The following is a 71,206-nucleotide window of genomic DNA, read 5'->3' on the forward strand; positions in this document are numbered from 1 at the left end:
GAAAGCTGAAGATTAGTAATCTTTTGACATACATATCTTAATTGTACCATTTAATTTACAAAATTCAATGTAATTTGCATTGGTAAAATGAGTAGCACAAGAAAAGTCATTATGAATCAGAGATAAATCATATCTTTGTTTTGTCTGGAGCTTGACTAATTTATTGCACATTTCTGTACACTATTTTGTCTTTAATCCAGGATTATTCACTGCATTCGGATGCATTTCATGGTGAAAATTCACCAGCTGGATTTAAAAGTGGTGAATATTGCTAGCGATTGTTCTGCAAACCCTGTATGTCACAAGGAGCCAGTGTATTCAAGGACTCATACAGTATTTACAAGTTCTCATTGATATTTCAGATGAAAATGAAGAACTGAAAAAAGATGAAAATCTCAAGTGGAAACCTTTCTGGTCAGCCATCTCATCCAAAACCTCCTGAAATGGAGAGTATTTTGCAGACTCCAAGATTTCCTCTTATTCTGCTGGTATGTTCTATTTAGTTTATCTGGTCTCTTTTTATCAATTGCTTTTATACCATGCCACAATTGGAAATTCCTTATCAAAAGTATGTATAAATTTCATCATTTTTCTGTCTGTTTAATAAGATGTGTTTAAGAGTACTTACTTACTCATGATGCTGTATATATGAGATTAGATGTTTTGCTAAAAAAGAATGCATTTTGTGATATATTGTATCACTGCCTTATATACAGTGGTTATTGCAACCAGTATGCATTTTGTTTACATGCCAAAACATCCAGTCTGATTTCTTTGTTTCTTTTTTACTGCAATTAAGGAGTAGTGATAATCTTTATGCTCTTAGCTGCATCCAGAAGGACAACACCATCACCATCCCCATCCAATCTGGAGTGGAGAATATAAAGATTTCTCTCTGCCAGTTCCTCTGCAAGTAGTAAGTATTGAGGATGGAAAAAAATGTACATTATAGAATAATGAAACAAATACTACAGGTGTTGACTTTTATATAATCTCTTATTTCATTTACAGCTCTCTAAATACGAGTAAGTCAATGATACACTGTATTTATGAATTTAATTCTCATCTAAGGTAGTAGAACTGTTTTATGTTTGACAAAATGTTGGGTAATTTGTGGCCGTACACTAAAAACACATTTTGTAGCATTTAAAAATGCTTATGTTCAATGCACGTAAAACTCATTGGTTTGTTGTCACTTCAGTTGATAATAGTCTTGTCATCTTGTAGACATTTTGAATGTTAGTGTTCAATGCTAAGGTCATAAACATTGATTCAACATCAAAATTTGTTTGCAAAATGGAAGATTATGACATGAAAGCACAAGCTCTTGTAGCTTAGATACTGTTATTTCAGAACATTGTGAGATGTTAATTAATTAAATTATAGGTCATAAAACATACTGTTCAAGACTTATTTGTGCAAATAAACAATGAATTGTTTTTCATTGATGTGTCGACTGTTCATCATTCCATTGGTTTTTTTATTTTTCTTTCTGATGTATACCATTGTCTTGTGTAAGTCAGATGCCTAAACCATCTACATTGAATGCAGACTTTACAGACACCAGCAGTGAAACAACATATCCAGGGAATAAAAAAATAAAGGATTATAGGGAACAGTTTTTATATAAACTGTACAAAAACCATGTATTTCATTCCATAAATATTTTTCATTGTTAAACCCATGTTCACTGTACAGATCTTTATAAGGAGTTTATAATAATGATCTTGATCTTTCAAAACTAATTTCATCACAAATCTGTTACAGATTTCCAGTTCAATGTACTTATGAAACTGGACACAACTATTGAGAATTTGTTGGAGCAGCTGGCCCTCCAAGTTCGTACACAAGGCCCAGACACAGAATATAGAGAAGAAATTCTTGCAGTGCCATGTGATTCAGTGGAGGAACTAGAGGGCCTTTGCCAGAGGTTGGAGGAGAATCCCAAACTCTCCAAGAAGATGGTAAATTGGGGCTTTATTTTCTATTTTAAAAAACTGTTATAACCTTTATTTGCTGTTGTGAACCTCAGTATGCATTATGCAAGTTCTGCAGTGCCTGTATAATTATTTTTGGGGGTGGGGTGAACATGTAGTGGTCAGCTGTTTTGTCTTACGGATGTAGGCCAAAACATGTTTAGAGATGAACATGTAACAGGTATTTTACTACATATACACTATTACATATTATGTGGCTACTTTAATTCAATCCTTGAGTGAATGTCATTTATGAAGTTAATAGATTCACGGTGGTTAATTTGGTTTATAGTTGCTATTAGTACATTGTGTTGCATAGTTAATGTTATCAAATTTTTTTCAAGTTAGAGAAATTAAATTTGCTTGCAAAACCATGACAAAAAATAACTATATACAAGCATATTTTGTCACATCGATCATGAAATACTACTACTAATAATAATATCAAAACCAAAAAATAGTAATATTATTATTATTATTATTATTATTTTCAGATATGCTACTTGAGCTCCCTTGGCAGGTTTACAATTGGGGATAGTGTCTGCAGGATGACGAAAAAGCTTAAAACAAAAAGACTGGCCAGAGTATAGTCCAAAGAGGAAAAAAGCATTTCAAGAGCTTGTGATATGTCAGGTTTTGATAAGTAAGTATGGCTTGATTTAAATTGTGTTTTTCATGTGACTTGCCAGAGATTTTTAAATGAATTGATAAAGTAACTTGAGACCACATTTCAAAGTACATGTTTTAAAAATATTCCATTGATTATTGCTGGCATTTAGAAAAATGCAATGCATACTTTGTTGTGAAACTTATTTTAAAACATTGTATTACTCTTGCAGAAGCCTGCTTGAAAAATAATGGCAAAGCAAAGGCAAATGGAATGGAAGAGACCATATCAGAGACCCTCAAATATGCACCCAACCAACGCAGAATGATAAAAAACAAGGTAATCCAAATGACTCTTATTTCATCAATATTGGATTCAGTTTCGTCTTTTAAAGCATAGTATTTGCAAAGCGGATGCATTTCTAAACTGATAACAAAATCAGCTTATCCTATTGCCCAGGACTATCAGAGCTAGAGTCCAGCTAACTACAATATGCATATATCTTGTCTGATCGGACAAGTGCCTCCATTTGGAATTTTTATTCACATGAAATATTTGGATGAAATAAATTCATCTTTGTGCAAATTGATTGCACCATCCACTTGCCAGAAATGACAAGTAAGTGCAAAGTTATCTTGTATCATGACTTAACGATAGTAAGGGAAGCACAAGTGCAGTGAAGAAAATTTCATACATTTTTATAATGCTGATTAACATGACTTCTGCATATGTAACTAGTGGTGAGATGATATGACTTTATTTAAGCATTACAATTTTGTTTTAATTTGCAGGTGCCTGAGCAGAAGAAGTAATAGATAAACTTTACAGTGGAGTTGGAGACTGATTTTGATTCATAATCTTAATTAAATCTAGAAAATAAACATTAAAGTCATATTAAAATATCTGTTGTATTGTTGCCTTCTTTTATTTTTCTCTTAAAAACAAATGTCTGAACCTTTAGTCTGTAAATTCAGTGGATTCCTTATCAGCCCATCTACTTTTACTTTACACCATGCTACTTTAAAAAAAAAAATGAATTATCCCCATTGGGGTAGGTCCCCCCAACCCCCCACTCTACTTTGTCAACTTACCTGCCACATTTAAATCTAATGGAAGGCCCTGCTGTAAAGCCTGTTAGTAAAACTACCCAACAAGAGGATTTCATACATTTGCAACTCCTAGATGGATGGTAATGTTTTCATTTTTGCAATGTAGATTTGGACATTCTTACCACCAGTATGGAATATGTGTTTCAGAAACACAAGCAGCTTTCATCAGATGTGCATATAGATTTTATATGTTGTGAGTATGTTGTAGGAAGTTTTTTCAAATAACATTATATGAGATGATGCCAGTGGAAATGGCAGAAAAGTGTCTGTATTGTTCACCAACTACACCTTGTTCTTACAAAATGTGGCTGTTACACATTCCCATGATGATGTCACTGACAGCCATCAGTGAGGAATGCCCCAACAAGCATAATACAAATTGCTTCCATTGTAATTGTTACAATTCCATTCTGACCGCTCCGGTGTCCTAGTGGTTAGAGCGTCCGCCTCAGAAGCGGGAGGTCATGGGTTCAAACCCCAGCCAAGTCATATCAAAGACTTACAAAAATGGTATTAACACCTACCTCGCTAGACGCTCAGCATTAATAGGTTAGTATTAGGACTGATCGGCCTGGTGTCAGGATAATGTGACTGGGTGCAACATCATACTACATGTTTGCAGCATGATGCCCCAGTGCTATACATCACTATAAACTGCCACACTGCAGACATCGTAGCAATATGACTGAAAAATTATTCAAGCTATGTTAAAAATCCAATCACACACACACAATTCCATTCTACGATCCAGAACCAACACTAATTCCGTACTACAGTTCTTGCATTTCAATCCAATTTTGCTTTTGAAATGTAGTGCCGCTCGATTCATAATGAACCCATTCATTTCAAACACTCGCAAATACTTATTATTCCTGTATACAACTGAAAAATACCTATATAAAAAAACGTGTAACTGTGTTTTATGCAAGGGCATGGAGATGCACAAAAACTTGCACCTGAAGCTTGAATAAAACCCCGACTGTGGATAAGATTTTACCCATTGATTACCCCATCATGGGGATAAATTCAGACCATGGCGATTTATTATATATCCTATGACTGGTCCAGCTTGAGGGCAAAATCCAAACACATCCCTAAAAAGATAACAAGTATAACGGCTCTTTACCTTCTGTAAATGCCACTTGAGTTTCCTGATGCTGTTGTATCTGCCATTTGACAGAATCACGAACGTGGATATATTTCTTAATTGCCTCTAGTTGTTGAGCTAATTCAGCTGTATGAAATTCCTTTGTGCAGACTCACTCATTATTAATATTGCAACAGTGATTTAATTACACATCACCTGTCAGCACACCGATGATAAGTAAGTTATTTTATAACACACCAACAAGCTTGCCCCTTGTACCCCCCCCCCTTTTTTTATTTGGGCACCTGTGGACATGAATCTGCAAGTCTCAAATTGTCATTTTTAATATAAGATCTCAACATTTTTAAGGCCTTAATTTTAAAGACATCCTTAAAATCCCCAAAAGGTTATCAACTGGATCACCAGCCTTCGTTTAAAGTAACAGCAAGTATATATATATTTAGTTCTAAGGAAACACAATAAAAATGTTTGATTTAACAATGACATATTTGCCTCAGGTCTGTGATCCTGAAGTGAATATTAACTGTCCATTTATTTTCTTGGCTTTTCTTTACTAGGAAATTGATTATAGAGATTTCTGTGATGGTGAAGGCAATGTAAACATTGGTTACTATAACATACTTTTTACGCCATGTTTGAAAAAAAAATCCAATGGAAAGGTTATAGTCTGAAAATCTTCATTAAATTAAGTTAATATAGGGGAAAAAACTTTAAGAGTTCATAAATATTTTTCAGTGCTGAATAAAGATATAACATAACACTTTCTGCTGTGATTTTAATAGTTTCTGAGAGCATGAAAAATTTCTAGAACTATAATGTATAAATGTTCTCAAAAGATTATATTAATATGGGGGAAAAATCTGTTATGAAATAAACCGACAAGATCTTGTATGAATTCATGTTATCTTTAAATATGATATTTGTGTGAAAATATCTGGAAGAAAAAACAAGATTGTGCCACTCACACATACAATTTGGTTGCCACAGTGGCCATATTAAGAAACTTTTTATCGCTACTTCTGAATGGATAATTGTGTCAGCGTGTCAACATGTGTACAAAATACTTATGTTGATGTCTAGCAGGTCCTGAATGAGAATTATGGTGCTGTACAGACATCCTATAAGGCCACCAATGTGGCCATCCTGAAAATCTTGTTATAACTACTTCTCCTGAATGAATCGTCATATCAGTGAAAGACTTCTTATGTCTAGTTGGACGTAAATGAAAATAGTGCCAATCTAACCTCCAATATGGCTGTTTTAATGAGCATCTGGAAAACCCCTTCCTTGCTACTTCTCCTAGATGGCTGGTCATTTTGACATTGTGCTTTCACTAGATGACCTATTTGATGTCTGGTTGGCCGTAAATGGAACTATGCATATGGTTTTGATGTCTAGTTGGTCCTAAATGTGGTTTTTGCTGCTCATAAACTTCTAATGGTATTATAGTTGGTTCCTTAATGAAACTGCTGTACAAAATTAAAAGGCCTTCTCGCTTTCTACCAAGTTTGGATACAATTATCTTTACCAGCTAGGATTTATTGATCCTCTTTTTTATACATCAACCCTTCGCATATGTAGTTAGCTAAAACAGTATTTTGAACAATTAATTGCCCTCTTGCAAATAAAATCCCAATTGCATGCTTTTACCAGTGTGAGAGCTACTTATATAAGTAGCTAAGTATTCAGTAACTGAATTTCCACATCCACATGCATCAACTCAGAATTAAAAGTTGAAAAACATATACAAATTGGAAAATCTTGAGACATGTGTCACTTTGCATGGTTAGTGTTATGGTTTAAATGCAACAAGGAAATTGAATTAGGGTTAATTTCTTTAAGCTGTATTTAATCATGGGGCCCTGGGTTATAGAATGGTCTTGGCATACACATCACTCAAACTAATCAATTCTCTCTAGTCCAACCAATGTGTGTATATGAGAAAGCTTGCCAGTAGCGTTATGTGTGTTGATTTCCTCCAATAAATATGCTGGCTGCCATGTAAAGCCTATGATGTCCTGAAAAATGCTGTTAAGCTCCATACAAGCAAGCTAAACAATCAATGATATAATGGAACAGTAGACAACATTTTAGCTAAATATGCCAAGAATTGATTTAGAGACTTGGTTAGTGATGATGACTTAAAATTGGCAAGGGATTAAAAAGATAAAAGAAGTGACCTTTCATGGCTCTGTAATATAACAAATGAGGAAAAACAAAAGTTTATTGCATTTGAACTTTTTGTTTTTTCACAGTTTCAATTTAATTAAAGTCATAAGGCCCCTTATTTTGCCTTACCAAACATATAGCAAGTTATTACCTCAAGCCCTAGCACTAATAATGCCTCACAAGTAAGCAGTCTTTTATGAAGTCTCAGGTCTGAGTATATGTCTAGCAATACTTATGTCCAGTTTGTTTATAAAATTCTTTCTCACATGGTACAGTTTTCAGAGAGACACGATAAATTCAACAAGTGTGGTAATGAAGGGACAGGCATTCTTTATTTATGCACACATCCCAAAGGGACATTGCTGTGTTTGAATCAACACTGAACCGAAGAATGGAGCATCAGCTGCATCAATTAAAATATTGTGGCTCAGACAAAATACTGCAAGGACTGTGATCAATTTATGAGTGCAATGGGCATGAATTACTGTAGCAGACTGGAGGAAGTAATCCGAATGTATTAATATCTTGAAGCTAAATATAGTAAAGTTTTCATCTGTAATCTGTGGAATCGTTTTTGCACACAGTTTGCAGGATTTGTCTTTGGGTCATCGTTTTCCTTTTTCTTCATCTTTCTAGCTTATGGTATCTTGATAAGTCTTATGGTGCTGTGCAACTGCACTTGATGATTACCACAGCCAGTGACATTGTATCAAATCTTCTGGGATCAGATGATTCAATGCAAATTCCACATAACCTATCACCATCCTCATGTTTGCCATCTGACTTACTAAGTTATTTTGCCTAAATAATAATAAAAACAATCTGGTCTGATGTATTGATAGCGTTCTGATTGACCATACTATATTCTCTGTATCTACCCTGGAAAATCCTGAGTGGATCGCTGTTTGGTTTTAATAAACCAAAGTAATCCAATGAAAGGCACTTTGCAGACACAAGTGTCTGTTTCCTGTATGCAGTGATTAAATGATAGTAGTATGTCTTTATTTTTTAAAACTGATGATACATACGATCACCTTCAATGTGCAATATTAGTTATATTAATTAACTAGTGGGCAATATTTGAATTTCAAAGATAAAGTGTATGCCATGATCACTTTAGTATGATGATTTGTTAAGTGAGGTGATCTTTTCTGTTAGAATAAATATTGTTAACTAAAGTATTTTCGCAAGTTATGACATAAGAATGATTCAAAGAAAGAAAATTCATTAAATTGAACATATAAAATGTAATTCTGCAACAGAGTCTAGATGAACTATTTCTTCAGAGACACAATCCAGACTCTGTGGCAGCAAAATTATCAAATAGGACACAACTAAGAGACAATCACATTTTCAGTCACGATGGTTTGACAATTATCAATGGCTTGAATTCATTGACTATGAAGGCAAAGTGATTTGCAGTTACTGCAAAAAAAGTTCCCAAACTGTCACAGATTTTAAATTCTAGCAGTGGACTTGTAAGTGTAAGTGACAAATTCAGGATTTAATCAAGCAAGTCTCATGATAGTATTATACCTAATAAAGCAAAATGTAGCACAATATAATCATGACACTTAGGCCAGCATGTACAAAATATTCCTCAAGTTACAGTTGCTAGCACTCCACTAAGAAATGTCATTTTATAATAAATAAAAATGTAATGGAAAAAAAAATCGATAAAGTGATTGCACTCTTTAACATAGCCTTCTACCTAACTCAATAATGAAAATGATTTGGTTCATTATATCTTTGTGTTTTATGGAATAAATGCATACATCTGATTGAATTTTAGGCAAGAGACTGAACTTTTGGGTTAAGTTAAAATGTATGTGGAACAAATGCATTTTCTAAAACTACTTGTATCAGTGTGCATTGTGACTTTTCTTTAAGATAACTCTAAATGGTACTGGGTATATATCATTTTCTTCAACTGCACACTGTTGTCTTCCATTTGATTTGATGACTTAACAGCTATACTGTCTACACAGTAGGCCTCAGCATCAGGAAAGATTCTGTATACTTCAGTTACAGCTGAAATAAGTTTTGCATTAGCACCTGAATCAGACAAAAAAGATTGTGTTCTGGTGTGTGAATAGAAATGGCTAAAAGTAATATAGACAAAAGCCATAAGAGTACACAAGTTACATATGAAAACCACCAATTCGCTTGCATGTGTGGCATACAAGTTCAAAGATTTGCTTCATGTTTATTTGTGTACACACATTGTTCAACTCGTAAGATATTTTAAGAGCTATTTCTCTATTGTATACATAATTCATTTACAAATGTGATTAGTGGGCCACACCGAAGGCCGTACTATTAGTTCACTTGGCAATATGGTAACGTCAGCTGAAAAGCATAATCATCCATTAAAAGAGCATTATGATATGAACATTAGGTATTTAGAACATATAGATTTTTCTTTTCCAAATGGAGTCCAAGTAATTATTGCCCAATCCAGGTATAATTTTGTACACAAGTAAAGAACAAAATAAGATAAATCTTCATTTATTTGCAATTGATAATACACTTCTTAATGAATATACACTTTTACATTTATTTTGTATCACTTGAATAAACAATATTTCTTTCACTTCATTTTAAACTTTTATTTTATATCACTTGAGTAAACAATATCTCTTTCGTTTCATTTAACACTTAGAAACAGGTTCATCAAGTTACAATAATCAACTCTGGAAACAATAAACAAACTGGAACTTTTGACCTAATTATATTACATTTACTAAGGTTAAAACAATAAATTCCTTAACATAATAAATTAGCAGTTCCAGTTAATGAAACACAAAATCATCTTTTATACAGGGTGTGAACTGTTAATATTTACAGGATAAAGCTTATAGTTTCCAAATCGATTGAAGATTACGTGTTGCAGTTGCTGGCACATATCTATTTCCAGCATGGTTTGCATACATTCCACCTTTAATAATTTTGTTACTTCCCCACCCCACCCCATTCAGTAACAAGTATCAAAAATCAGGCTCATTCTAAGGCAAAGTCTGTAACTTGTGTACCACAGTCATCAGAGAGACAAAGATGCAAAACTGTATGATGCCTGTCAAAGGAAGAAAACAGTTTGTTGTTTACCCAAGTTTTGAACCAGTTAACTTGAATTCTCAGACCATCAATTGCTACAGCCCCACTAATTACAATTGTTAGGGAATAATGAGAACTCACCTTCAGTTATCTGTGTATATATATAATTTTAATAACCAAGAATACCGCATGTCTGGGAACATTATAGCATTCAATGGTAACGTCAGAACTGAGATGAGAGAATTAAACAAGCATAGTACATGACATAATATATCCATAAACTATTGACTGGGAAAAATACTACAGAATTTCTGCTGGCAGTAAGATGTTGAAGCTATATGTCATAAATATCAGGTTGGACATCTAGGACCAGTAATATTCATAATGGGCAGTACCCCCCCCCCCCAAGTGAGAAGGGCCTGATTTGTAATCTCAGCCACCCAACCTATCACTGCCTTTATAGTACTTGAAACAAATATTGAGTAATAGTAAAACAAACTCTGAAAGTTATTAAAACCAATTTGTTATATTTCCATAACTCTGCATAGTTAACTGTGCAAGCAGACTTAAACATATCAGTGTATGACAGTTAAATTGAGCTATAGCATCGATTAACAGAAGCTACGAATTCATCAACAAGCAGTGAACAATCATCTTCACAATAAATGTCAAACATTAGCATCCATAAGCTGTCAAGACAAGTTGTTACACTGGATATATAATCATCCATTTATTTCAAACAAGCTGTGAAAAACGAACCTCACGTCCGCTATACGTACGCTGGCCATTGCAAAGGATGCTTTAATAGATTAATGTTTATCGTCGTGTCTTGACAACCATTTTGCGCGCGCACACCGGAAAGTCATGCTATAAATTTGTTACTTGTGAACGTATTCGTGGGCAGTACGCTATATATTGTTCCCGTGGCCGTATTCGCGGGCAGAATGCTATATGTTTGTTCTTCGTGAACGTATTTTTGGGCAGTTACTTTGTCATCTTCAACCTAAAGGTCAAAACTGCCCATGAAATTTATATATCTGCCCACGAACCGAAAACATGAATAGGACTATAACATAAGTGTATATACTTATTTTCAACATATACATAATTACTATGTAAGAAATATAACCTATGTATATATATTTTGATTTGAAATGTAAACTATATCATGTCCTTCCGGTAAACCCACTTTCGGGATGACTGCCCACAACGCACCTAAAACGTGTATATATATATATATATATATATATATATATATATATATATATATATATATATATATATATATATATATATATATGTATGCATGTGCGCGCTACCATTAGGTCATATGGATAGTAGTGTAGAAACAAACATGTTCATGTATGCGATAATGTGGTTGTAAACTAGATTGATCTATGACCTTTACAACATGACTTCAACCAAGTAGCAATATATATATATATATATATATATATATATATATATATATATAATTCTGATATGTATGTATATATCTATGTATCTATGTATCTATATAACTATGTATGTATGTATGTATGTATGTATGTATCTATGTATGTATGTATGCATGTATGTATGTATGTATGTATGTATGTATGTATGTATGTATGTATGTATGTATGTATGTATGTATGTATGTATGTGTACATGACGGGGCAACTATAACACGATTGAATACTAACCCAGAACAATAACGTCCACTTTCAAGACATAACCGGCTCCGGTATCGTCTGCAGACAATAAGGTATATCTCCCATCGTTGGAATGATGTACGTTTCGCATCCATATGTTACCAAATTTATCAAGAGATAATATTCTCTCGAATCGCTTATCAATGAAAGGATGTATAACAGAATCATTTATAGACCACTTAGCAATCTGTCTAATTGCGTCACCATAGTTCTGGTTAATCACTATTGTACGTGTGCGATTGTTTAAAAAACATTTTGAAACAGTTGCACGGAATCCTCAAGGCATATATATTTAGAACTAGTTTCTATACCTCCTGAAATTGAAAAGTTTGTACGATGATTAAGTTATAAATATTTAGTATTAAAACTTAAATCGCTTCAACACTATTACCGAAATATTAGAAAATAAAATACGCTGGTTATCCATGCTTTTCCTACCACCAACCAACTCCATTTGCGGGTTATTCATGTCCACTTGTTATACAATTAGATTTTTACTCTTATTACCAAGTAGTGGTCAGATTTTAAAAATCTCGTTTTTTTTCTTCAAAGAAAGTTCAAAATAGTAAACGGGTCCAATGTTGGTTATATAGTAATGTTTTACACTTCAGACGAGATAATAACAAGAATACAATTTCAGAATAATAAAATCATCCTCTTCAGTTTAAGCGCGGAAATGTTGTTGACTTTCCCAACTCTTAAACTTCCATAGATGCGCTTTACTTGCTGTCGTAGTTGCAATCAGAGCTTGACAAGTCAACTTCTGGAAGAATTTCACATTTAAAGAATTCATTGCGGATATTAGGTTGTGTTTAAATTGCTTATTGTAAAATCGTAAGGTGTGATGTCTATGACATCAGGAGATTATATACGGGCAGGTGACTATTTTATTCATATCGTATTACCAGCAATAGGATAAGCTTTTGTCATGCGTTTAACAAAGTGATACGTGGCGTCATTGTTATATGTTTGAGACGGCTCAAGGTGATGAACTAATTATGAACTGATCCAGATTGGCTGAAACGGCTCTGTTGCTGGTCAGTCGTAAACAGAAAGGATGAATGACCATACCCTAGTGTTATATACCATGTTTGAATGAAATATTTTTGTCCTTTACTATTCTTTACTATAAAAACTGCAGGTCATATACGTCCATGAGTAATCTAAACTATTTTCTACACAAAATAGAAAGCTTTAGATGATACATTAGTGCGTGTTATACATGGACGAGTGTTAGATTTGCTAATTTACAATACTGCTACCGCTATAACTACTAATATTGTAATGTTAGTAGAAGCAGTAGCATTGTTACATGGAATGTTCTCGAGAGACTTTCAGGTAGTAAAAGTTGGATAGTAGCTTATTTTCGGAAGACCCATAATCCCTCTCTCTCTCTGATTACATTGCAGGATATAAATTTGAATCTTGCTGGAAAGTGCATTGGCACTCAGTTTCAACAAATCTGCAATTGCTGCCGAAATATAAGATACTATTTTACAACGACACACTCATTAAACGCACACCCCACACCCATCCACCCGCACACATTTATATCTATCTATCTATCTATTTATCTATCTATTTATCTATCTATCTATCTATCTATCTATCTATCTATCTATCTATATATATATATATATATATATATATATATATATATATATATATATATATATATATATATATATATATATATATATATATATATATATATATATATAACAATAACGGAGTTGCATTATCTACCTGAGGGTATTCCAGTCAAAAGAGTTACCAGCAGAAACACACAGCACAGTAAGGTTTCCATCATCTTTCTGTAATTAAAATGTAAACACTATGGCTGCAAGTAAACAGTGCTATACCTAGGCATAATAGTCCTAACAAAGAAAAGAAAACCACGCCCATTCAGTGCAGAATGCACGCTAACAGCTGACTATTGAACCATCACAATCCTATTACAAATGATAGATCTAGAATAAGCAACACAGAAGTATCACGTGACTGGTTTTATTTTGAAGTACATCGTAATTATCGTGAGTAAGGCCTTCTCCATACCTTTGCCTCCAAGAGCATAAAGGAAGGCAAAATCGACGAAGACGACAGCCACATTGAAATACCAACTGAATATAACAAATTTGAGTAGTTAAGATCTTCAAGGGTAAATTGGTTAGGTCGATTTTTTGATATTCATATAACGGTATCATCCAAACTCCCAAATCTTCTCTTTGTATTTTTGCATATATATATATATATATATATATATATATATATATATATATATATATATATATATATATATATATAAGAACTATGATATACACTCGATGCTTAAAATATCTAAACTAAAAGCGAAGTAGAACAACAAATTAAAAATTAAATCACCAAGAGAATGTCATTGAACTTGTAATACAGTCAAATGTGTTTGACCGTAAATGCAATGTTCAGGCTTGCCGCGGCAGCAACTGTTGGTCTTGGTATGGAATAATTCACGGCTGAAGCAGTCATCATAGGTGCACCAATCGTATGTAATGTTGGGGTTATATCGATACTAACCCGTATCTTCTGTTGTGCAAGCAAATTCATTTTATATACGATATCATTGTCGAATACTTCAAAACATTTAGCGTCAGCACAATAGAGTTTCAGTACGGTTAATAAACTGTGTTCGATGATTCTTGATGATAATTAATTAGCATCACAGAAATAAAAAGTAACTGACAACTAAAAGATGGTACGAAAGCTCGGGATATAAGATTTATAGATATTAACTATCGAGTAATTCCTTTAAAAATTAATATTACGTAAATAGGAAAAGCAATTTTCACATCACAATATCAAAGACATTTACAAAATTAGCTTGAGAATGGCTACAGACTTATGGTTGACATAGATCTTTGCCTTCCATCCTCATGACTGTCATCTTGTTTGGTCACATATAGGTCGCCTTCACTGATTAAAATCTGGTGGTTTCGCACACTAATTACTTTTGACCAATACAAACAGAAGTTATGGGGCATAGAACTATGTGACCTCTTATTCAACCATATGTCAATAACCACAGTTTAAAACACATTATCACGCCACTACATTCTTGAATCAATGATAATTTACTTTTAGAAATTTGATTTCTTTATCATTTGTTTGGTGGAAACTAAGAAGACAAGAATGGACCGTCCATATACAATGTATTAAAAGTTTGTTTTCAAAGCTAATTATATAATAGTCAAATCAAAAGGGACGATAAAGATTTAAAAAATAAGGCCATGCTTTGGTGTTACTTTGCAAAATTTGCTTTACATCGTAACCCCGATTACTCAAGCATGATAGCCAAGGATTCAAAACATAAAATATGGTCTAACGACAGAGGCTTATCCAAAATAGATCAGTCCTTTTTCTATTAATAATACGTTGAATCGTTTGGTTAAAACTGATATATTCTGATTGAAACAAGCCACGTGATACTTAATGTTAACTGTATTGGCGTCCGATCTATTATATATCTTCAAACATATTTCCTGGAAAGGAATATCTTCTAAGCAATACATAACACTTATTGAGGAAGTATTTTGTAATGGTGTGATATTAGTTATCAAGAGTAAGTACATACATAACTGTTTTATATAATAGAACATTCCGGTTACGTAAGCAAGCGAATTCACTTAATATAACATTAAGCCAGGCATATCATTATAAATAAAATGTTTCAGGCAAATAATATTTTCAAAGCAACAAGAATCAAGTAAATAGAATCAATAATTTAAATACATCTACATCTATATCAAAGACATTACATGTTTCAAAAAATAAAATGTCACGAAATCTTTATTTTAAAGCTTTGCACCATCTTTGTATTTCCGTGCAATTATTATCTATCTGAAGAATGAAAAAAACATTATTCACATTCCTAAGTCTTCATGAACAATAAAACTGAGAAACAGTTGAGTAATAGGAGTGATGATCACAGAGGTCCTATAGTCTAACGATTGTGAGCGCTCGGGTAATCAATTTATGTAGAGGACTTGTTTATAACATATTGAAGTGCAGCGACAAAGTTATCAATGTGACGAGAACCATTGAAAATTTCCATATAAAGTCGTTGCACAGGCGTAACCAATATAGTAGCAGTTTGATCTACTTTCATACTCTTCAAACGCCGCTTAGTGGGGGCGCAAAATAAAAATAAACGTCGATACGGTGGCCATATATTAACTAAAAATGGTCATATTCTTCACGTATGTTGGTCTTATGATAATTTAATACACGTAAGGAGTCTTCTGAAATATTGTCCGACATCATCGATGAGCGTATTAAGATATCCATCGTAGACAGACAGATTCATGCTTTTTCATCGAACGTGTAAACGGTTGGCTATGCATTTGTGTTCTTGGGACGGATCATTATCCAATTAATTTAGAGATGTTTTGAGGACATTTGAGTGCAAATTATTGTATTTATGACGTTCTCACAACATACTATATAACCATTTGGGCAAGGTATCCTTGGCAACTCAGAGTTCAGAGCAAAAGTATATTTCATCACTCTGCCTGAGGCAATAATCACTTCTCAGAACATAGGTCCCGTTAACGTTTAGGACTAAACTCTGCAAAATGCAGAAACTTTTAAAGCCCTTAGATAAAATAGGTGGACAGTGTGATGTTGATTTCTTGCTGTGCTAAAGATGTAATATTTTCATACTCACATCTCATTGTCCATTTACGTTGTGTGTCTAATTGTATATACGTTAGTCATGGATATGGAATAAAGAGAAGTCACCGTATCCTCTATATGTCAGCTTCAGATTTATTTATATGTCGTACAAAATGCTGCTGGTTTGAAAGTGTCTAAATCCTTATAACAGCATGCCCATGAACTCAGATGACAATATGAACAAAACGAATCTCCATAGTTTTTAATACGGAGCATACACAATATTTGTATAGAATGTAGCAGTAGTAGCAGTAGTAGTAGTATTAGTAGTGGTAGTGAAAGTAGCTGTTGAATGATTAGTCTTAAAACAGTAAGCAAGTATTGTAGTTGAAATTAATAATACGATTGCGCTGGAAGTATCAATAAATGTTGCATTTGCAGCTGTTATTGTCAAAGTTGTTGTTTCTAGGGCATGATGGTTGTTGGTGCTGGTTTGTAGCAGCATTAGGACAATTGGCTTACATATGATTGGTTTTGACAAACAATCCACGCTAGGGCTTTTACAGAAAGGGAAGATCTAGTGGTAGTTGTCACTTTTTCAAAAGCGCTTCCCACATCGTTGTAAATAATATATTTCCTATATTAAAGACCTATGCTTTTACTTTATTTTGAATTTATATATATATATACACTACTATCCATATGACCTAATGGTAGCGCGCACATGCATACATATATATATATATATATATATATATATATATATATATATATATATATATATATATATATATATATATACACGTTTTAGGTGCGTTGTGGGCAGTCATCCCGAAAGTGGGTTTACCGGAAGGACATGATATAGTTTACATTTCAAATCAAAATATATATACATAGGTTGTATTTCTTACATAGTAATTATGTATATGTTGACAATAAGTATATACACTTATGTTATAGTCCTATTCATGTTTTCGGTTCGTGGGCAGATATATAAATTTCATGGGCAGTTTTGACCTTTAGGTTGAAGATGACAAAGTAACTGCCCAAAAATACGTTCACGAAGAACAAACATATAACATTCTGCCCGCGAATACGGCCACGGGAACAATATATAGCGTACTGCCCACGAATACGTTCACAAGTAACAAATTTATAGCATGACTTTCCGGTGTGCGCGCGCAAAATGGTTGTCAAGACACGACGATAAACATTAATCTATTAAAGCGTCCTTTGCAATGGCCAGCGTACATATCGCAGACGTGAGGTTCGTTTTTTACAGCTTGTTTGAAATAAATGGATGATTATATATCCAGTGTAACAACTTGTCTTGACAGCTTATGGATGCTAATGTTTGACATTTATTGTGAAGATGATTGTTCACTGCTTGTTGATGAATTCGTAGCTTCTGTTAATCGATGCTATAGCTCAATTTAACTGTCATACACTGATATGTTTAAGTCTGCTTGCACAGTTAACTATGCAGAGTTATGGAAATATAACAAATTGGTTTTAATAACTTTCAGAGTTTGTTTTACTATTACTCAATATTTGTTTCAAGTACTATAAAGGCTGTGATAGGTTGGGTGGCTGAGATTACAAATCAGGCCCTTCTCACTGGGGGGGGGGGTACTGCCCATTATGAATATTACTGGTCCTAGATGTCCAACCTGATATTTATGACATACTGGTTCAACATCTTACTGCCAGCAGAAATGGTGTTCTGTAGTATTTTTCCCAGTCAATAGTTTATGGATATATTATGTCATGTACTATGCTTGTTTAATTCTCTCACCTCAGTTCTGACGTTACCATTGAATGCTATAATGTTCCCAGACATGCGGTATTCTTGGTTATTAAAATTATATATATACACAGATAACTGAAGGTGAGTTCTCATTATTCCCTAACAATTGCAATTAGTGGGGCTGTAGCAACTGATGGTCTGAGAATTCAAGTTAACTGGTTCAAAACTTGGTTAAACAACAAACTGTTTTCTTCCTTTGACAACATCATAAAGTTTTGCATCTTTGTCTCTCTGATGACTGTGGTACACAAGTTACAGACTTTGCCTTAGAATGAGCCTGATTTTTGATACTTGTTACTGAATGGGGTGGGGTGGGGAAGTAACAAAATTATTAAAGGTGGAATGTATGCAAACCATGCTGGAAATAGATATGTGCCAGCAACTGCAACATGTAAGCTTCAATCGATTTGGAAACTATAAGCTTTATCCTGTAAATATTAACAGTTCACACCCTGTATAAAAGATGATTTTGTGTTTGATTAACTGGAACTGTTAATTTATTATGTTAAGGAATTTATTGTTTTAACCCTAGTAAATGTAATATAATTAGGTCAAAAGTTCCAGTTTGTTTATTGTTTCCAGGGTTGATTATTGTAACTGGAAGAACCTGTTTCTAAGTGTTACATGAAACGAAAGAGATATTGTTTACTCAAGTGATATAAAATAAAAGTTTAAAATGAACAGAAAGAAATATTGTTTATTCAAGTGGTACAAAATAAATGTAAAAGAGTATATTCATTAAGAAGTGTATTATCAATTGCAAATAAATGAAGTTTTATCTTATTTTGTTCTTTACTTGTGTACAAAATTATACCTGGATTGGGCAATAATTACTTGGACTCCATTTAGAAAAGAAAAATCTGTATGTTCTAAATACCTGATGTTCATATCATAATGCTCTTTTAATGGATGATTATGCTTTTCAGCTGACGTTACCATATTGCCAAGTGAACTAATAGTATGGCTTTCGGTGTGGCCCACTAATCACATTTGTAAATGAATTATGCATACAATAGAGAAATAGCTCTTAAAATATCTTACGAGTTGAACAATGTGTGTACACAAATAAACATGAAGCCAATCTTTAAACTTGTATGCCACACATGCAAGCGAATTGGTGGTTTTCATATGTAACTTCTTTGAACTTGTATGCCACACATGCAAGCGAATTGGTGGTTTTCATATGTAACTTGTGTACTCTTATGGCTTTTGTCTATATTACTTTTAGCCATTTCTATTCACACACCAGAACACAACCTTTTTTGTCTGATTCAGATACTAATGCAAAACTTATTTCAGCTGTAACTGAAGTATACAGAATTTTTCCTGACGTTGAGGCCTACTGTGTAGACAGTATAGCTGTAAGTCATCAAATCAAATGGAAGACAACAGTGTGCAGTTGAAGAAAATGATATATACCCAGTACCATTTAAAGTTATCTTAAAGAAAAGTCACAATGCACACTGATACAAGTAGTTTTAGAAAATGCATTTGTTCCACATACATTTTAACTTAACCCAAAAGTTCAGTCTCTTGCCTAAAATTCAATCAGATGTATGCATTTATTCCATAAAACACAAAGATATAATGAACCAAATCATTTTCATTATTGAGTTAGGTAGTAGGCTATGTTAAAGAGTGCAATCACTTTATCGATTTTTTTTCCATTACATTTTTATTTATTATAAAATGACATTTCTTAGTGGAGTGCTAGCAACTGTAACTTGAGGAATATTTTGTACATGCTGGCCTAAGTGTCATGAATATACTGTGCTACATTTTGCTTTATTAGGTATATTACTATCATGAGACTTGCTTGATTAAATCCTGAATTTGTTAGTTACACTTACAAGTCCACTGGTAGAATTTAAAATCTGTGACAGTTTGGGAACTTTTTTTGCAGTAACTGCAAATCACTCTGCCTTCATAGTGAATGAATTCAAGCCATTGATAATTGTCAAACCATTGTGACTGAAAATGTGATTGTCTCTTAGTTGTCCTATTTGATAATTTTGCTGCCACAGAGTCTGTATTGTGTCTCTGAAGAAATAGTTCATCTAGACCCTGTTGCAGTATTACATGTTATATGTTCAATTTAATGAATTTTGTTTCTTTGAATCATTCTTATGTCATAACTTGCGAAAATAGTTTAATTAACAATATTTATTCTAACAGAAAAGATCACCTCACTTGACAAATCATCCTGCTACAGTGATCATGGCATACACTTTATCTTTGCAATTCAAATATTGCCCGCTCGTTAATTAATATAATATTGCACATTGAAGGTGATCATATGTATCATCAGTTTTAAAAAATAAAGACATAATGCTATCATTTAATCACTGCATACAGGACACGGACTCTTGTGTCTGTAAAGTGCCTTTCATTGGATTACTTTGGTTTATTCAAACCAAACAGCGATCCACTCAGGATTTTCTAGGGTAGATACAGAGAATATATTATGGTCATTCAGAACGCTATCAATACATCAGACCAGATTGTTTTTATTATTATTTAGGCAAAATAACTTAGTAAGTCAGATGGCAAACATGAGGATGGTGATAGGTTATGTGGAATTTGCATTGAATCATCTGATCCCAGAAGATTTGATACAATGTCACTGGCTGTGGTAATCATCAAGTGCAGTTGCACGGCACCATAAGACTTATCAAGATACCATAAGCTAGAAAGATGAAGAAAAAGAAAAACGATGACCCAAAGACAAATCCTGCAAACTGTGCAAAAACGATTCCACAGATTATAGATGAAAACTTTACTATATTTAGCTTCAAGATATTAATAATTTCGGATTACTTCCTCCAGTCTGCTACAGTAATTCATGCCTATTGCACTCATAAATAGATCACAGTCCTTGCAGTATTTTGTGTGGGCCACAATATTTTAATTGATGCAGCTGATGCTCCATTCTTCAGTTCAGTGTGGACTCAAACACAGCAATGTCCCTTTGGGATGTGTGCATAAATAAAGAATGCCTGTCCCTTCATTACCACGCTTGTTGAATTTATCATGTCTCTCTGAAAACTGTACCATGTGAGAAAGAATTTTATAAACAAACTGGACATAAGTATTGCTAGACATATACTCAGACCTGAGACTTCATAAAAGACTGCTTACTTGTGAGGCATTATTAGTGCTAGGGCTTGAGGTAATAACTTGCTATATGTTTGGTAAGGCAAAATAAGGGGCCGTATGGCTTAAATTAAATTGAAACTGTGAAAAAACAAAAGGTTCAAATGCAATAAACTTTTGTTTTTCCTCATTTGTTATATTACAGTGCCATGAAAGGTCATTTCTTTTATCTTTTTCTCTTGCCAATTTTAAGTCATCATCACTAACCAACTCTCTAAATCAATTCTTGGCATATTTAGCTAAAATGATGTCTACTGTTCCATTATATCATTGATTGTTTAGCTTGCTTGTATGGAGCTTAACAGCATTTTTCAGGACATCATAGGCTTTACATGGCAGCCAGCATATTTATTGGAGGAAATCAACACACATAACGCTACTGGCAAGCTTTCTCATATACACACATTGGTTGGACTAGAGAGAGTTGATTAGTTTGAGTGATGTGTATGCCTAGACCATTCTATAACCCAGGGCCCCATGATTGAATACAGCTTAAAGAAATTAACCCTAATTCAATTTCCTTGTTGCATTTAAATCATAACACCCACCATGCAAAGTGACACATGTCTGAAGATTTTCCAATTTGTATATGTTTTGCAGCTTTTAATTCTGAGTTGATGCATGTGGATGTGGAAATTCAGTTACTGAATACTTAGCTACTTATATAAGGAGCTCTCACACTGGTAAAAGCATGCAATTGGGATTTTATTTGCAAGAGGGCAATTAATTGTTCAAAATACTGTTTTAGCTAACTACATATGTGAAGGGTTGATGTATAAAAAAGAGGATCAAGAAATCCTAGCTGGTAAAGATAATTGTATCCAAACTTGGTAGAAAGCGAGAAGGCCTTTTAATTTTGTACAGCAGTTTCATTAAGGAACCAACTATAATACCATTAGAAGTTTATGAGCAGCAAAAACCACATTTAGGACCAACTAGACATCAAAACCACATGCATAGTTCCATTTACGGCCAACCAGACATCAAATAGGTCATCTAGTGAAAGCACAATGTCAAAATGACCAGCCATCTAGGAGAAGTAGCAAGGAAGGGGTTTTCCAGATGCCCATTAAAACAGCCATATTGGAGGTTAGATTGGCACTATTTTCATTTACGTCCAACTGGACATAAGAAGTCTTTCACTGATATGACGATTCATTCAGGAGAAGTAGTTATAACAAGATTTTCAGGATGGCCACATTGGTGGCCTTATAGGATGTCTGTACAGCACCATAATTCTCATTCAGGACCTGCTAGACATCAACATAAGTATTTTGTACACATATTGACACGATGACACAATTATCCATTCAGAAGTACCGATAGAAAGTTTCTTAATATGGCCACTGTGGCAACCACATTGTATGTGTGAGTGGCACCATCTTGTTTTTTCTTCCAGATAATTTCACACAAATATCATATTTAAAGATAACATGAATTCATACAAGATCTTGTTGGTTTATTTCATAACAGATTTTTCCCCCATATTAATATAATCTTTTGAGAACATTTATACATTATAGTTCTAGAAATGTTTCATGCTCTCAGAAACTATTAAAATCACAGCAGAAAGTGTTATGTTATATCTTTATTCAGCACTGAAAAATATTTATGAACTCTTAAAGTTTTTTCCCCTATATTAACTTAATTTAATGACGATTTTCAGACTATAACCTTTCCATTGGATTTATTTTTTCAAACATGGCGTAAAAAGTATGTTATAGTAACCAATGTTTACATTGACTTCACCATCGCAGAAATCTCTATAATCAATTTCCTAGTAAAGAAAAGCCAAGAAAATAAATGGACAGTTAATATTCACTTCAGGATCACAGACCTGAGGCAAATATGTCATTGTTAAATCAAACATTTTTATTGTGTTTCCTTAGACCTAAATATATATATACATGATGTTACTCTAAACGAAGGCTGGTGATCCAGTTGATAACCTTTTGGGGGTTTTAAGGAAGTCTTTAAAATTAAGGCCTTAAAAATGTTGAGATCTTATATTAAAAATGACAATTTGAGACTTGCAGATTCATGTCCACAGGTGCCCAAAAAAAAAAGGGGGGGGGGTGCAAGGGGCAAGCTTGTTGGTGTGTTATAAAACAACTGACTTATCATCGGTGTGCTGACAGGTGATGTGTAATTAAATCACTGTTGTAATATTAATAATGAGTGAGTCTGCACAAAGGAATTTCATACAGCTAAACTAGCTCAACAACTAGAGGCAATTAAGAAATATATCCACTTTCGTGATTCTGTCAAATGGCAGATACAACAGCATCAGGAAGCTCAAGTGGCATTTACAGAAGGTAAAGAGCCGTTATACTTGTTATCTTTTTAGGGATGTGTTTGGATTTTGCCCTCAAGCTGGAGCAGTCATAGGATATATAATAAATCGCCATGGTCGGAATTTATCCCCAAGCTGGGGTAATCGATGGGTAAAGTCTTATCCACAGTCGGGGTTTTATTCAAGCTTCAGGTGCAAGTTTTTGTGCGTCTCCATGCCCTTGCATAAAACACAGTTACACGTTTTTTTATATAGATATTTTTCAGTTGTAGACAGGAATAATAAGTATTTGCGAGTGTTTGAAATGAATGGGTTCATTATGAATCGAGTGGCACTACATTTCAAAAGCAAAATTGGATTGAAATGCAAGAACTGTAGTACGGAATTAGTGTTGGTTCTGGATCGTAGAATGGAATTGTGTGTGTGTGATTGGATTTTTAACGTAGCTTGAATAATTTTTCAGTCATATTGCTACGATGTCTGCAGTGTGGCAGTTTATAGTGATGTATAGCACTGGGACATCATGCTGCAAACATGTAGTATGATGTTGTACCCAGTCACATTATCCTGACACCAGGCCGATCAGTCCTAACACTAACCTCTTAATGCTGAGCGTCTAGCGAGGTAGCTGTTAATACCATTTTTGTAAGTCTTTGGGATGACTTGGCTGGGGTTTGAACCTCCCGCTTCTGAGGCGCACGCTCTAACCACTAGGACACCGGAGTGGTCAGAATGGAATTGTAACAATTACAATGGAAGCAATTTGTATTATGCTTGTTGGGCATTCCTCACTGATGGCTGTCAGTGACATCATCATTGGAATGGGTAACAGCCACATTTTGTAAGAACAAGGTGTAGTTGGTGAACAATACAGACACTTTTCTGCCATTTCCACTGGCATCATCTCATATAATGTTATTTAAAAAAACTTCCTACAACATACTCACAACATATAAAACCTATATGCAAATCTGATGAAAGCTGCTTGTGTTTCTGAAACACATATTCCATACTGGTGGCAAGAATGTCCAAATCTACATTACAAAAATGAAAACATTACCATCCATCTAGGAGTTGCAAATGTATGAAATCCTCTTGGTGGGTAGTTTTACTAACAGGCTTTACAGCAGGGCCTTCCATTAGATTTAAATGTGGCAGGTATGTTGACAAAGTAGGGTGGGGGGTTGGGGGGACCTACCCCAATGGGGATAATTCATTTTTTTTTTAAAGTAGCATGGTGTAAAGTAAAAGTAGATGGGCTGATAAGGAATCCACTGAATTTACAGACTAAAGGTTCAGACATTTGTTTTTAAGAGAAAAATGAAAGAAGGAAACAATGCAACATATATTTTAATATGACTTTAATGTTTATTTTCTAGATTTAATTAAGATTATGAATCAGAATCAGTCTCCAACTCCACTGTAAAGTTTATCTATTACTTCTTCTGCTCAGGCACCTGCAAATTAAAACAAAATTGTAATGCTTAAATAAAGTCATATCATCTCAGCACTAGTTACATATGCAGAAGTCATGTTAATCAGCATTATAAAAATGTATGAAATTTTCTTCACTGCACTTGTGCTTCCATTACTATCATTAAGCCATGATACAAGATAACTTTGCACTTACTTGTCATTTCTGACAAGTGGATGGTGCAATCAATTTGCACAAAGATGAATTTATTTCATCCAAATATTTCATGTGAATAAAAATTCCAAATGGAGGCACTTATCCGATCAGACAAGATATATGCATACCGTAGTTAGCTGGACTCTAGCTCTGATAGTCCTGGGCAATAGGATAAGCTGATTTTGTTATCAGTTTAGAAATGCATCCGCTTTGCAAATACTATGCTTTAAAAGACGAAACTGAATCCAATATTGATGAAATAAGAGTCATTTGGATTACCTTGTTTTTTATCATTCTGCGTTGGTTGGGTGCATATTTGAGGGTCTCTGATATGGTCTCTTCCATTCCATTTGCCTTTGCTTTGCCATTATTTTTCAAGCAGGCTTCTGCAAGAGTAATACAATGTTTTAAAATAAGTTTCACAACAAAGGATGCATTGCATTTTTCTAAATGCCAGCAATAATCAATGGAATATTTTAAAACATGTACTTTGAAATGTGGTCTCAAGTTACTTTATCAATTCATTTAAAAATCTCTGGCAAGTCACATGAAAAACACAATTTAAATCAAGCCATACTTACTTATCAAAACCTGACATATCACAAGCTCTTGAATGTTTTTTCCCTTTACGTCCCTTTGGACTATACTCTGGCCAGTCTTTTTGTTTTAAGCTTTTTCATCATCCTGCAGACACTATCCCCAATTGTAAACCTGCCACGGGAGCTCAAGTAGCATATCTGAAAATAATAATAATAATATTACTATTTTTTGATTTTGATATTATTATTAGTAGTAGTATTTCATGATCGATGTGACAAAATATGCTTGTATATAGTTATTTTTTGCGATGGTTTTGCAAGCAAATTTAATTTCTCTAACTTGAAAAAAATTTGATAACATTAACTATGGAACACAATGTACTAATAGCAATTATAAACCAAATTAACCACCGTGAATCTATTAACTTCATAAATGACATTCACTCAAGGATTGAATTAAAGTAGCCACATAATATGTAATAGTGTATATGTAGTAAAATACCTGTTACATGTTCATCTCTAAACATGTTTTGGCCTACATCCGTAAGACAAAACAGCTGACCACTACATGTTCACCCCACCCCCAAAAATAATTATACAGGCACTGCAGAACTTGCATAATGCATATTGAGGTTCACAACAGCAAATAAAGGTTATAACAGTTTTTTTAAATAGAAAATAAAGCCCCAATTTACCATCTTCTTGGAGAGTTTGGGATTCTCCTCCAGCCTCTGGCAAAGGCCCTCTAGTTCCTCCACTGAATCACATGGCATTGCAAGAATTTCTTCTCTATATTCTGTGTCTGGGCCTTGTGTATGAACTTGGAGGGCCAGCTGCTCCAACAAATTCTCAATATTTGTGTCCAGTTTCATAAGGACATTGAACTGGAAATCTGTAACAGATTTGTGATGAAATTAGTTTTGAAAGATAAAGATCATTATTATAAACTCCTTATAAAGATCTGTACAGTGAACATGGGTTTAACAATGAAAAATATTTATGGAATGAAATACATGGTTTTTGTACAGTTTATATGAAAACTTTTCCCTATAATCCTTTATGTTTTTATTCCCTGGATATGTTGTTTCACTGCTGGTGTCTGTAAAGTCTGCATTCAATGTAGATGGCTTAGGCGTCTGACTTACACAAGACAATGGTATACATCAGAAGGAAAAATAAAAAAACCAATGGAATGATGAACAGTCGACACATCAATGAAAAACAATTCATTGTTTATTTGCACAAATATGTCTTGAACAGTATGTTTTATGACCTATAATTTAATTAATTAACATCTCACAATGTTCTGAAATAACAGTATCTAAGCTACAAGAGCTTGTGCTTTCATGTCATAATCTTCCATTTTGCAAACAAATTTTGATGTTGAATCAATGTATATGACCTTAGCATTGAACACTAACATTCAAAATGTTTACAAGATGACAAGACTATTATCAACTGAAGTGACAACAAACCAATGAGTTTTACGTGCATTGAACATAAGCATTTTTAAATGCTACAAAATGTGTTTTTAGTGTACGGCCACAAATTACCCAACATTTTGTCAAACATAAAACAGTTCTACTACCTTAGATGAGAATTAAATTCATAAATACAGTGTATAATTGACTTACTCATATTTAGAGAGCTGTAAATGAAATAAGAGATTATATAAAAGTCAACACCTGTAGTATTTGTTTCATTATTCTATAATGTACATTTTTTTTCCATCCTCAATACTTACTACTTGCAGAGGAACTGGCAGAGAGAAATCTTTATATTCTCCACTCCAGAGTGGATGGGGATGGTGATGGTGTTGTCCTTCTGGATGCAGCTAAGAGCATAAAGATTATCACTACTCCTTAATTGCAGTAAAAAAGAAACAAAGAAATCAGACTGGATTTTTTGGCATGTAAACAAAATGCATACTGGTTGCAATGACCACTGTATATAAGGCAGTGATACAATATATCACAAAATGCATTCTTTTTTAGCGAAACATCTAATCTCATATATACAGCATCATGAGTAAGTAAGTACTCTTAAACACATCTTATTAAACAGACAGAAAAATGATGAAATTTATACATACTTTTGATAAGGAATTTCCAATTGTGGCATGGTATAAAAGCAATTGATAAAAAGAGACCAGATAAACTAAATAGAACATACCAGCAGAATAAGAGGAAATCTTGGAGTCTGCAAAATACTCTCCATTTCAGGAGGTTTTGGATGAGATGGCTGACCAGAAAGGTTTCCACTTGAGATTTTCATCTTTTTTCAGTTCTTCATTTTCATCTGAAATATCAATGAGAACTTGTAAATACTGTATGAGTCCTTGAATACACTGACTCCTTGTGACATACAGGGCTTGCAGAACAATCGCTAGCAATATTCACCACTTTTAAATCCAGCTGGTGAATTTTCACCATGAAATGCATCCGAATGCAGTGAATAATCCTGGACTAAAGACAAAATAGTGTACAGAAATGTGCAATAAATTAGTCAAGCTCCAGATAAAACAAAGATATGATTTATCTCTGATTCATAATGACTTTTCTTGTGCTACTCATTTTACCAATGCAAATTACATTGAATTTTGTAAATTAAATGGTACAATTAAGATATGTATGTCAAAAGATTACTAATCTTCAGCTTTCCAATTAATGCTAAACACAAGTATCAAGTCATGTATTCAGTCTCTCACCACCAATAAATGCATTTTTAAGTAATCATCCTAGAGTGCACCAAAGTCATGTGAACTTGATCCAATTCCAACATTACTGCTGCTTGAGTGCTTAGATCCAGTATTGCCTTCACTAACTGATGTTATTAATACCTCTCTCTCATCAGCATAATTTCCATCATTTTTCAAAACTCCCACTGTAAAACCTCTGCTGAAGAAACTAACACTACACCATAACGATTTAAAGAACTACTGCCCGGTTTCTAATCTCCAGTTCATATAAAAAATCTTGCAAAAGGTTATTCAATCCCAGCTTGCATCTTGTCTGAATTCAAACAGTCTTTTTAGCAATGTACAATCTGCATATCGCCCTTGCCACAGGACACAAATTGTGTCTGCAAATAGATTACACTCCAGCCCAGTTGATCTATGTTGTGGTGTTCCACAGGGGTCTGTTCTTGGACCTGTTCTCTACACTCTATACACTCAGCTGCTCTCAAGTGTCATAGATCATCATCCAGTGTCTCGTCAATTGTACACTGATGACACCCAAATATACAAATCTAGTCACCCAACTGAAGTTGATGCTACCATCCAAGGTGTAGAGATGTGCATTTCTGATGTGAAATCATGGATGACTTGTAACAAGCTGTAGATGAATGATGATAAAACTGAGGCCATTCTGATTACAACACAAAGACTTTCTCATTCACATCCTTTACCTCACACAATAAATATCAGCAACACCAACATTAAATTCACACAATCAGTACAAAACCTAGGTGTTACTCTGGACAGTACTCTCACATTGCACCAACATGTCATGAACATATGCAAGGCTGCATATCTTGGGCTGAGACGCATCAGCTCCATTCTCAGATATCTTTCAGTTGATGCCACTAAAACACTTGTGTGTTCATTACTACTTTCAAGACTGGACTATGGTAACTGAATTCTGTCTGGTTCATCTTAATATCTACTGCAGAGACTTCAAAAAGTTCAAAACATAGCTGCTTGGATCATACTTAGAGTACCACAATCAGAGCACACCTCCCCGCTGCTCTGTACCCAACACTGGCTATCCATTCGATCCAAAATCAAACACAACATTTGTTCTCTGTGCTACGTTGCACTGACAGACTCTAGTCCAACATACCTATCCGACCTCACCTATGTGTACACACCAGCAAGATACTTACACTCCTCTTCCGACAATCATATACTCATTATTCTCACTATGAAAACAAAGTCACATGGACAGCATTCTTTTGCATACCAGGGCCCAGCAACATGGAATGAATTGCCCACTGAACTTAGACACAAAGACGCACTGATCCCATTCAAGAGTGCTCTCAAAACTACTTATTCTGACTGCAAAAACAAACCTAATGACTTAATAATGTTAACTACCTTAAATATTCTCAGCATATTTTTTTATGTTTTCTAATTTCATGGTGTTTGTTTTTGTAATCATATCATTGTGTATGTTTTTATGTTGTCTAATGTTGCAAAGCGCTTAGAGCTTCTAACGATTAGGCGCTATACAAAGTCCTCATTATTATTATTATTATATTTAGCTTGGATGAATATTTTTTAAATCAGTGGCGATAACTAAAACAATGGGATTTTGTTTTATGATCATAAAAGTATGTTGGACACCATACATGATGTACAATGCTGTCTGACATTTCTATGCACCTAAGGTTTCCATCTCACATATTAAAGCAAAATGAATACCGAATTTGACAGATTGACGAAAATAAAATAAAGCAATGCTTACCATTTGAAAAGAGGCAATTGTCACTAGAATATTCTATTCAAAATGATATTAATTTTGGACACAGGGGATACCACCCCCATGTTTTCCTGACTCGTGATATGTCGGCCTATTCTGTGCACAGCTTTAAAAGATGTAATGTTTATCCATCGAGCTACAGAAATGAAATTTACAGTAGACTGTTTCTGTCAGCAGTTAAGTTGAGTAATTAGGTCAGGTTTATAGCTAGTTTACAAAATTCAATGTAGAATGCCAATAAATGACAAGATATATTTTTGCAAACTAAAGTGATCTTGAAAAAAGATTAGTAAAGTTTAACATTTTATAAAAAATAAGCTATTATGTGGAAAAGAAACAACAATGAAATAGGATGCAATGTGTTTACGTCTAGTTTTGGAAGGTACCGTCTCTAAGGTACCGTCATAATTGTACCGTAGTTTAATGGGTGGAAAGGCCATAGAAAGGTAAGGGCAGTGCGGAGACCATCGAGTATGTTCCAGAATAGCTGAATCTTTGTAGATACATAGATCCATTCGTAACTCCAGTCCGCAAGCGAAACACTGTACTTCGTATCCCACTCCTGACTCAGGTCCGAAGTAGACAAATCCTGTTCTAGCTAAAACATACGAAGAAGGTAATCCTTCCCTATCCGTAGGCCATTTTTGAAACGTGTCCAATCGATGGGCACAATCACAATAGTCAGGTAAGAAGACTGGAAAATGGTAGGGTTTGAACTTGGAGTTCTCACTGGATTTCTCACTCGATTCTTGCTGTGGCGAAGTCATCCTTCTGGTGGGTGGCTATCCTCTTACAACCAATGTTTTATACCGTCATGTCCATACGGTAAAGTAAAGTGGGTGGGAAGCCGCACTCGCTTCTGCTACACGGTTTGATAGACTTTTTCCAAGGGTTGACTGACGATGTGGTGTGTGGGTAAACGTACAATCTTGTTGGATTGATAGGTGGTCAGTTTCTCTAGACTGCAAGGCTTCTTTCAATACGCCAAAGTTGACCACTCGACTGGTACGATAATTCAGAGTAAGTCCTTTCACTTTACACTTCGTGTGCACTTCTCCTTGTTTGTCCTGGTATTCGTAGCCGTAATTTTTTGGACCGCCACTGACGAAACTTAGAATCTTGTCATTGGGGTGCTCGTCTGTCCAGGCTCCTAAACGGTCTCCTTCGATGTCAGGGTGCTGTTGACTCGGGTGATCGAAATAAATGCAACTGTCCATGTCAAAGTACAGGACACGTTCCCCTAACAGTTCTAAAGCTTCATACAATTTTAAGCGAGCATGAGCTGTCACGTAAGCTGCAATGATGACATTTCCAAAGGGGTCGTCTTGTACAAAGTTCAGATCTTCGTAATTCACCAAGATCAAATCCTCACGAACGACGTCCACGTGTTTCATGAATTTGGCTTTGTCGTGAATCATCTGAAAGTAGCGGGAAGGTTCGGTCAAATACTCCATCTTGGGTAACACGGTCATTGTGCCATTTTACCCCACAAGCAATTTAACATCACTTTGGCAAACGATCGCCTGCCTTCGTTTTTCTCGATGTGATCTAAAGTAATGCCTTCTTGTGCCCAGAATTTCTCTCTGAATGTCTTTTGGTCTTCGGGAGTGTGACACCAGGACAGATAGCCACTGGCTTCTCGCTTCAGTTTCAAAAAGGCATCCATGTAGCCTGCGAAAATGCCTTTTTGCGTGGGGTCACCCTTGTGATATTATTGTGTCTTTGGAAAGTGGCAAATTTCGTACACTTCTAACAGTTGGTATCCCATATTCAGAGCTTTGAACAATTCTACGCTGACCCATGTCCCCGTCAAGGCCTTGGCAATGGTGAGGTAAGATGGGATGGTATAGGTTCGTGGGAGGCAAAACTTTGCACTTGATCAAGCCTTCGTATTGTCGAATATTTTTTAGGTCGATGTGTTCGGTGAACAATTGTGGGTGCCCTGCAGTAAAGCAACAATATTTGCACACGTAGGGATACAGTGAACACACGTCCAAGTATTTGATTTCTTCTCCTTTCTCTTCGTCAGCTTGGTACAGCAAACAGGTGGCATTGGTCCTTCCTCCGTACAAACTATCCCTCGGGTTCAGGGGGTCCATGAACTGGTAACTTTCCATGAGGCGTTTAAACTCAGGATCGGTGTTCAAACGGTGATCATATTGGTGTTCCCACATTTCCACCACTTGGTATCCTTCCTGTTCTAACTTTAGGCGTCGCTGACAAACGGCCTGGTACAAGTCTTCCATGGTTCGTTGTAAAAACTGATTTTTAGTGCCACGGTCAGGGTAACAGACAGAACATCCGTGAAATAGGCAACCGTTAAACTCGTACACGATCTTGGGGTTTTCTAAGTCCTAGCCATCGACCGAATGCGTTCCGATGGTCTTTTCGCCCCCTCTATTGCGGGCATGCTGAATCCATTTGTCTTCCTTGTCGCACAAGTAATGCAACCAGCGTGGGGCTTTGACCGAGTATTGACGTTTGACATAGTTGGTCGTTTGAGGACTGATGACAGCCACAGTGTTTTCAGGCATGAATCGTTGTCGGTAGACTAAGGAACACGCTTTGGCAATGGTGCAAGCTTCTTTCAAAGGATCAACCCCTCCGTGTTCCATGAACAGTTCTCGAAATTTTCCACAGCATCGCCGTAAAATGTCCACGTCGGAATGACGATACTTTAGCATTTCTTCCTGAAAGTCGAAAGGGTTGGAGGCGTGAGCCTGGTACCAAGCGTAGAAAGTTTCTCGTTCGGTACGCATGTTGTCAGGGTCGTAATAGTGAGCCTGAGGCAAATGGGGTAGAACGGCATGTTGATTGGCTTCTGTATTGAAAAAGTGTGGAAAGTACCCTTTAGCCATTTCTGTCATTCCAAACATTTTAGGCATTCGACTCAAAGGCATGGCTAAGTAGCTCATCGAATCTTTAAATTGCACTTGTCCCACTTGCATGAAAATGATTTTGGCTCCGTTCAAAGTGACTTTAGGAAGCTCGGTGCCACGTTCCGTATAGTATCTCAAAAGAAACTGTCCATCGTATCTGGAGAAATTGTGAGCCATCACTGTGGCATGGTGATGACATTCTCCATAATAATGTTCGATGTCCTCTTGGCTCCACGTCTTGTCGATGGGTTCTAAGACCCATTGTGTGAAATCGGCTAGTGTGTTTGGTCCTTGAAAGATTTTTTCACGCCCTCCAGGAATCTTACTGCAGTGAGGGCAATAACTCAAGATAGGTTCTTGAATGCACTTCTCGCACGCTCGATGAGCCACGCAGAAATTAGGAATGTGAATACCGGTCTCTTGCATGCATTCGAAATCGAAAAGGATGAAATTGCCTTTCTTCTTCTTGTGACCATCCTCTTTCTCTGGTTGGGATTGGTATTTTTGCACGTAGCATTGGTGTTCCAAGTCCACGATGCAGTGACAAATGTGACATTTTTTCTTTCCTGAACATACGTGTACCTTGGTACTGTTGGTACATAGACCTTGTCCACACATTGGGCACAATCTCAGGAGTTGACAAGCACATTTCTTCTGTGAACCTTGCGTCTTCAGATGTTGTTGGTAACAGGCAGGGCTGACAAATGTGCGCAGAAAAGCAGGACAATGCACTGGTTCTTGCCCTTCGCTCAGACAGGGTTGAGAGGCCAAACATCCTGAGCATTTCGATCCACAATGTTTGTGTTGCTCTCGATTATTATAACCATAGTCACATTTCTCACATTAATATTTGTATCCCAGGAATCCAGTGATAGTGGTAATGGTATCGAAATGGTCATCGTGATGATAGAGGTGAATGTGTTTTCCATCCTTAAAGTCTTTCCCTCGAAACAACAGAGACCCGCGCACTTCTTGAGGGTGCACTTTCAAGGTGTATCGTGGAGCTAGGGCATCTTGCAATTTTTGCATCTCAGGAATGCCACAGGGTGTGTCTTTGGACAGGCCTGCTTGTTGTAACAGAAGTTCCGCTTCATTTCGTTGTTTGGCTAGGTTCGATTTTCGAATGTTCTCCCAGGCTCTTTTCCATTCTACCGTGTCGTTCTTGTCGGCATAGGTTCATCCCACCACGATGGCTCGGGCTAAACACATGTGGTGTTGAAAATTGTTAATTTGGACAAGACTTGTTTTGGTAATGCGAAGGTTGTTGACCAATAAGGTCTTTCTGCGTTGTCCGGTCCCTTGAGGAGGAGAGACGTGGGTCATGTCCAGTGTGGCTTTTCCATCGGTGATGTCAAACTGGTCATTAGATTGTTGCACGTGTTGAATCTTGTCCATGACTTTAGAAGTGGTCAATACTGCAGGGCTGCTAAACTCGATCCAAACAGGGGATTTCAAGCCGTCATGTTGTATGGAAAGTCTCAAGCGATCATCTTCTTTGGGTTGACATTGTCACTTGAGTGTGGTGAGCAAAGAATCCCACATGTCGGTGATGAACCCTTCTGCTTTCTCTAACGTTACTTCATACTTAAAATCTTTAAACTTCACTGTGTATTTGTAAGCCGTAGTTCTAAATTTTCTACAGGGACGCTTTTCCGTCTCTCGAATGTCATAGTACTTTTCAGGGTTGACTAAGGGTGGTAAACTTTGTTTAGAGGGTTTGGATTCTGGTTCACTCATGTCCTCTTCAAAATCACTGGCATGAATTTGTGCCAAGACTTCAACCCTGGTACGAGGTGATAGATCACGTTTCTGCCTCTTTCTTTCTTCTTCTTTCTTCTCAAATGAATTGGATCATTTCATCTCGATAGCAAAAAGTCAAATGACTAAAGTTTAAACACCATGGACTAATTTATAGTCATAGCAGATCAGCGTATATAAAGGGCATGTGTCTTGTCCTTTCACTATTCATTTCACTCTCAAACCGAGCACAACGATGGAAGAGGCTACCCAGATCGAACATTTCATCAGAGCTTTGTGAGGGGTCATTAGAAAATTCTTTTCAGACCAGCCGAGGGACTACTCTCCTTCCTTTCGAGATAAAAGTCAAGATACTTGCTATATCTGTCAGAAGAAAGGGCATTGGTCTTCAAAGTGTCCAGACCGTCAAAAACAGAAAAAAAGGGGTTAGAAGAGACAAAAGTCAAGATACCTGTTATTATTGTCAAGAAAAAGGACATTGGTCACCAGACTGTCCAAAAAAGAAACAAGAGGAGTCAGAAGAAGAGAGGGATTCTTCAGAGGAAGAGGAAGAAGAAGAGGAAGAAAACAGACAGGTGAAGAAAAAGAAACAGGTGAAGAAAAGAAGGGAAGAAAGTGAGGAGGAAGAGGAGGAAAAGACTGTGACGGTGAAGAAATTAAAAAAACAGAGAGAGTGAACAATGAGACAGAAGAAGTCTATGAACTTTTTAAAGTGCTCTGTTGTGAATTGTAAATTGTAAATATTTATAAAAGAATAAATTAATTATAAAAGGTAAGTGTCTTTGGGTTTTGATTTTAAAATAAGAACCTACACTCACGCACACTCATACACAGACACGTACTATTGGGTAAAATGTTTTTTTTTTTTAGCTATTGGCCATTGAAAGTCTATTTCTTTTCGAGAGACGTGGGTGGCCCTGAAAAGGGTCTTTTTTGGTGTAAGGGGTGAGTTTAAACAATCAACTTTAACTGTCTTAAGCCTTTGCCACGGCCAAGGCCTACTTCTGGACTGCGTACTGTTGATGATGATTTCGTTGAAATCACTAAGGGTGGTGCGGTAGGCGTAGTCACAGGGTTGAAGTGTTTAGCTCGGGAAGGTCATGATCTCTTCGGCTGTAATAAAGAAGTCTGATACATTTGTTTCAGACTTCTTAACTCCGCTAAAATGTCTAACAGTACCGTGACCGTTTGATTTTGACACCCTTGTTTCTTTGCTGCTGCTTCTTCTTCTTCTTGTTTTTTTCTTACCTCTTCTTCTTGCTGCTGTTGCTGTAGGAGAAAAGCTTGTTCCGCTTCCTTTTGCTGTTGTATAAATTTCTCCAATTCTTCTTTCTGTCTCTGTCTAAAATTTTCCATGTGCGGTAATGAAGGAGAAAGTGACGAAGGTTCAGGAACAAATTCTTGCGAAGTAAAAAAATCCACAAAATCCCAATTCACCTCTTCTGAAAGTAAGTCCGGGTTCCCTTGGGTAGTCTCCATCGCTGGTGCACCCCAACTGATCATTTTCTGAGTTTCCGTCATGTTGAAAAACTGTTGCTTAGATTGACTGCGCACAGGCGCTAGCGAATCTATAAAGACTATGTGACATCACAGACTGCTCTCTTCGGATTGGACGTGGACTGACTGAATTTTGTAAAGCGTGTTTGGATTGGTCAACAAACTCAATCCGTTTCAATCCTTCCTCTCCCTATAAATAAGTACAGTTCACTGCATTCCTTCACCTGTTACTCGGCACCCCAACATGTGGACCGACGTACAATCTTCAACGCTTGTGTCTTCGATGATGTTCCGGACGGACATACCAATGTATGTCCGATCCAACTGGACAGTTATCCACAGGACAGACACCAGCCTGTGGATGCAAAGAATCTTATGTGGAGCATCAAGGATGCCTCAAAAGAGTCTTAATCTATGGTCCTGCAGTCAGGCGCAGCCTAAGCTCAAGAAGAAGATGTCACAGATGCCCTTTATGTTAAGGGTATATTAACATAAAACCAAAGGCCCTTTTCAGGGCCATTCCTATCTCTCGAAAAGATCTTGACTTTCAATTGCCTACCCCTTTTTTTATTTTTTTGTTTAAAAAAATAATAAAAAAATAGAGACCCCTCCCTGTTTCAATTTTCGTCTGTTCCATTTTCATAGACCCATCAGGTCGGGACCTTATTAAAATAGGGTCCCGACCCTGTTCCATTTCCCCTAGTCCCTAGACAGTCCCACGATTTATTCCCCATGTTCAATGTCCCTTGTCCCTAGAGTGAATAGTTTTTTTTCTTTCTCCCATGTTAAATTCCCCTTGTCCCTAGAATGGATATTTTTTTTTCTCCCATGTTAAATTACATTGTCCCCAGAGTGGATATACCCTTTTTAACATGGAAGTTCCCTAGTCCCTAGACTGTCCCTATTCACTACTACCATTGTCATTACCAGCCTGAAACCCAATTTAATGCCATTTGTATAAATTCATTTCAAATAAATATTATGATATAGTTGAAGTGTAAAGTCAAGCAAGTATTCTGTTTACAGATTTTACATGTTAGATCTTATAGTAAAGTCATATTTTCTCTTGTTTAGTAAACTTTATTGCAACTGGTTCCAAAATAGTAAATCTTATTTAATGTTCATTCACCAGAATAGGTATTAATACAATCCTGAATTAACTGTATGGTACTAAAATATACCCTGATCTTGTGTGAGATTGTAATATACAGAACTATACCTCAAGACAACAATAATATATTGAATTTATATTATATCAAGACTGTCATGATTATGAACTCCAACTTTATTCAGGTTTTTTCATAATAAATGATCATTTTGTGCTATGGTTGAAAAGAAATCAAAGTTCAGTTTAACTCCATTCTCTCCACATTTGTCAGTTGTTAAGAGGCATACTCATCCTCAGTGTTATAGTAAAATGTAATCTTATTTGGATCAATCTTGGTGGTGTAATGTATGAATGGAGAAAGAATATTATCATCCAGATTAAAATATTTTTTATTCAGACTCTACTAAAATTTTTAGTTGGATATGGGTTACGGAGCCTGATGTGTACGAACAAAGCAATGTGTACCATGACCTTTCTAATTTAACATTTTAAGCTCCTGCAGAAGAGAGAGATTTTTTAGATCCATTAAACTGTATTAACAAAAACATTTCTTCAGTATGATTTTCCTTTACTTAGTATTGACAAAACTCATATTTTAAAGTTGTTGTTTCTTGTGTTTGGTTTGGCCTTTTATGGTAAACCAACACAAGTAAGTTATTTAGTGCCAAGGCACTTTAAGTATAGTGTCTTGCCCAAGGACACACCATGGTAGCTAACCCAGGTTGGTCCGATGATAGAATTTGAACTTACATTATTTCACAGGTCCAGAAAGCTAACCACTGAGCCACTACAGCTCCCCATCTTATAGTGGAATGCTGGTATACTTTATGATCAAGAAGGATGGGTTGGGGTATGCATGTTGCATCTGAAAAAAGTGATGGAATTTTTGTTTACATAATATTTTAGTCATACAATATGAATCATTTTTTATAGATTTAAGATGTATCAGATCAAGTTAAGAGAAATCATATTTCTGTTTCCTGGGAATGTACTAAAATTCACTGTTATTGTTTGATTTTTTGGTAGTAAGCTTACTTGGTATTTTTTTCTTTTTAACTTGAATACCTAATTTGTTAACATCCTGTCCTAAATCTTCATAGTTCTGTCTATTAAGTGACAACTGTTGATACATGTTGGGAAGTTTTTGTTTATATCTTTTGATTTTTGTGGTTCTGGAAGTTGCATTATTTGTTGTTGTATTATTAATCATTTCAGTAATTTAATGAATGCAGAGTATACTGCTCTATAAATGAAATTTAAGGGAAAATAATGTAAAAGTATGTTTCACTGCAAATATAAATTGTTTAAAATAATATATCATTTATCATATGACTATTCAATTGTGGTAACTAGTATTCCATCCAATATCTATATATTAAAATATGTCTTTTCATACAGCTGGTGATCATTTAGATATAAGTCCAATTGAACATAATCAAATTATCAATGCAGGTGTTTTTATTAGTAGTAGTATTGCAAGTATAAGTGTTAGTATTAAGATTTCATATACAGGTATGATAAGTGTATCATAATGTTTAAATGATGCTCCTTGTTACAACATAAAATATGTTCATTGAAACAAATGGTTCACTGGTAAATTGGCAGCAAAGGTCTTCACTGAATTATGTTGCATAAACTATTTTACAATAAAACATATATGATGCATCTCAGTTATGATGACTGTGAGGAGAAGGATTAATAATAATGCAATTTAAGTTATCTTCATAACATAAGTTCTAGCAGATGTGCAATTTTTATGTGGTTCATTATCAGTTTGAAACTGGTCTATGATTTCTGGATCTGGACATATCTGGTCCCTGCTGTTGTGCTGCTATGGTCTTTACATTTCATTAGGATATCAGTTACACTTGGTTTACATTTAGAACCCCATGGGATGGAATGCCCAGTTTGAAACTGAGAGAATGGTTAATTATCCATAACTCCTGCAGTTATTATTAGGTTTGATATCAAGGTCTTTCTTTAAAAGCTTTTCAACTCAGGTTCTGTTCTACCATACAGATAAATAAAGTCAAATTCAAGGCTTTCAGATTTGTCCAGTTTGTTTCATGTGTTGCGGCAGACAGACTGTATATTGCCACTGTACCATATAAATATCAGTGCTTAGTCTGCTCTCAGTTGCTGTGGTTTGATTAGTTACAAGTGTCATCACATGTGACTAATTATTGACCAATGTAATGAAACTTGTATAATTAGAAGGTTGTATTTAAAAACTCTAAAGATCTTAAATGTGTGCTAGAGGGTAGGGTTAGCAGTCATACTCCCAATTATGTTTGTGATGAACAAAAGCAGCTGCACAAATTTGAGCTTTTAGTTTGGTTCTGGTAGGGTCAAAGGATGCAGGTACATTTTGATTTTTAAAAATTAACATAATTCCCATGTAATACATTCCAAACCTAAGTATGCAATTGACTTGATAAAAGTTTGGAGATTACTGTTTAGGTTCTGTTCTTACAATACTAGATATACCTGACTACTCCATAGTGAAATGGCCAACTGTTAGTTATATAAGCCAGATGAATAATGTCAGCCATTTGTTTAAGTGTTTTCTCATTACTTTCATTTGTGTCACAGAGTTGCATGCAATATTTCTTTCTAGAATAAATTTATTTTATTTTCTAACTGTGTATTTTATGGTCTCACTGGACAGTTTATCTGGTGAATTTTCATCCAACAATGAAGATACTAATAAAAACAAACTAATGATATTTGTAGAAAGCATACATGTGAGATTTTGACTGCAGTAATCAGGTTAATTCCTGATGCATCTATTGGTTTCTATACTGAACCATCACTGCCACCATCTCCTACATTTTACATTCATTTTTTACTAGAAATAGCTATTTTCAATATTTTTCTGTGACAAGGCAACTAAAAGAATCAGTATGTGCCTTATGCATGAATAAAGTTCACTAGTACTATAACAAACTAGCATACTTTTCATCACCCCTCAACCATCAAGATTTTTTTATATTTACCTCTGTAGCAGACACAAATAAAAGTCGGCAGCTCATTTGTAGACTAAGTTACACATATGATCTCCAATGCTCATCTAACTGTGACAGGCAGTCACCAACAAGCCAACCTATTTCCATGCCTAACTCAAAGTAAGTCTGAACCACATTATAGATTTAGCTTATGTGTAAATTTATAAATGCTAGGCTTGTGATAATTAGGTTCATGCCTTCTACCTTAAAAATTAGAGGGATGTCAAAATACGAAACTATCCAGTGAGACCTATGATGTTAATTTTAATCCCTATGGGATTTGTGACATAAAAAACCCAAATGCTTTATGTATTAAAAGGTAACTAATGGGGGCAGGATCTGCAGTGAATCAATGGTTAGTATGCTAGACTCCTGATAAAAATGTTTGTGTTAAAATCCTGTTATCAAGTCAACCAGGTTACCTACTGCAATGTACCCTTGCCTTACTCCAATTCCCTCAGTACTCAGTAAACAACTAGTGTTGCTGTACATAACAAAACCAGTCCATATTGATTTTACATATTTTACTAAATCCTGACAAAAATAATTCTCTAAATAAAGAATGATTAATATGTGATGGTCTCGCATGTAATCAAACTCTTCCAAGCTTTTAATGATATGAACCGATTTATCAATGTTTATCAAATTTGCATGAAAAACTATTTCTTATTTGTCATCAAATATGTTCAATGTTTTGATCATATAAGCATTTCTGCTACATTAGATCAAAATAATCTTTTTGTCAGAAATAGAGCCCTTATAGTATTTGCAAGGTCAACCAATCAGATGCAGAATTTGAGTTTAATATGAATGAATATTTTTTTTACAAAATTGCTCTTTTGCTATATCTTGATGAGATAAATCTATTTACCAAGTCTGATCAAATTAATGAGAAATAGTTTTAAGAGCAGTAGCAAGAATGGCTAGTGAGATGTAGAACCACCACATTATATGCATAGATTTTGCTTATAGCCTCAGACATACAAGCAAATAATTAAACAAGTCAGATCTAAATTGGATCATAAACACTGTTGTGCAAATCATAAAAAACTCTGCCAATCAGATGCAAGGTCACTTCACTACCATACCTTTATCACACTCATAATAAGCATCATTGTGAAGCTTGACTATATAAGCCCAATGGCCAAGCATGATCAAACTTGAATCAGCAGTAGTGGTCATAACCTCATGTATTTGTATGCATGTTCACTTCTTCAATCTAGATCTCATTTATATAAGCATGTATTCTAAATTTAGTAAAAACTGCACCACATGTATAAATATTGCATGCGGTGGTAACATACTCAGATGAAAGATCACCTTATTATTATTAATGGTTAACACTCATCAAACTTCAAGGACAACTGAATGATTTTAGCCTATATTGTGGAAGTATGGCTTTTAGGCTGGTTAAAAAATTCAACTAATCTTATACATGATCACATGTATATACTTGGATTTTGCTCATTATTAGATTTATCCAAGATGTTGATTTAAGCCCAAAACCAAGTTTTATATAAACAAATTGATCAGAACTATGGACTCCAAAGTAGCTAATTTTTTACTGTTGAAAGTTAGAAGGGGATGTGAAATAAATAACACACTATGGACCATTACATAAACCCACTTAGCCTTTTGACCAGTTGAGATAAAATATCAACAATAATGTTAAATAAGATTGATAAATTATGTTTTCTCACATTACCTTTAGCCCTTTTCAACATGGATGGTATTTTTCTTCCACATATGTCAGCTCTTAATTAGTGGCCCTTTCCCATCATGACTGTTGTAGGTGAAACTCTCAGAATTAGGCTTTTTAATTTATATCTGTAGAAGAAAAAAAAACTATTGGTCTGCATATATCAATGTCACCATTTCTGTATTAGATTAAAATACTTTATGTGTGGGTGTGTGTGTGAGTGTGTTAATTTTAGAATTTAAGTAAACTTGTCTCCATGTGTTTATTTTAAAACTGATGATGATAACACATAACAGGTTCAATGGATAAAATGTTATTTCTTACTTCTTACAACTGCTCATTATATCTGAATTTACATTCAATGTTTGTTTTAATTAACATATTTGGGATAATGGGCAAATTATTAATTTTGTAGTTTATCATTATATCATTTACCAGTCTTTTATCATTCAAATATGTAAAATATAGTACCATTATACTGACTTCATATTCTATATGATATCCCAGCAATACATATTAAGCAGATAAGTGCAAATAAAAATGTTCAGAATGTAAAATTTACTCCAAGCTCAAAGAAGATCAGCAAAAGATAATATCCAACAAATTACCAAACAAAAAGCGAAGTTAACGCAGTTACCTTTATTATGATGTCTCCAACACCAACGGTACTGTACAGCTACGTCTTCTGAGTTTTACCGTCATCTTGTCTTTCAAACCAGAATTAATTTCTTGAGCTCTTACAAAATGAAGAAACTTTTAAATACTATAATTTAAGCAGCTTCTTTACATGCCATCAGATAAATTATGGCAGTGTTATGTCTTTCAGCACAACGCAACTTCACATTTGGACGGCGCGCTGTGTGGGCATCGCCGACGCAGCAACTGACATGAATTCTCTATTAGCAGACAATGATTCGGAATAAATCCTTCGCAAATCTAACATTCTCGATTTTTCATAGTTCCACTTTTCATTGTTGCATCTGTTTGATTGTACAATTGCTAATGATGTTCAATGAATCAAGTTCAATTCATCTGCTGTCTGAAATCCCGGTTCAGTTGGTATTTTCTTCCGCGCATGATGCCGTGTAAATAAAAGATACGGTCGACATTCAAAGTGGTTTAGGTCAATTTATTATTTTCCTTCATTAAGGTCATTTGCAGAAAGTGTTTCGCTAGGGTGAGAAAAAAAAATATAACAAAAAGAAAACTTTCTTTTCCAACGCTAATACTGTATATGTTTCAATTTGTGATTGATGCTATAAATAAAAAAAAATAATAAAAAAGCATTTTAGCCCGTGGCTTCGGCACGGCACTCGTTTTTGTGGGTTTTTTAAAATGTTGTTAGTGTTGTTTTGGGGGTTTTTTTTGTGTGTGTGTACCACACTAAGAAACATACCAGGTATTAGGCCTAACGTAGGAAAAGAAATTATCCTCTATTTATTACTATTCTTACTGTCAAATGACGCAAAAGTGATCAAATTGCTATTAAGATTTTGTTTTGTTTAATACTTACCGCTCGTTTTCCTCGAGATAAAGCAGCCACTTCAAAATGATTATAAAATCTGTGACAGATGAAAAACGTGGTTTAAATAATTCGTAATCGCCTGCCTTAAATACTGTAGGAATTTGCTAATGTATTTCATGGCCCTCGTTTGAATAGATACCAACGATCATGTATATCGACCAAAATTTGTATATTCCTGCCCACAATCATGTATTTTGTATTAAACCGTATATTACACGAGCGCTCTGTGGCAAACTCGGGGGGGGGGACTCTATTATACCTGCTGTATCAGTTGAGAAATATATCGAACAGATCAGGCCCCAATACTCTCGCTCTGAAAAACATTAAAATAATTATATGCAGAATATCGGTAGGTCTCACTCTTGCCGAAAATGTCAGCACCATATATATTTTGCAAGTAATGTAATGGGTATGATAACACACACACACACACACACACACACTTTTTTGGGGGGGTGGGGGCACAGGAGAGATGCCCCCATTTCCAAAAAAAATAAAAAGTATTTGATGTTTGTGTATTTCCCCCTCAGATGTGTTCTACGTTTTATTAAAACAAAATTTTATATAAAAAATTTAGTTTTTAGAATTTTTTATGGGGTATTTATGTTTCCATAGTGTTATCTAAAGGGTTGTTCGTCCGAGTCTGGTTTCCCTCACCTTGCTCGAAGTTCATTCCCTTGAAATGTTTTGTAACCTTTGCTATATGTCGCCTAGGTCTCAGTGTTTGCTATATGTAATGGTGCTATATTGTGTGTATGCTATATTTTCTTTATGTTTGAGACAGCAAGTATAGATCAAATATCTTTCCCAGTTGTATTTCTTCCTTTATGATGTTATATTGTATCTTTTAATTTGTTTTATGGTTTTCTAATTTTGACGATGGAATGGTGTACTATTTAGATTTTGTTTAAAAAAAATAATTTCCTATTTTATTATTCGAGTGATAATATGTGTCGTTCCTCATAATAGTTTTTAAAGATGTTGATAGGTAGGTTTCGCTCGATCCAAGGTTCACGCTTCTTTATTCTCTATGTGTTTTTCCTGGGTCGCGTTAGGCCTCCTTTATTTAGTTTATCTGATTATGCTTTATTGAAAGATCCAAACGTATTTATGAGACCACATTATTGTATAGTGGTCAACCATGCAGTGCGGGAGAACTTAGTAGGGTTTTAAACTAAGTGTTATACAGTATGTATTTGTGTCTCTATTTTGTCTGTTTATGTTCTACATTGGGTGTTTTCAAAGACTCTTGATGGGCCTGTTCACTTTACTGAGCCCTGTGACTTAGCCCCATGATGTCATCGCCATTTACTTCCCCCTTATATTTTCCCTGTATCCCTTCCTATATATGTCTTTAGAATTTTCTTTCAGAGAAAGAAGAAAAAAAATTAAATTACAAAACTCTTTTATTTTTTCTTTCTTCCTTTCTTCCCTTTTCTCTTTTAAAAAAAAAGTTATATGGGTTTCTTTGAAATATTTGAAATAGAATTTGAAATTTTCTTTGAAATATGGCTGTTGTGGGGTGCGAGGAGGGGGTATGGGTATGGCATCAGCTCGCAATTGCGCTACGCGACCCTTCGGTCTGTAATACCTATTCCTCCCTCCCCCTCTCTCCCCCAATTCCAACATCAATTGCGTTATATCAACCTGACAGTAAGTATCTATTCGTCGTAAGACGTATTGAGTTCTTGTTGTGGTTAATATTCTTATTTTTACCACGTATCTTATTTAAAAATCTTTATCACCTGTCCACAGGATATCATCGTAGTTACTATATAGTCTATACATTTTAGAACGATTTTGTATTCTCAGTCTAAATCTATGAATAAAATGTTATTTTTGTTATGCTTATATTTTTTGCAAATTTTCATTATTAACTTTATCCTATTATGTTTAGTTTTATCACATTGGGCAATCGTATGTAGTTTGGTGAAGTTCGCTGTTTTACATAAAGGGTATTTCGGCATTATCCTCAGCATACGATGTTTGATTGTTTCTTCGCCTGTTAGCCAGGTGTTGTGCAGGTATTTAACAATTATACTTTGTGTTTTGACAGATCTTATTTTCCCCAATTTTTCCAATTTTTTGTCCAATTTACCCCCTCAGTTGTCCTGCTCTACTCTACATTTTATATTTTTGGTTACCTCCTCCCTAATCCAAGCGTGACTTTTACTTATTAAATTTTGCATAAATCTGTTTTGTCTCTATATTTTAAAATTAGTTCTCATATGTTTGCGTGGCACTTCGATTTTTTTTATATTAATTTGTTATTTTTGTATATCTCTGGTCGGTTTCTCAAGGTGAAGCCGAACCAGTAGATGTACGGTGCTTCTCACGCTGTAGCCGGGTCTGATTGCAATTTTTTTTTTCAATCTATTGATTATGTTAGTTAATTATAGTAGTAGAGGGCTCGGCAACCCCAAGCCCCCTCTACTTTTGGCCCTATATAATGTCTCTTTTTTACATGATGCATTTTATGATTCCATATATAATCTATTATTTCGTTGTCTGTTTTGTTTAAAATTGTATTATCCATATCTATGGATTTAATTATGTAGTTAATATTTGAGCATAAATAAATCTTGGCCACTTGGGCCCGCTCCATGATACGTAATGGTGCCATGGCCAGATTTTCACATTTTCTCTTATTTTATTGATAATATGTTCATAATTTTCTACAGCTTCTATTTTTTTATTACCAAAGTAAACCCGTAGAGCCTTTACAGTGTCTCTCAGTAAGTGGGGGGGGGGCGAAAATCCAGGGTGGTTGCCCCTCCAGTTAACTATTTCTAAGATTTCGTGCTTGTTGTGGTTTATTTTGGAACCCGACTCTTATAGCATTTCCCCTCTCTTATAAAGTTGTTGCAATCATATGCATGTTAGAGCATTTTTTTATTCTTTTTTAGGTTTGGTATTTGTATGCCTTGTATAATCAGGGGCGGATTAAGGCTCACTGGTGCCCTAAGCACTGACAAATCTTGGTGCCCCCCTTTTTTCCACGTACACCTGGGAAGATAACCCTAGGGTGTACCATGATCAAGAAACAGAACATCATGATCAATTTGCACTAGTTTTATCAATTTTTTTACAAATCTTCATTCTTTTTTCTTTCTTTCTATTCACCCTTTTCTCAACTTTGTGGTGTCACCTTTGGCCCTGTGTCCAAAGCACGTGCTTAGTCTGCTTAATGGTTAATACGCCCCTGCTTGTATATCTGGGTTGTTTCTTATCGTGTGACGTAGGATTTCTATTGCCATTACGTATTCTAGCATTGATAGTGGACATCCTTGTATCACTGATCGTTGTATTTCAAATTCTTTCGTGCATTTCCCGTTTATTTATCAAAGTGTGTAGGATTTTGGTCCATTTTGGAAATTGGGTCCGAAACCAAATTTTTTAAAAACATTCTTTATATAGTTTTGTTCAAATCAGTCGAAAGCTTTCTCCTGGTCGAAGAGTACCATAGCACTCATCATACCAGTTTCATTTATGTAGTTAATTATAGTTTTAATGTTTAAAATATTGTTTTGTATATCCCTCCCCCACAAGTTTGATTTACATTAATTATCTTGTTTATCCTACCCTTTACTGTATTTGTTAAAATCGTACTTAAAATCTTATAGTCCGTGTTTAAAAGTGATATAGGCCTCCAGTTTGTAATCTCGTCTCTATTCCCTTTCCCTTTGTATATAATTGTGATAACTCCCTCCCTCATAGATTTGGTCATTTTATTTTTACTTAAAACTATATTATTATACAAAGCTTTTAAGATCGGCGTCAGTTCACCGTGGAACTTTTGGTAGAATTCCACGATGAGTCCATCTTTCCCTGGTGACTTTTGTGAGTGTTGATATACTTTTTGTGATTTCTTCATCTGAGATGACATCATCACATTGGTCTCTATGTACTGCTGATGTCATCTCACAGTCGACATTTTTTAAGTAGCTGTCGATTGTGCTGAAGTATATGTTCTGTGTGGTGTGTGGTGTATAGTTCTTTATAATATTTGGAAATATTATTTAGGATATCTTCTTTTACAGTATGGGTTACATTGTTTATTTTGATATTGTTTAAAATTGTATCACCCCCTTTTCTAAATTCTTCTCGCTTATATACGTTTTTTGTCTTGTTGTAGATCTCTGTAAATTTTCCCGCCCTTATTATTCTCCCCTGATTTTCGTCTTCTTCAACGATTTTAATTTTGTCTGTCAATCTTTTTTTTTTTTCTCCATCGTCGTTTGTTGTTTTGCTTAGTTCTAATTTGAGTTCGTGTTTGTCTTTTTTTCTGGGTTTTTTCCGCTCTCTATTTGAGTACTGAATATTTATTCCTTTTATTTTGTTTTTTAAAACATCCCAATCAATTATTATATTAATATTTTCTTCATTTTTGACGGTTTCAATTTCTTTTTTTAATTATTATTTCGACATATTCTTTGTCATTTAAAATCTTATTATTTAGTTTCCATAGTCCTGGCCCACATTTTTCTATTTTTTTCATTTTTAGGTCAATAGTGAGCATGAAATGGTCTGATAGCTTTTGGCTGGTTATTGCAGTATTAATATATATTAATGGATCATAAAAATTTCCGTAAAATTTATCAATCCTGCTAGACTGGTTTAATTTATAGTTACCCAGTTGAAATCTCCCCCTATGATTAGATTTTCCATCGAATATTGTTGTAGGTAGGTATATAATTTTTCTTTAAAATTAGTTTCTTATTTCTATTAGCTGGCATGTACACATTTATAATATGCCAATTAAACATTTTAGCATGTAGCAACCGTCCCTTAAAAAATCCCCCCCCCCTCAAAACTTTCCCAGCTTTTTAAAAATATTATTGTTGCAACCAACTCTAATATCATTATTTGCAAAATTGTTGCATATCTTTATTGCGTTAAGTTTGTCTTCTACTAAAATTTTGAATTATGGCTTAATTCCATAGTGTGTTTCTTGTATCATTATTACATCAAAGTTTGTTTCTTTGGCTATTTTGTCTGCTTTCGCTTTGTCTATCCCATTGCTGTTGATAGTAGCGATCCGGAAATTTGTTTCTTCCATTTTTGCTTTACTCCCAGGTGCCGCATCACTTTTATACAGAATTTAATTGCATATATTTCAGTTAAAGTTATTATATTCCATTTTTTGTGTACACACACACCAGCACGCTCGACAAAGAGCGCTTGAGTAATATACAGTTTGATACATCCTACATTGTAGTGGGCAGGAATACATATATAGGTCGTTATCCTTCTCGACCGAAGTAGTAACATTGTTCCAATGTTACCACTAGACGTCCTCGATTTGTGCTTCATCGTATTTACAGTCTATACACTTAAAGTTACAATGGAAAAGTGTACATGAACATATTTATATCATAGACAGAGCCTTGAAGTACTACTTATTTCGGTCTAAAACTGTCCAAAAAAAAAAAAAAAAAAAAACAGCATGTAATAGTTCATTTCGATACAGTTGCACAGAGCATTTGACGTTCATTTTGATGTCAATATATACTGATATCGACTAAGTGCGATTTGTTTTCAAAGCTGCTTTATTGCTGGTAGTGCTTCTGTTTTCAAGTTCGATATATAATATACCCATGGAGCAGTAGTATTACAAAAATCAGGACAACAACCATCATCATCATCATCGGGAGTATTATTATCGTATATGTTCGTCACATCGATGATCATTAATAAAAAGCAGTTGAAATATGAACAATATTCCATCTCTTCAAATAGCAAATAACCAAGCAAAGTGTCTCTGTGTGTGTGTGTGTGTGTGTGTGTGTAATTTTTAACGTAGCTTTAAAAAAAAATGCAATCATATCGCTACCATGTCTGCATTGTGACAGTTTATAATGATGTCTAGCAATGTGGCACCATGCCACAAACATACAGCATTTTGTCCCACCCAATCACATTATCCTCACACCAATATCTTAATGATGGGCGCCAAAAGAGGCAGCTGCTAGTATCATTTTTATGTCCTTAGTATGATTCGGCAGGGGTTTGAATCCGCGACCTCTCACATCCAAGGCGGACGCTCTGTAGAGACACTGCACCACCTGAGCGATCGCTTAGCAAAGAATGTACGATACTGTTTCCTGTTGTTCATAACAACTCGACCTGGAGACCTACCTGACGGAAAATGAAAGCGCATTATAACGTTATAATATACGAATCCGGAATTTTTTTGATTATTATAATTTTCAAGAAAGTTAGTGCCTTTTAGCATTTGACAAAGTGTGCTTGCAGTTGCATACTAAGGGGAGGGGGAGTTTACAACATACTTCGATGCTGACACTACTGATTTCAAGCATAACATTAAAACTAAACAACAGCATAACATGATTATATATCTTATTAAATACGTCTTCATTTGTCTTTCCGTGCGCCAAAATGCCTTCCTACACGAACATGTCCCATATAGGTAAATAAGTTGTACCAATCGTAAACAACAACCGATTTCGACATATATGATATCAATTTATAGGTTTCTCATCGGTTTAAATCGATCTATGCAACAACAAAAAAAAAAAAATAAAAAAAAATAATAAAAAAAAATGTGTGAAAATGAATAATAAAAAAGTTGCTATTTGTGACTCATTGTCGCTTGCGACTTTACCGATCTTCGTATCCTTGATGCTTCCATCCTTCTCGTTTAGGGATGGTAGCACATACTTGGATGCTAATACTATAGATTTGAAGCATATAATTAAAGCTGTACAACAGTAAATAATATGTTTATGTATCTTCTTATTAAGTACGTCTTCATATGTATGTTCGTGCGCCCAATGCCTTCCTCTACGAACGGTTTCGATATACACGAATAAGTCATACCAATAGTAAACAAACACCGATTTTGACAAATTTCATATTAATATATAGGTTTCTCATCTGTCTAACTCGATCTGTGCCAACAGACATGTGTGAACATGCAGAATACAAAAATGTGTACTTTTTACTGAGTATTGGGTTCGACTTTACTGATCTTCATATCCTTGCTACGTTCATATACCGTTCCCGTTCTGCGATGGTAGCACATAATTCCATGCTAATACTATAGATCTGAAGCATATAATTAAAGCTGTACATAATTATAAAATATGTGTATGTATCTTATTAAGCACGTCTTTATCTGTCTTTCGGTGTGCCTACATCTGACTTATACGAAAGTTTTCCATATGGGCAAATAAGTCATACCAATCGCAAACAAAGAACGACTTTGACACGTTTGATATCAGTTGATAAATTTTTAGCAGTCTAAATAGATCTGTGCCAATATAAATGGGTGAAAATGAAAAATAGAAAAGTTGGTATTTTTCACTCAGTATCGCTTGCAACGTTACCGATCATCGTCCATCTGCCATTCCCGTTTTGCGATCGTATCACATTTTTTCGATGCTAATTCTATAAATCTGAAACATATAATAAAAGCTGTTCAACGGTAAATAATGTGTATGCATCTTATGAAGTACGTCTTCATTTGTACGTCCTTGCGTTTAGTGCCTTCCTAACCGAATATTTTCCATATAGGCGAATAAGTCATACCAATCGCAAAGAACCAGCGATGTTGACAAGTTTGATATCAATTGATACGTTTCTCATGATTCTAAGTCGATCTCTGCCAATAGACATGTGTGAAAATGCCAAATAAAAAAGATTGTTCTTTTTACTGAATATCGGGTGCGACATTACCGATCTTCATATCCTTAGTACGTGAAACTACCATTGCCGTTTTGCGACTGTACCACATATTTCGATGCTAATACTATAAATTTGAAGAATATAATTAAAACTGTACAACACTAAATAATATGTGTGTGTATCTTATTAAGTACGTCTTCATTTGTCTGTCTTTTCTCCTAATGTCTTCTATATCGGTTGCGACTTGAACGATCTTCATATCCTTGATACGTGTCTCTACCATTGCAGTTTGCCACGGTACCACATATTTCAATTTTAATATTATAGATCTCAAACATATAAGGAAAGCTATACAACAATATATAATATGTGTATGCATCTTATAAAGTGCATCTTTATGTGTCTGTATGTCCGCCCAATGTCTTCCTCAACGATTTTTTTCCATATAGGCAAATAAGTCATAATAATAGTTTCAAAAATCCGATGTTGACAAATTTGATATCAATTGATAGGTTTCGCATCAGTCTAATTCGATCTGTGCCAATAAAAATGTGTGAAAAAGGCAAAATAAAAAAGTTGGAATTTTTGACTTGGTTTCGATTTAGACCTTGCCGATCTATATCCTTGATACTTGCTCTACCATTGCTGTTTGCCACGGTACCACATACTTCAACGCTAATACTATAAATCTGAAGCATATAAGGAAAGCTATACAACATTATATAATATGTGTATCCATCTTATTAAGTACGTCTTCATGTATCTGTCCCTGCACCCAATGCCTTCCTCAACGAGCGTTTTCCATATAGGCAAAAGTTATACCAATCGTAAACAACCACCGATGTTGACAAATTTTATATCAATTGATAGGTTTCTCTTCAGTCCCAATCGATCTGTGCCAATATAAATGTGTGAAAATGCAAACTATAAAGGTTGATATTTTTTACTCGGTGTCACTTGCGACATTACCGATCATCATATCCTACCTACGTGCCTCTACCTTTGCCGCATTGCGATGGTACCATATAATTTTTACTAATATCTCCCAAATGCTTGACAGGTCTAAGAATACAGAGCCTAATTTAGACAAACGAACTAAATTCGTGAATGAAAGGGTACCCGATCATGTTAGTTTCAACATTCCCTTAATAACAATAAATGACACTTTTGATATTATAAATAAACTTGACACAAACAAATCAGCTGGTCTAGATGGAATTCACCCCAAAACTCTGAAAATGTCGGCTTTATCAATCTCATAGTCGTTGAAAAAATAATTAACTGTAGTATCACTTCCAATAAATTCCGGGAGTCATTGAAGTTAGCAAAAGTATTCGCAATTTATAAAGGAAGTGAAAAGAATGACCCATCCAACTATCGACCCATATCTGTTCTGTCCGTACTTTCAAAAATTATGGAAAAACATGTCAGCAAGCATATTTTCAGATATCTTTACAAGAACCAACTCCTCCATATATCACAATCAGGTTTTCGAAAGAATCAATCATGTCAGACTGCAATGACAAAACTTATAGACCAATGGCTACTAGCAGTAGAATCAGGTGAGCTTACTGGTGCAATCTTCATTATTTTAAAAAAGCATTCGATTTGGTTGACCATTCGGTGCTCATTAAAAAACTTTCATCCTACAAGTTTTCTCCAAACTTAGTTGCCTGGTTCACGTCGTATCTCACAAACAGACACCAGGTTGTTTGCAGGGGTAAACATATATCCGAACCAAGTCATATCTTAAGTGGTGTTCCTCAAGGATCTATATTAGGGCCTCTTTTTCTACTATTTATCAATGACTTAGCCTTGTATCCAGCGCACGCTAACACAGATCTTTTCGCTGACGATTCGACATTGCATTTATCTGATAAATCTCTAGATTCCATTAAACTTCAAACCGACCTCAGCAGTATATCAGTTTGGTGTCGTCAAAACAAAATGCATATTAACATCCCTAAAACGAAATGTATGACAATTGGAACAAGGCAGCGTCTATCTACTAATATGGATTTACTTCTAACTCAAAATGGCTTAGACGTATCTATTGTCAAAAATCAAAAACTTCTTGGTATCTACATTGATCAACACTTCAGCTGGAATGCGCATATCGATCACTTATGTGCAATGTAGTCAAAAGAATAACTCTATTAAAATTGCTTTCAAAATGTCTACCTCCACAATCACTTGAAATTTGAAATTTATTTCTCGGGTTATATACTACCACTGATAGATTACGGCTGTACCATATGGGGAAACACATCAAATTATAATCTGTCCAGAATTGATAGACTCCAGAAAAGGGCAGCCCGAATAATACTGAAACTTCCTGTTATGACTTCCTCAAATGTTTTGTTTTCACGTCTGAAATGGCTACCTATACAAAAAAGTATTATTTATTTTAAAGGAATCATGACATACAAGTCTTTAAACGGTCTTTCTCCAGATTATATCTCTAACATAATTGAACTAAGATCATCAAATACTGAGCGTAATCTCCGATCGACGACAAACAACGATCTCCAGATTCCTTGGTCGAAAACCAATCATTACAAAAGCTCATTTTCTGTATTAGCACCTACTGTATGGAATTCCTTACCAATGAGGATACGTAATTGAACTTCCCTTGCTTCTTTTAAAATATCATTAAAGAAATTCCTTCTAGACCAGCTGGAATGATATATTAAAAGCTCTGAATAGAAACCTTTTAAATTATATCCATAATTGATATATATTTGTGTTTCCCAGTATAGTCAAACATAGTCATTCATGTCAAATATGTACGAATGAGTGTGCGACGATACATGGTTATGTGCATGAACTTCTATTTTTATTATTTTATTACAAAAACTGAGGACCACATGGCCATGACCAAATGTGTTATCCTCGTTAAAGATAGTTTATTATTATTATTATTATTATTATTAATTCGATGATAAGCATTTGTCTGTTTCGTGCGCCTAGAATTTTACAACACGAACGTTTACCTGAGAGGCGAATAAGTCATACCAATCGTAAGCAAACAAAGATTTTGACAAATTTGATATTAATTGATAGGCTTCTTATCAGTCTAAATCGATCTATGCTTATAGAAATGTGTGAAAATGCAACCTAGAAAAGTAGGTATATTTTACCCCGTATCCTTTGCGACGTTATCAATCTTCATATCCTTGATACGTACCTCTATCCTTGATCTTTTGCGAAGGTATCGCATACTTCGATATTTATACTAATGATTTGAAGCATAGAATTAAAGCAATACAACAGTAAATATTATGTGTATCTTATTAAGTACGTCTTCATGTGTCTGTCCGTGCGCCAAGATCCGAACGATACGAGCATTGTCCATATAGGCGAATAAGTCCTGCCGATCATAAACAACCACGGATGTTGACAAATTTAATATCAATTAATATTTTGTCCATCAGTCTAAATCGATATTTGCCAATTGAAATGTGTAAAATTGCAAACTAAAAAATTGGTATCTGTTTATTCGTTATCGATATCGACTTTGCCTATCTTCGTGTCCTTGCTACGTGCTTCCACCCTTTCCGTTTTGCGATGGTAGCACATGCTTGGATGATAATACTATATATTTGAAGCATGTAATGAAAGCTGTACAACAGTAAATAATATGTGTGTATGTATCTTATTAAGTACGTCTTCATTTGTCTCATTTGTCTCTCCGTCGCATAGTGCCTTCCTATCCGAACGTTTTCCATTTGGCTAATAAGTCAGAGCAATCACAAACAACCAGCGATGTTGACAAGTTTGATATCAATTGATAGGTTTCTCATGAGACTAAGTCGATCTGCCAATAGACATGTGTGAAAATGCAAAATCAATTGTTTTGTTCTTTTTACTGAATATTGGATGCGACATTACCGATCTTCATATCCTTGGTACGTGAATCTAGTATTGCCGTTTTGCGATCGTACCACATATTTCGTTGCTAATACTATATATTTGAAGCATGTAATTACAACAGTACAACAGTAAATAATATGTGTATGTATCTTATTAGGTACGTCTTCATTTGTCTGTCCTTTCGCCCTCTCTTACTATACGATCGTTTTCCATATAGGTGAATAAGTCATAATAATAGTTAATAAACCTCGATTTAGACAAATCTGATATCAGTTGATATTTTCTCATCAGTCTAAATCGATTTGTGCCAACATAAATGTGCGAAAATGCAAAATAAAAAAGTTTATTTTTTTGGCTCGGTATCGGTTGCGAATTTAACCATCTTCATATCCGTGATACGTGCATCAACCATTGCCGTTTGCCACGGTGCCACCTACTTCAATGTTAATAGTATAGATTTGAAGTTTATAGGGAAAGCTATACAACAGTATATAATATGTGTATGCATCTTATAAAGTACATCTTTGTGTGTCTGTATGTCCGCTCAATGTCTTCCTCAATAAGCGCTTTCCATATAGGCAAATAAGTTATAACATTAGTAATTTTTTAAAAACGCGATTTAGACGAATTTGATATCAATTGATAGGTTTCTCATCAGTCTAAATTGATCTGTGAAATATATAAATGCGTGAAAATGCAAGTAAAAAAGTTGATATTTCTTACTCGGTGTCGCTTGCGATATTACGGATCATCAACGGATCATCATATTCTATATTCTACCTACGTGCCTCTACCCTTGCCGCTTTGAGATGGTACCATATAATTCGATGATAATCATTTGAATGTTAGTGCTCCTAGATCTTTACAACACGAACGTTTATCTTAGAGTCGAATAAGTCATACCAATCGTAAGCACACACAGATTTTGACAAATCTGGTATTATTTGGTAGGATTCTCATCAGTCTAAATTGATCTATGCCTACAGAAATGTGTGAAAATGCAACCTAGAAAAGTTTATATATTTTACCCAGTATCCTTTGCGACTTTTTACCATTACCAATCTTCATATCCTTGTTACGTGCCTCTAGTATTGCTGTTTTGCGATGGTATCACATACCTCGATGCTGATACTGGTGATATGAAGCATATACTTAAGCAATAAAACAGTAAAAATTATGTGTATGTATCTTATTAAGTACATCTTCATTTCTCTGTCCGTGCGCCTATATCCTTGCAACATGATCGTTTTCTATAAGGCTAAATATGTCATGTTAATCGTAAAAAAGCTACAAAGATTTGGACGTATTTGATATCCATTTATTGGTTTCTCATTAGTCTAAAACGACCCGTGTCAATATAAATGTGTGAAAATACTACCTTGAAAGTTGCCTTTTTTGTCTCGGTATTGCTTGCGACTTACCGATCTTCATATCTTTGCTACCCGCTTCTACCCTTGCCGTTTTTTGATGGTTTGTATATAATCAAATAAGTCATGCCAATTGTAAAGAACCACCGATGTTAACACATTTGATATCACTTTATAGGTTTCTCATCCTCCAAATCTTTCTGTTTTTAAGAAACATTTTTCTAATTCAACTAACGGGTCATCAAGCTAAAATGACGCTACTGACAAATGTCATCTTAATATCCTACATACTAAACTTAGACAAACAGGTAGTCTCCTGAAATCCGACCTTTACATGGTGAATTTAGTTAACTCTTTCACGTGTGCATGTGCTTATGATAATGAAGAAGTTGAACACTTTGTCTATTGCCCCTTACCTAATGCCAAAGATCCCAGCTCTTTCGCTCTACCTTTCAATACACTTCTTGGTTAAGTCTAGATTTATCATTGAAAAGTGACGTGACTACCCACCTACAATAAGATGTCTTTCTGCTTGTGTGATGACACGTTAGTTAAATTAGAGAAACGTTTCTTAAAAATAGAAAAATTTAGAGGATTTCGGATATCATCAGGCAGAGAGTTCTAAAGACGAATCGTATATAGTAAAACGTCGTGTGAAAATATAAAGTTTGGTTGAGATTGGTGTGATACTTTGAGACGATAATTAGATGCCTCATATCTCCTTTGTGGAAGAAGTTCGCTTAAATAGTTAGGTACTTGAGTATTTATAATCGAATACATAATGCATAATCTCTTCCTTTTCCTTCGTTGTGCAAACCAAACAGTTTCCGCATAAAGAGACTATCTAGAAGAATTAATGGATATAGATCTGGAACGATCCGTGCATCTTCCATCTGATTTCCCCCCCCCCCTATTCTGATCTTTCCGAATCTTCAATAGAGCAATTATCCCAGACTCCAGAAGTATATCCTAAGGTTGGACTTATGAATAGTGTATATAATTTAGCTGAAGTCAACAATTAGTCTGCATTTAGACGGTAGTGTTTTATCTCCTTTCTTATACATCGGTATGTCATACGCTAGCTTGCACTGTGTTAGGAACACGCTGGCTGGGAGTGATTTATTTAAAAGTATTTGCAATGGAACATACATTTCTTCAACTATACTTGTACAAGTTTATTACTTATTGGATTGGTTCCAGCGGTTTTGTTTAGGTCAAGACTAGTTACTACATCTATAATTTCTTGTTTATATATAATGATGGCAGAAATAAAAGTTTCATTTCTAACTTCAAAATGCGGTAACTGTTTATCATTATTTTTTAAACGTTTAACATATCAAACTTGCGAGTTCAACAGGTCGCACTTCTCCTGATCACTTGTTGCAAATTTAGATGATCATTTCGTACGTTTCAGTGGAGGTAATAGGTTCCGTGTCTTTGTAGAATGTACTTGTTATCTCATTATTTTCCAATAAGGTCGAGGATTTGATCCGATGGCATGGGTTGAACCTGCATCCTTTCGGTCGCAGGGCTGAGACGCTAACCACTGAGCCAATGTTGCTCCTCTCAAGATTAATATACCCATATGATATTTTCCAGTATCATACGTAACTATATGATACGTTTAATAACACCCAATAACTCAGCAAATGCCGGCATGACGACATATGAATTGAAGGTGTAATGACGAATGTAACTTAAAGTCAATTATGTAACCTATTTTAATGCTTTTTATTGAATATCATTTCTGTCATGTGATACACATAACATAATCTTACATTTAAGATTATTTAAAATGAAATTTATGAAATTCGTTAAATAGTTTCAATCTTTTGCGACTCTCGTAAAAAGATCCTTCATTGTTGTTCATGTAATTTTACATGTCATTATATTCCTTTATTGATTTGCACTTTGGTTACAAAAGAGACAACTTTTGCAATTTAAAACTTATTTCATCTATACTACACTAGTATAGCTCATGAAATGAAGGCAGTTTACTTGGCCTCTAATTCATCTATAGGGAATGATACCTGCGGGAGACTGCTCTATCTGACCAGTGTGTAACTATGGAAACGGTAATTTAGTGACCTCTTCTCCAGCCTCGAGCTTTAGGTTAAGACTGAAATTCGCTGTCTTATGTAATGTTCTGTATCTGTAGTTTAAAGCTGGGAGAATTATACAAAGAGAATAGCAAGTAAACCCTTCTGTAAATGGAGCAAACTCGCACTTTTACATTGTAAAACTAATTTATCTTACAATCATTTATGAATAATTAAAAATTACTGAGTAGTAACTAAGAATATATAAATTCTTTAGATGGAGACCCAAATTTCATTTTTTAAATTATCGTATTTTTTATGTTTACTTTCCAGATACATTTTTTAAAAAATTCTCAAGAAAATATGAAATCTAACAAAAGATGAACGAAAGTCTTATTATTTTGATTTTTTGTAAAGAGCAAAGAAAGAAAACTATTAATGACATAAGCTTTCATCATGACATATACACACTAGCCTCCACAGAAGTACCTTTATGACAGTACGGTTAAAATAGAAATAAATATGCATATCCAGTTGTAAACTTTCCCGATTTATGACTAAACATTTATACTGTGATAGGGTATTCTTAGTAAGTAAAATGTGTATTATACAATGAATGAATAGGAGGTATTCGATGAATGGACTGCACGCATTTCAGGTGCAGTGGCTACTCAAGATTATTTACTGATGCACAAACTAGTTATAGTTGTCATACTGGTTGTCATTCCAGGGATACTGACAGTCAGTGATTTCCACCTTGTAAAATCTTTCCTCTAGGGCGGACAATAATAATAGTTTCTGAAGCTGATTTTATTAGCAATGGTTTGCAAAATAACACCAAATATCCTTGTGTTTTATCAACTCATTATGGTTCCGTTGCTTTGGTAGAACAAAAAGGAATGTTCTTTATTGTTTTATGAATTTTATGCCCTGTCACAATGGAATAAACTTATTTTATGTATGGCAGTTGGAAACTACGAAAATCTTCTTAGAGACGAGCTGTATAATCGGCAATTACATTGTTATTCTGAAAGAGTTCTGAACTCTAAATAAATAAGTAAATAAATAAAAACACCGTCTTTTATCATTAAAAGTTGCCAAGTGTTGCTTATACATTGTACGTGGCGTAATTCGTAAGTTTACTCGGCATATTTTCAACTCGGTAACGCCTGGTAATGGTCATACTTTTACCTAAATATGTGGGTCCTTTGAGAGCATCGTAAATGTATGGAGGAAAAGAAATAATTGTATTTTATGCTCATCTCAAAAGATTTGTTTGTATTTCTGCGAAATAGTCATGCCTAACCAGATAATAGCACAGACCCCCCCATTGTAACTACAAAGCCTTGAGCAAGTGCGAAGTTACCAGTTAATTTTATTGTTTGTTTCTACTTTTCAAGTTGTCTTCGTGTGTGCGCGCGTAAATTGAAAGCTTGTTATTACTAGTCAATATCGTCATCATATTTGCTCCATTATTCCATGCAGATAAGAAAGGAACTAATTTTGTGTTGAATTTGTGCCCCCCCCCCCCCCAACATCCCACCCCGCCCCGGCACGGTACAATAAACAAACACTTGATTGAAAATAAAATAAAAGAAACTAACCTTGCATTGTTATAATGTATTCCTTCTTTTTTCATCATGCGAAATTTACAGAACAAAATATATCAACGAACTCCGTAAATGTAGCGGATGCCGGCATGCGTATGCATCCTTACTGTGTGTGTATCGCTAATGTCAGATAAAAAAACATATCGCAAAAGAGACGAAAATATCACCAGATTGCTTGAAGGCGCCTGCCATTCACGCATGATAAGTTTCAAGGTGCAAACGGACCAAGATTGTATTGTATCCAGGTTAACTATGCGACGATATCTCGCAAATAAAAAAATCATTAATTTAAAGAACATACAATATGAGTGCAAATGATAATCTTTCGCTAGTATGAGTTACGAAAGTATCATTTTTTTTTGGGGGGGGGCACCAGACAGATGACCCCCCCCCAAAGAATAAAGTGTTTTCATGTACTCTTGTCTACCCCAAGATGTGTGTGCTTGTTTAAAGTTTAAAAAAGGAATTTTGATCAAACTTTTAGTTTAAAATTAGTCCTAGTGTTTTCTAAAGGGTAGTAGTCTGAAACATGGGTCTTATTCCCATTTTCAGATTTCATATCCTTGAGTTTTAGTGATCTTTTTCAAGAATGTTCTATGTTCCGTGTATGCTATGTGTATCAATGCTATGGTGTGTGCATGCTATATAGCCTGTGTGTAGGGACAGCAATACTATGTCAAATTTGTCTCTGTTGTCTTAATATATATTTTTCTATGGACTTTTCAAATTTATTTGTTTGTCCTGGTATACATTTAGTTGTTTTTGAATTAATTTGCAATTTAGAATTCCGGCGAGATGAACGGTATACTACCATTTGAAATTAAAATAAAACCTATTGTTTTATGTGAGTGACTATGGTGTGGCGTTTCTCACATTAAAGTCTATTTTCAAAATGAGGCAGGCTGTATTCGAGTCAGGGTCCGCTCTTTCTTTCTTTATTTATTTGTGTTTCTCCCGATTCGAGTTAGGCCTCCTCTCTAGTATTTAATTTATAATGTAAAAGAAGTAAATATCCAACCCAAAACCCCTTAGGAAGCTTTATACATTTACTGGTTTGGTTTCAGCATGTAAAACATAAGTGACATGTACAAAAATAATAAACTGGTAAAAAGACTAGAAACAACAAGGACCTTTAGAAGTATAAAGGAACTTTTATGTAAATATAGGGAAAATGAGGAACTTTGGAGAATTGAAACTAAGGAAACATATAATTGGATAAGGGAAAATTAAACCTCTAAAATTAAAAATAAAGTAGAGGAGGAAATATCTCGGTTAATTGGGACAGACCTTGGAGGTACTGGACCAACATCGGCTCTCCAAAAATACAAAGCTTGATATTCAAATATCTACACGACATATGCATACATGTAAAATATCTCATGTGCAAATGTTCGAACTTCACAAAATACCATGCGATGGCACAGTGCGAGTTTAGGAAACAAGACAGGATACAATTAATTATGGAGATATCCAAGAAATAAAAGTACAGAAGAAACCAAGTTTTATATCAAGAAGGCAACTTTAACAAAACTTTAATAGGAAAAATAACAGATTACATAACTAAAACCATGATGGCATGTGACCAAGTCATAAACATAAAAAAAAATGAATAGGCCAATTTTTTTGTAATCCTTTCAAATTAATTAGAAAAAAGAACTTCTAGGAAGATTTGAGAATTGGAGGGACGGGGCTGCAAAGGGTGAAAAGAAGGGGAGGGAGATGGGGCAATGGATAATCTCCCCTTAAAGGGGACCACCACAAAGTGAACCCTTGCCCTCATACCCCCCACCCCGGATTGGAATCTGCTGTAGCCGCCACCCTTTTAATTTCTTATAAATTTTCCTAAACAGCTTCAGTTTCTTTTTATTATCCATTACAATTAAAATTAAATAATTAAATAGACTTTAATTATATTACGCAACCTATCACAAATCCTAATTATCGGAACAGAGAAACTATATGGGAAAAGTACGAGATAATGACGTCATGGGGCTATGAAAGAGTCGGGAAAAACACCCCATATAGGAAACTTTACATACATACACGAAAACAAAGGATCTAATAAGTCTCTCTTCTGATTCTATTTGCTCAAAATGTGCAGCTCTCGCACTGCACGGTAAATCCCCACTGCGTGTGTGTGTATGTGTGTGTGCGGGGGGGGGGGGGGGGGGAAGAACAACCATTTTTAGAGATTTTGGCAGAAATCCAATAAATAATTTGAGACGGCCTAACTCTAGGTGGGAGAAATACAATCAAATAAAAAAGTGTATGGACTCCAACTCGATTACAGCGGATTTCAATTTACAAATCCAATATGTGAATAATGACACAATATATTTGCACACAGAACACATTAAGTTTTTTTTTCTTAATTAAATTATAATACACCGTTACTTAGCCAAAATTCAAAAATATATTAAATAAATAAAAATAAACCTTTTCTTGATCCGATTATAAGGTCCTAAGATTACTGGGGAGATTTGGAAAAAAAATAAAGGCTATCCCAACATGGAAGCAAAATATAGCATACACAAACTATAGCGTATATATATATATATATATATATATATATATATATATATATATATATATATATAGCACACACGGGATATAGGCGACCTCTAGCCGAGGTCAACCAAGAGTATAGGGAAGGGATTTCAAGTCAGGTGATGGAAAGATGGAAACCTATTCGGAAAAACAACCCTATAGATAAAACTAGGTTTTAAAAGAAATACCCCGTTAAAAAGGAGAATTAAATTTTTTTGACCTAAATTCTTTTGCATAATATAAAACATGCAACACATCGGGGGGGGGGGATAAATACACATAAAACACTATAATTTTTTGGAAAAGTGGGGGGGTCTGTCTGGTGCCGCTCCCCCCCCCCCAAGTACTTCGTCTTGTGGGGATAAATGTACGCCATTTCCTGCTGGCGTCCTCTATAGGTGGAAAATCGTATCTAAGTAACAGTGATGTATACTTTTATTTCGAGAAATTAAATTATTTTTTCTGTACACTTGATAGTTTTTTTTTTGGTTCTTTTTGTTCAAGTATAACTACTTTTAATCATGTTATGCAAATCTGATGTAAAAAGAAAAATGTTGGCGCATGGCCGGTAACTTTTATACGTCATGGCAACGGAAAATAAATTCCGCGCATGCGCATTTTGTGTGGGAGCACAAGAAAAACCCCACACAAAAACAAGCAATCTACTAAAACAAGCCATTACGTGAGAACTTGGCCTGAAAAGAGCAAATATAGGTACTATAAAATATTGCTAGTCTCGGATTTGACAATCCTTAGTTTTTTATGCTGATGAAACATTTTTCAGTAGAATTTTTTTTCCTACAGTTTAAATGCCTAATTTTTCTGTTTATAATCATACCTGTTCAAATGTCCTGGTCACATATAACAATATCGTCGAAATATTAACTGATACCATGCTCGATTTATATAGAATGTCTAAATAATCATAAAACTAAAGGTGTAATTGATTATAACCAATATATATTTTTTGCAATAACAAGATAATGAGATCCGAACATTGACCAAACAGTACTTAGAGAAATTCAATATCGATTAGTTCATCCTCAACCTCCAACTGATATACTTTATTGCAAGGGGTAAATGGTACCGTATTGAAAGACGTGTTAGGATAAAAGATACCGTTGTTAAAGAATATCCTGACCGACTGAGATCTCAACATCGTACATCATAGCTGAAAACAGTGCAAGCCAGTATACATATTTGCATTATGCTCACGCAAGAAATATTGTATCAACCAAATGGGTTTCTTGACTGAGCGATGTCAAGCCCTTGCGCGAATCCCGCTACGAGTCATAAGTTTCCCCGATTCAAAGGAATCCTGTACAACTACTTCTGCAAACTGGAAAGTCCAACGCGTCCAATCTATCAATAATGTTACTCTAATTAATACATGACCACAAATCCCAACTTCCCAATTGTATGTCAAGGTCACAACTGCAAAGCTTCTCTTCGTTAACTTTCCGTAACTTACCGCCAGTATTTCACGCCGTGAAACTATACAACTCAACAACCTAATACAGGGAACCGTTTTTATTACGCCACCTTAGGCCTTTTAAATCATGATTTTTAGCTTCATTTCGCCTGTAACTTTGTAACATATTTACCACCACAGCAACAATAAATGGCGCCTGCCGACGGCGGAACAGTCCTTTTCTGTTCATTCCATTGTATAATTTACCAATCTCCAGTCATAAATACTGCACCTGGAGTCACACGATCAATTCACGCAATTAGCTTTGAATAGGGACTACTGAGTGACAGGGATACTCATGCGGCTCTTACCTGAATTCACCAAAAGTAAACCATGTCATCTTGAAACTCACTTACACTTCACTCCGTAACGTTTGCCCCTAGTAATTGGCTAATTATTTTGGTCTAAAGACTATAATCCCAGCACCGACTTCCCATATTCAAGCAAGTATATAAGGAATCCTTAAAATGGAGAGCTGTAAACAAATGCGCATACTCCAAAATATATTACAATATTATACATACCTTGGAATTTTATTAACTATTTTTGTTTACATATTTTCATTGTACTCGTGGATGGGCAATGTGATTTTGCGTTCTGCCTTGCTTATAAAATGTATTGTCTTTGGTCAACAAAAGTTGATTTAGAGAGGATAAGAAAAGAAGTTTTGTTAAACGATGATGGAATTATACAAACACTGGGGACAATATCGTACGTTGCACATAAATCTCAGAGATTAATTGAGATTTTGCTTAACGGTCAATCAGTCCGCACTCGAAGTAGGGAAATAAGTGAATAGTGCAAAAGACGACCATTGTCTGATAATCGACGTACATCTGCCACTGCCATATATTGTAAAAATCCCATTACTACAGGTAAAAAAGAATTAACTACAACTGCTTCTTTGGGGCGTCATGTGTGACCAGTGTATATTAGTATTGTGTTAGAAAAATATTGCGACAAACCAAAGTAAAGAAAACAGTCACTTTTATCAATCAGTCCATATCGTTTTACAAATTATACTGAATAATTGACTTCAGTAGAACTCAGAAGAATGTATTCCTGTAAGCACATCACGATTGCGGTGTTTGTACATTTATATAAAGTGGGATCATTTTACAAGCAAAGTATACATTTAAAAATTAACACTACAAATGAGACAACACATAAGTACATACGGATTATAATCGTGAGATGGCAAAGAATGGTTCATATGTTGAGAGGTAACCAATACACCAACAAAATAAGAGTTTGTAAGAACATCTTATTTCCTTCTTAGATATACTTAGCCATAATGCAAATTGTTTCCTAATATGAAACATGTAAACATATTCCGACCATGCTGGAAACAAAAATAGTAAATTTAATTTAGTTCAGCGTAAACTGTAAGTTAGTTCTTTCCTTTTGGCATGGTGTCTGAATAAAAAAGTATATTTCTCAAATTTGCTAACCACTACACTGTCATTATGTAATTAGATACCTAATTGCTGTACCATGGTTGTATACATATATCTATAAATATATATAGTTTTGTGGACATGTACGGTTGAATAATACCATCCCGTGTTTGTGTAGGGAAATGCGTACATCACAATCGCACTCGTAAATTTAAATCAATACCATCTCATGAATGGTTAGGGGCCGTCCATTTAGTATGTACGCATAGAGGGGTGAGGGGGGTAACCCAAATGCATAGGCTTGAGCATGGAGGCATGCTGATAATATATGTACACATTTAAGGGGGGGGGGCTGAAACCTCGAAAATAAGTTGTATAATACGTAACCTGTTCGACTTGGTTCAGTAGGCTTTTGCATTTTAGCGGACATAAGACAAACTTGTCATACCCAGTCACACTATCCTGACACCAGGCCGACTAATCCGAACACTAACCTCTTAATGATCGGCACCAAAAGAGGCAGCTGCTAGTACCATTTTTATGTCTTTAGTATGATTCGGCCGGGGTTTGAATACGCGACCACTCGCATCCGAGGCGGACGCTCTATAGACACATTGCACCATCGGAGAAGTCGCTTAGTAAAGAATGTACGATACTGGTTCCTGTTTTTCATGACAACTCGACCTGGAGACCTACCTGATGGAAAATGAAGGCGCATTATAAGGTTATAATATACGAGTCCATAAATACATAAATATTTTTTAAATTATAATTTTCGAGCAATTAGTGTCTCTTAGCATTTGACAAAGTCTGCTTGCAGTAGCGTACTAAGGGGAGGGGGGTTACAACATACTTCGATGCTAATACTACTGATTTCAAACATAAAATTAAAGCTAAACAACAGCATATAACATGTTTACATATATTATTAAGTACGTCTTCATTTGTCTTTCCGTGCGCCAAATACCTTCCAACACAAAGAGTTTCCATATAGGTAAATTAGTTGTACCAATCTTAAACAACCATATACTTCGACATATATAATATCAATGTATAGGTTTCTCATCAGTTTAAATCGATCTGTGCCAAAAAAAGTCGAGAAAATTAATAATAAAAAAGTTGGTATTTATGACTCATTATTGCTTGCGACTTTACCGATCTTCATATCCTTGATATGTACATCTACCCTTCCCGTTTTGCGATAGTAGCACATACTTGGATGCTAATACTATAGATTTGAAGCATATAATTTAAGATGTACAACATTAAATAATATGTTTATGTATCTTATTAAGTACGGTTTCATATGTCTGTTTGTGCACCCGATGCCTTCCTATCCGAACGGTTTCCATATAGGTGAATAATTTATACCAATAGTAAACAAACACAGCTTTTGACAAATTTCATATTAATATATAGGTTCTCATCTGCCTACATCGATTTGTGCCAATAGACGTGTGTGAAAATACAAAATAAAAAAGTTCCACTTTTTACGGAATATCGGGTGCGACTTTACCAATCTTCATATGCTTGCTACTTTAATACACCTTTCCCGTTTTGAGATTGTAGCACATACTTCGATGCTAATATTAGAGATCTGAAGTATAGAATTAAAACTATACAATAGTATAAAATGTGTGTATATATCTTAATAAGCACATCTTTATTTGTCTGTCCGTGCGCCTAGATCCGACCTATACGAAAGTTTTTCATATGGGCAAATAAGTCATAACAATCGCAAAAACAACGGTTTTGACACATTTGATATCAGATGACAAATTTGATTTTAATTAATATGTTTCTAATCATACTAAATCGATCTGTGCCAATAGACATGTGTGAAAATGCAAAATAGAAGGTTTTGTTCTTTTTACTGAATATCGGGTGCGACTTTACCGATCTTCATATCTTTGCTACGTGAATCTACCATTGCCGTTTTGCGATCGTACGACATATTTCGATGCTATTGCTATATATCTAAAGCATATAATTAAAGCCGTACAACTGTTAATAGTATGTGTATGTATCTTATTAAGTATGTCTTCCTTTGTCTGTCATTTCGCCTAATGTCTTCCTATACGATCGTTTTCCATACAGGTGAATAACTCATAACAATAGTAAATAAACCCCGATTTTGACAAATTTGATATAAATTGATAGGTTTCGCATCAGTCTAAATCGATCTGTGATAGTAGAAATGTAAGAAAATGCAATATGAAAGTTTTGGTATATTTGACTCTGTATCGCTTGTGAATTTAACAATCTTCATAACCTTGATACGTGCATCTTCCATTGCCGTTTGCCTCGGTATCACAAATTTCAATGTTAATAGTATAAATCTGAAGCTTACAAGGAGAGCTATACAACAGTATATAATATGTGCATGAATCTTATTAAGTACATCTTGATGTGTCTGTATGTCCGCCCAATCTCTTCCACAGCGAGCGTTTTCCATATTGTGTATTGTTCCACTTCCTATTTTTACACTACCTAATTTTGACCTAGTCTAATAAACACCCATTTCTATAGAGGACACATCTGTCGCAGCCTCGACATTTTTTTACACTTATCAGCATTGAGTCACTCGGACAAAAAGATTTGTCAAAAGTCATATCATTATTATTAATGAAGTGAAATAAAGACACATACGATGAAAAAAATAATACATTTCTCCAATTCACTTTTTTCCAACCAGGAAGTCCTCTTAAAATCTTTACCAACTATTCTGACAAGGCAAATGCAATTCGTACCATACCAAGCATCCAGTCTGCTACTCAACATGTGTTAGCTATGTGACTCACAGCTGATAACTGCATCTCCAACACTTTTTTAGAACTGTGTTTTGTGTTTTACGTGAATATGTCATTACTGATTTTCTGAGGTGGTTCTTGGGTATTTTACTTTGGAGTAATGAACACGAAACACACGTTTATGGTATATTTCATAAATGAATCAGCATCCTCTACATTACTGCTAATTTAAATAAAATTACGTGTATTACTATTAGGATTTTTCTCTCAAAAATAGGCAATTTTACTTTAATAGTAAATTTTCAAACGTCCATTAAACTAATCATGATATTTAACTTATTTTGACAAATTAATTCTTTCTAAATGTCTTCTGTCTCCTATTATTTGCACTATTAGAGAAATAAGTTATGAAGTATGCAAAACAGTTTTGTACCTTGAACAGTACATGTACATTAAAGAATTGGGGTTCTGCATATTCACAATGCCATTTAATTATTGCAAGGATGTTGTACACTAAATCTAGTATTCTTTTATTATAAGTAAACAATTGTATTATTATACCATCATGATTTTCCCCCAATTTTATTCTTTCAGCTTTTCCAACAAAATATCTGTTCCAAAACAAATTTTTTGATAAATATAGGAATACATTCTGAGTAAACACCATTTTTCTTTTGTTGTTGTTTTTAATGGTAGACTGAGAGAAGAAAATGCAGCAGCATATAATATGAACTTAAGTGAAGTTATGAACTTACTAAGCCTGGATTTAAATAAATGGTATCACTTGTATTTCTAATGACAGCCACAATCCTCTTAGTTTGGGCTCAAGACCAGCAATAGTGAATAGAGGTATTTCGAAAGACATATAACAGCTCACTCATTATAATGTTACTAATTAGCATTATTGAAAACTTCTTAGATATCAAAATAAATAGTATATATGTATGGTGCTTGTTGGCGACATTGGCAGATTATTCACTCCACATCCTGGTTCCCGGGCAGTTTTGATCTCTTACAATAATAATCACGGGCACAGTGGCTCGTTACAAAGAAAATCAACAGATTTGGGTTCTAACCTGTAACACTATTAACATATTATATTGTTACAGGTTAGAACCCCATCCCTTGATTTTCTTTATAACGACCCCCTGTCATCATGGGCAGTAAATTTGAAACATACTACTTCCGGGTCAATCTATTTTTAAGGTGCAATATATACTAGTACATAATGGGAGGTAACTCAAGTTGTGCTATTCAATTCAATTCATTAATGAAAAAATGGAAATAAATAGGTAAAAAGGCAATTATTTATTTTGCAGATGAATATTTATCGAATATTTAACATTCAGCAGCGTAAATATGCATTTATTTTATTGATATTTGTGGCAAGAGTGCAGAAAAGGACGACGTGCTTCGTGGGCAGATTTCCATCTGCCCACGAACTTTTATCTGCCCACGAAACGGTCTGAGGACGACAAAACTGCCCACGACCCACCTTAAATAATAGTATATATATATATATATATATATATATATATATATATATATATATATATATATATATATATATATAACTATATATATATATATTCATATGAAACATGATAAAGAGAGAAAACAAATCATCGACAAAGCTTACACTAATATGTATTTTTTCAAAGATATTAAGTCTGAACTCTCTAAATCACGTATACATCCTTGAAATCTGTTTTTTCTTCTCTCCGTATTCTGATGATGAAATAAAACAACAGATCATTGAAGCAATACAACATCTAAACTAATCAGACCTTGAATATATAAATACAATTGTCGTTTGAAATAGTAATTTTCCGTGAGCTGAATGTATTGCCTCCCACCCTGCAGTACAATCACACTAAAACAGTATTTTCTTAATCAATTAAAAAGCTGAGGTAGATCTACTAAACTTTGTACTGGCAGGACTTCACCACCATGTAGCTAATAACATCAGTTCACGATCTAAATAATGAAAACTTCCTAAAAGTATTAGTCGCATAGAGAATAATATATCCACCGGCAGGTGTTTTCAAACGGTGGAGGTCATCATATTTCACAAGGAGTTTTAAATATAAGATCACGATCGCAGTTAATCTTGCATGCAATGTAATTGATGGCAGCTATCAAAAGAGTCTTGAAAAATCCAATCAGCGTCAGCAAGGATATATCATATTCACATTTACACGGCAAATACCTCCTTGATATTTGATTGAACAAGAACCCATTTATCCGGTTTATCTACGTTTGTCATAATCCGTTATTATCAAGAATACAATTCAAACTTTCTGACCAGGCCGGACACATTCTTGATTTGAGAGAATAAATTCTTACTATTTATTTACATGTAAGATCATAAATCTTCAGGTTTGTGATTGATTTCCAATCATGGATTATAAGAGAATTATTTTTTTTACTGATTCTCGTCCAGATTCCATATAAATGGTGCATACAGTAATGAAAATCAGTCAGATAATATAATTTGATGGGATAATATTTCCTCTAAAATGTGAAAATCAGTACAATTTATAATTTTATGGGGTAATAGGTACTAAAAGTAGCAAACCTCTCATCAAAACCAGAAAAAAAAACAATTAATTACATAATGATACAAATTAAACGAAATAAATTCACAAAGTCAGGAATAAACATCAACTTTCACTAGCCACTACAGGGACCAAAGTTGCCATAGCATTGATTTCCACTACCTTCACTTTCATAATCCACCTTAGTGACGTTGTTACTACAGACACAG

General features: G+C 34.8%; 2 long non-coding RNA genes across 4 annotated transcripts in view; one reads left to right on the top strand and one right to left on the bottom strand.

The window, feature by feature from the left end:
- LOC149774247 (uncharacterized) overlaps nt 1-3,485 on the top strand; it is an 18,833-nt gene extending 15,348 nt beyond the window's left edge. Inside the window, exons 4-9 of one of the 2 annotated variants that reach the window (XR_016416902.1) lie at nt 363-488; nt 800-916; nt 1,768-1,964; nt 2,471-2,619; nt 2,816-2,922; nt 3,375-3,485. This is a non-coding gene — a long non-coding RNA (uncharacterized LOC149774247). Of the gene's footprint in view, nt 1-362; nt 917-1,767; nt 1,965-2,470; nt 2,620-2,815; nt 2,923-3,374 lie in introns of both variants that reach the window. The other variant, XR_016416901.1, reaches the window with a different exon arrangement.
- A 21,476-nt stretch (nt 3,486-24,961) lies between these two features.
- LOC149774248 (uncharacterized) lies at nt 24,962-43,748 on the bottom strand. 2 transcript variants are annotated; one of them, XR_016416898.1, is made up of 8 exons: nt 42,851-43,748; nt 42,220-42,341; nt 38,260-38,374; nt 27,531-27,620; nt 26,482-26,678; nt 25,829-25,984; nt 25,527-25,633; nt 24,962-25,074 (listed from the first exon to the last, which is right to left on the bottom strand). It is a non-coding gene; the product is annotated as an uncharacterized LOC149774248 (long non-coding RNA). The 2 variants fall into 2 exon arrangements; XR_016416899.1 differs by lacking the exons at nt 38,260-38,374; nt 42,220-42,341; nt 42,851-43,748 and adding an exon at nt 27,959-28,956 and having other exon boundaries at nt 27,531-27,647.
- Nucleotides 43,749-71,206: the final 27,458 nt, after the last annotated feature.

The sequence above is a fragment of the Sinohyriopsis cumingii genome, unplaced genomic scaffold, assembly GCF_028554795.1.
Source record: "Sinohyriopsis cumingii isolate HCF-2022 unplaced genomic scaffold, ASM2855479v2 utg000360l, whole genome shotgun sequence".
Lineage (NCBI taxonomy): Eukaryota > Metazoa > Mollusca > Bivalvia > Unionida > Unionidae > Sinohyriopsis > Sinohyriopsis cumingii.